General features: G+C 40.4%; 2 protein-coding genes across 2 annotated transcripts; both read left to right on the forward strand.

Moving 5' to 3' along the window:
• Positions 1-2,047: 2,047 nt before the first annotated feature.
• On the forward strand, positions 2,048-16,312 carry Kdm3 (Lysine demethylase 3). The gene is made up of 7 exons (XM_068354705.1): positions 2,048-2,245; positions 2,997-5,442; positions 6,626-7,200; positions 8,790-9,055; positions 9,220-9,917; positions 10,407-10,723; positions 14,755-16,312. Exons 1-7 carry the CDS (start codon positions 2,201-2,203, stop codon positions 15,019-15,021), a joined length of 4,614 nt encoding a protein of 1,537 aa, XP_068210806.1. The 5' UTR covers positions 2,048-2,200; the 3' UTR covers positions 15,022-16,312.
• Positions 16,313-38,940: 22,628 nt separating this feature from the next.
• LOC137624035 (uncharacterized) lies at positions 38,941-53,693 on the forward strand. Its single transcript, XM_068354707.1, has 3 exons — positions 38,941-39,100; positions 39,733-39,837; positions 50,941-53,693. The coding sequence occupies exon 3, from the start codon at positions 52,447-52,449 to the stop codon at positions 53,104-53,106; it is 660 nt and encodes a 219-aa protein (XP_068210808.1). The 5' UTR covers positions 38,941-39,100; positions 39,733-39,837; positions 50,941-52,446; the 3' UTR covers positions 53,107-53,693.
• The last annotated feature ends 18,396 nt before the right edge of the window (positions 53,694-72,089 follow it).

Consider the following 72,089-nt stretch of genomic DNA (forward strand, 5'->3'; position numbering starts at 1 on the left):
TAATTCTTAACTTTTTTTGTCTGTGACACCTATTGTTCTCAAACATCTAATTTAATTATAACACTAGAAATTTTGCAACCACCATTGGCTGTGTCTATCTGTATTTCAAACTATTGAATTGCTTCAGTCCCAAGCTATATTTAACTTTTATCCTTTTATTTCACCTCCCTTCTCATTTTTTTCTTCCATCATATCACCCATCCTCTTCATTTTGATAGTGGTGTAATTTAGCTTTGTCCTTTGTTGCAGTTGGGCACCGAATGGTCATACAGGCTCCAGTGCTTCCCTATGTATCCAAAACCCAAATGCAAGCCAAAATTGAATTTATATATATATATATATATATATATATATATATATATATATATATATATATATATATATATATATATATATATATATATATATATATATATATATATATATATTCCACTATCACTTCCATATTTTTTTCTCTTTAGTAATGTAGTCACCATTCCCTCTTGAATTCTCTTGCAATCACTTCTGGTGCACAGAGAAATGAAATCTTAATTCTTCTTTACTTTTTCCACTTATTCTTGATATACATAAAGGTGGTAGGCACAGTTGAAACATTGATTTTCCATGATTGGCTCCTACTGTTCTTTATTTTATATATCGTTGTGGTAAACACTGGCAGTATATGAATTTTCTTTTCTTAGAAAGTTTTGTGAATAATTCCCATGGGAGAGAAATATCCTGTTAAAGACTTGCTTTAAGAGGGCAGAATTGCCTTCTTACTGTTGAGGGTTTTTTTTTGTAGTTGCCATACGACCTGATGCTAGGCTATGCAACCTTGTGCCCCACATGGCTTTTCTTAAAATCCACAAATTATTAAATGTAAAGACCTTTGGATGGTTTTTGTGCAGTACCTTAGTTTAAAAGCTAAGCTTAATTCATACAAGCATCATCCATTTAGAACTACAATGGTAGGCAAAATGATTATATTAAGAGGCTACCGAACAATTTTTGCAATCTGACAACACTACCTGCCATCATTGGAACTATCTTATGGTAAAGATGAGGCGTTTTTCATAGAAAAATCTGGCTAACTTTGTGTCATTTTGCCTGTGTTTTCCACTTTTGGATATGCTCAAGACTTAAGAGTTACAGTACAGTATACGTATTTGCTTGGAAAAAAAATACCGAACCAACTATATTTTACTGTGAAACGTAAATCATACTGACCAATGATTTATAAGAATTTATTCAAAAGTGGTCCAAGCAATTTGTAGCAGATGATTTGTGGAACTATAGGAAATATCTAAGATGCATTTTTATATGTTTAATTTTGTGCTGAAACCGAAATGGCTTCTGTTGGGCGTTATCTGAGGACACTATTCTATGGTTACACTGTTGTGTACCATGTCATTATATGTTGAGGAAGTGTTCATCTTAGATGAATAAATTGGCTTTTGATACGGTACACTGTTCACAATATAGTGCCGGAAGTAATGTGACACAATTTAGGTTTTTTCCCTAGATACTTTTAGTTTGGTAATTTTTTTAAAAAATTATATTTGGAGGGTGTGATTGTTTTCTAGGAGAGACTATTCATGGAATGATACCTCAGCAAAAACTTTAAATATTTTCCAATGTAATTTATAAAATTATAATTTATCTTAAGGGTCACTTTTGCAACTTTGAGAAATTCCACTATATTATTCATATGGAAGTTAACCAAGTGGAGAATACATGATTTTTGTAGGATGTATTTTGTGTGTATTGTAAATTATGTTTCCAATCCATTTTTTGTGCATTACTTTTTTCTTCATATTTTCAGTAATTTTACAGTAACCGTAATATTTTATATTGAGATTAATTACAGCTGTATTTCATTTGCAGCTGCAGATTTTAACCTTAAAAAGTTCCTGTTGAGGACTATTTTCTTATTGTATTACTGGAAATCCAGAATTCTAGCATCAATTGAAATAATAAATTTTATGCAATAATCTTAAGTGCAGCTAATTCTTGATTTTATTTTTTGTGGCTGTGGATGAGATGACTTAGGTTTAATATTGGGTGGGGTCACTTTGTCTGATGAGGGGTGTATGGTTTGTTGTAGCATGGTGGAGAGAACGTGCGACATTTGCCGGCCGACCACCTCAACCAGGCTTATTACGTCCACGGCCTGACCAACCATCATCCCTCCAACCACCCATCTCACAACCACTCCCTTCTTATGACACAACATAGTAAAGCCTACCAGGCTCAAGCTCATGCTCAGGTACGACATTGAGCAGCGTGTTCGTTCGCTGTGACTACAACGGTAGTCTTTTTCTTGTGTGTACACTACTAAGATAGAACATGAAGTTAACATTTGTTCCTTACCAGACTTGGCAATTTTTGTCTTGTTATGACAACAGCCAGTCATTTTACCTTTTGTGAAAGACTGTGTTGCACAATATAAAAGGGGGGTGGGATGGGAGTGCAATACTTATGCTGTTTAGCGTAACAAACAACGCCGTATGTGTATTGTCTTGTTATTGTACTGTAGCCATTGAATGGGTAGCATGAGCAGTTGCATGTTAAAGGTCATCGTGTATTTAGGAATGATTCCATGAGGCATGAGAGAGTCATTGCTGATTTGTCTGCTGTTTGTAGCTGGTATTAAATATGGGGATCCATTAAAGAAATTAATCATTGGGTTACTGCTTTAATTGTTACACAACAATGTTAAGCTTCCATCATTATTACCATTAGTGGTAATTCATGTACAATACTTATGCTTTGAAGCAGGATTATATTCTATATTCATATTATATATAATTATATATTGTAGGTTTTATTATTAGGGTTGAAATTATATTTTACTTCATGGAGAAAATTAGTTTTATATTTTTCAGTCTATTGACTTCTCTGCTAGCTTCCTTTATCTTTGATATAATTTACTGCTATGAACTTAATGTAACATTATATTATTTTTAAGCTAAAGGTCATAAATATTGATACTCAATAGAATTTAATTTTAATTTCAGAAGGTAGCAGGATGGAATCCATTAGGAATGGGGAAACATGAGAGAGTCATTGATACTCTAGACGAACGTCGTATTCTAGATCAGAGGCATGAGGAACCACCTTTACGTCACGTTCGTGAACCAGAAAAAATGGTGCAAGAAAGTATTTACAAAGCTTTTCGTGACACTAATACAGACAGAAGCAGATATCCTCCTCCAGCACATACAAGCAGTAAACCACCTAGTGAAAAGGTTGCAGTGTCTGCAGTATTACCCAAGATTTCAGACCCAAGCTTTTATCCTTCAAATTATATGCCCACCAAAGATGCCAAGCTTCCCCATTCGACTGAGAGAGTCTCTTATAAACATTACACTGATCATCGTGATAAGGGAACTGTAATTATTCAACCAGATATCAAATATGAAAAAGCTCCACCACCTCATTCTGTTAGTCCCAAACCACGACCACCCGAAAGGTCTAGTCCATTCCCACCTGCCTCAGCGTACAAAACCCATGACCCATCTTCATCCATGCACAGAAGTAGTACCTCGCATCATTCTTCTACTCTTTCCCACACCATAGATCAGACAAAAACTAGACAACCTCAGTCTTCACCACATTCTGCTCCCTCGCCTGCTCATCCTGATTATTATCATCCTTCTGTAGCAAAATCTACAACTACGTATCCTGCCAATTTTATTAACGCAGGGCTGGTTCCCAATCCGATGCACGTGTCATCAGTTTCTGCCAAAACAAAAGTCACTTCACCCCCACCGCAAATGTATGGGAAACCTGGTATTACTACGGGTACTCCAGTGTGCCGTGTTGATTCAAGGCCTTCTCAACCTATTCCTTTAACTAGTAAACCTTCTGTTGGTATACCCCCTCCTGCTCATTCGGGGAGAGGATCTCATAGTGAAACTAGACCTCCTATGCCTTCTCATGAGCAGAGAACACCATCATCTATGGACAGAGTAGTACCATTCGATGCTCGTATTTATCCGCCCACAGTACCTTCTCCGCATCATAAAATTGTTGTCGCCCCTGGTCCTCCCCCTCCAGTAAGGATGCCACCAGTTTCCTCACCACATGTGGCAACCCCCCACATTCCTCCACATCCGTCACCTCATCCTTCTCCACAACCAACTCAAACGCAACCTCTAGATCTAGGAACTAGAGAAGATACAGCTTCTCCAAGTAAGAGACGTACGCAAACGCCCACTCCTCAAGATCCAAAGAAGGCTCGGTATGAAACGAGTAACGCACAGCCACTGTTAGCCCGGGTTTCTGAGCCAAGTCCTTTGTATCCAACAGCTGCTACAACTATAACAACCGTCGAAAACACAGTGGCATTGGCAGCAAACTTGTCAAGAGTATCAAGCCCAGCTTCTCGTCCGCCCAGCCATCCTCCAGCTGCCACTACGCCGACACTCCAACGAACAGAAAATAGTTCTTCACCCGGAGCAAATAAAATGACAGAGCCTGAGAAGTCATGTAGTCCAGGGCCTGTTGGTGGCTATGTGCACAAACTAAAAAAAGCTTGGCTTCAGAGGCATGAAAGTGGTGTAGAGATAATTCCTGCACCTACGTGTACATCTTCGCCAGGTCTTTCAACTAGAGTAGCCACACCACCTCCAGCTAGTAGTAGTGCACCTGCATCTTCAAAACCAACTGCCACCACAACTTCCGCTGCAACGGTCAAATCGGAGCCAAAAATCATCGCAAGGAAGCAAAGAGTCGCCAATAATATACCTAATGGGCATAGGGAAGATGTTAAAGATGAAGACTCCAGCTCAACGGATTCAGAAGGGAGTACCACTCAGAAGTCCAAGAGGGGTACTAAGGGAAAGAGAAAAGTGAACATTGCCAAGAAAGGTAGTGATAGTAACAGTGATAGTGATAAAGACAGTGATGCAAGTGAAACTGCAAAAAATCCAGGACGGTTATTGAATAAATTGGATCCTTCTGAACCCACAAAAAAAAAGAGGGGAAGGAAACCTAAAACAAATCAAGAGAAAGAAGAAGGTCCAAAGCCAAAAAAATCCAAAGAGGAGCCCCCACAAAATGATCCACTTCAGAAACCTCCTGTGTCTCAGCTCAAGAAAACAGGTGAGAGTTTCTTGCAGGATGGATCATGTTATGAGGTGGCTCCAAAACTGCCTAAATGCCGTGAGTGCCGTTGGACTGCTCATCAGAGAAACAAAAAGATGCCTAACATATTCTGCAGATTTTATGCTTTTCGTCGGCTTCGTTATACAAAAAATGGTCAGCTTGCCGTGGCAGGGTTTTCTGATCCTATAAAAGATGTTTCAGCTGAGGATTTAAAGCTATGGGTTCCAGATAGTGACATGCCCCCTGAAGATCTTGATGTGGACACAAGCAAGTTTTTGCTAACACATGTTGGAGACCAGTTCTGTGACCTTGTGGAGCAAGAAAAGGAAGCAATGGCTCTACATATGGGTGATGGTAAGATTTACTTTTGTTTTCCCATTTTTTTTTTTAATTTCTCCGTTAACGTTTATTTATACATTTTTTTTCACCCCTCAGAAATGTTAGGCAGGATATAAAATAACTAGCTTCATAAGTGAATAATCAAAGCGTCACAATCATACTCCATGGTTGATGATAGAAAGTGAAGTTTGCACTAGTATATTTCTGAAACTTTTTTTCATATAAATTTCTGTGGTGATGTAAATTGACAATTGAAGATAAAGTGCCACTGGAACTATCATGTTTGGTTTTAAAGTTGAAAATGGTATTAAAGAACACCCAAACTGGATTCAGTATTTTCAATGGGTTATTAAAGTTTTTCAGTAAGGGTATTGTTCACTCTGGTAAGTCATACTTTTCTCTAAAATAGTTAGTGGTGATTCTATAAATCCAGTTAATCCTTGTAATCTTAAACTCTTAAAAAAGAGCAGTTATTTATTCTCACCTAGTTAAACCTTATGAGGATAATAGTGATTGAACAAGGAGATGGACAAGATGCTGCACCTTGAACTTAGACTGCTAAACCTTAACTGTTTTTTTAGACAATCCTGATGAATGAATTATTGACAAGACTTAGACAGCCAGAATCACAATATGCTAAAGATTGTTTTAAAGCAAACTTCTATGATACTGCAAAAAAGTAGTTTATAGAATACTATCACTAACCCCAGTGAACTCGACACAGGTTACAATTAAAGCTTGACTTTCATGTAATTAATTGAAAATACATCCTGCTAGAGACCCACATTTGAAGCCTCTACCCAGAGCATTATTATACGCTGACATCAAAGCTTAGGTGTTAAGATTTAAAAAATTAATTTCTAAATACAATACAACCTTGTGATCTGGCCCATTACTATGGGCTTATTACAGTCTCTCTTTTAAACATGATTTGAATTTTCTCACTTTTGTTTCTTACCTATCCTCTATTTTTATATAATAATGCAATAATTGATTTCCTCATGATGAATTAGCTAACCTGTATTGTATAGATAAGAAAATCGTAATAAACTTGGTGTTAGCAACAGTTGGTGTTGTTTTTTAAAGTATCATGTTAATTTAAACCTTAACTGTGACCACTAGATAACAATTGTATTTTTTATAGATAGATTTATAGTGTAGAACAAATGTAAAATGGTCTCATTTTCTTCCCCCTCAGATAATGTTGTGGCGTGGAAACGCGTAGTCCAGGGTGTAAGAGAGATGTGTGATGTTTGTGAAACAACGTTATTCAATATCCATTGGGCTTGCAGTAAATGTGGTTTTGTGGTGTGCATAGACTGCTACAAAGGACGGAAGAATGGAACAGTGAAAGTGTGGGATGAGGGTGGTAGTAAAGATCGTGATGAATACTCGTGGCTCTTGTGCGCCACAAGACTTGCACATGAACAGGATAAACTAATGTTGACTCAGATTATATCTGGTAATGCTCTACTTGATCTTGGGAATAAAGTGCATGAGGTGCGACACCAGTGGAATATCCCCCAGTATTGTGAATGTCCAGAGGCTAAAAAGTACAAAGACCAGGCACCTCAAGATGACAAAAAGAAAGTCAATGGGGTTAATAAAGATCTGCTCAAGAATATTAAAAAAGAACCCAAGGATCAGTTGGTAAATGGAACTGTTAAGCAAGAAAAAAGTGACAAGTCTAACTGTAAGGATGAAGAGATGTCCAATTCCCCACTCAACTTCTTTGCAGATGTTGTATTGTCCAGCGATAAAAGGGAGAGCGAGGTAAGTGTTCACTAGTAGCTGTATTTCATTTGCTAGTTACAAATTTTATGAATTTTTAATTAAGGGTAGTGAGTTTAATAAATTTGGAACCAACAAATATTTATATTGCTCCATTATCATACTGACAATATTTGTGGTGAAGCTGATGTTCTAAAGTTAAAGTCAAAGTAAAGAAATTAGTATTGAAAAAATACTGTAAAACAAGTAATTGCTTATACTTTCGTGAACTTGCTGTGACAACAGTTGATGTAAAATAGCAAAAGAAACTGATGTTGCATTAAAGAAAATATTAAATCTGAAGGAAAAAAGTTAGTTTACATCTTATAAACTCAAACTGGTGGGCAAAATTGATATGTTGAAATTCATTTATTTAATACATGCCATGCTAAGATCTTAACATACAGATGTAATGTTCCTAATTTAGAGCTATTTCAGTATAATCTAGGATGTAGCAGTCTGAAGTATGAAATGCATGCACTATAAATCTATTTTAAAGCAATTTTTACCACTTGGGAAAAATAAAAAATCCACTCAAGAATTTGTGACTTGCAAGATTAAGAAGGCATGAGGATGAAATAACGAGTCTTTGAATGAATAGGTGAAGAATGGAATTTTTGTGTTAAACTGAATGTAGAGAAGTAGCTTGATCTATGCAACAATTTTTTTGGGGGGTGTTTATAAGATATAATTGTTGAAAAACCTTGTTACAGTATTTAAGATATATATCCTGAGTAGTGTTGAATATGATTAAAGAAAAGTGCACAAGCTGTTGGAATGTTTCCTGGAAAAGGCTTAGATGAAATTTCTAATCTTGGAAAATGCATTATTTTCCATGTATTCTGTACATAGGAAGGTTAATACTTTACCCCCCCCCCCTCCTCCACCATTGCTAACTTATTGTCTGTACTTTAAGAAGTTTATTAATTTTCCACACACATTCCTAATACCTCAAGCCTGGGTTACATGACTGTCGTTATTCAACATTCCCCAGCTTGTTATACTGTATTCCACATTCTGTAACTTGGGTTACTTATATTTCTCACTCTCCAGGAGTGTGCTGAAGAATATATGGGTTTTCTTATGGATTTATTTGGCCAGTGGGTTAGTATATTTGTAGACTAATGTTATCTTGGAACAAAAAGATATGTATATGATGAAAGTTTGTACATGTTGATGTATATATTAGGGGTGTGAGGAGGAAGAAGGTGAGAATCATTTTAAGAGTGAAGAGTTGCTAGAAAGGAAACCAACAAGTATAAGCAAATAGTTTTGAGTGATCTGTTCCCTATAACACATGCTTATTCCAGAATCAGTAGAAATGGGTTTCATCTGTTATAATGAATTGTTAGGCAGAACTTAGCCAAATTATTTATTTAGATTGTATCATCATCCTATTGATGATATATTGAGTAATTGTTTGGCAGGTTGAAGTGTATAATTATTTTTAATTTGACCAGCTGTAGAGATCTTTACTATATCAACTAATGTATAGTTTTATTTTGTAATTGAGGAGGGTATTCAGCACCATGAAGTGCAAAGTACTGTATTGATGTGTATTAGTTACATAACTACAATTTTTCAATTTCCAGAGTTCTGATTCGGATTCGGATTCCGACTCCGATGACAAAGAAGGTAATTTTTCAACTTTGCGTGAACTACTAATCCGGCCTAATGCTAAACCTAACGGTACCAAGGATGATACGGGAGGTAACACAAAGCCAAGTAAGGATAGTACCAAAAAGAAACCGAAGCTGGAGACAGTGGACGATGTGATATCTTGCGTTATTGAGCAGAATCCGGATAAGGATGATGCTAAAGATAATAACCAGGTGGTGCTCAAACATTTCATTAGAAAGTGAGTACTGTCAAGTAATTTTAGTTAAATGTAATATTGAGGTTATTAGCATATGGTAATATGGGCTAAAATCTTTGATGAAATTTAAGTATCCTTCATTTTGAACACATTCAATTTGAATGTTTCAAGAATAGTTTTGACAGTTTTTATTCAATAAATTTCAGGTACAACTATGGGCCTCGTGGCAGGGACCCACTACCAATACGAATCATGACTAAAACCGAGAGCAGTAGTTTATACCCAGGGGTAGCGCATTCATGGTTGTGTGATGGTAAACTTCTAAGGTTGCTTGATCCTCTAGCACCCAACAACACTTCCTTGTTCCAGGATCAGTGGAAACGTGGGCAACCCGTTATAATATCTGGTGTTGGGCAGAAGCTTAATATGGATCTTTGGAAGCCACATTCATTTTCCAAAGATTATGGAGATATTAAGAATGACCTGATTAACTGCCTTACAGGAAACATAGTTCCCAACCAACCAATGAAGAAATTCTGGGATGGTTTTGAACACTATGGAAAGAGGTTGAAAGATGAAAAGGGCCAGCCTATGGTACTTAAACTGAAAGATTGGCCCCCTGGTGATGATTTTGCTGAAATGCTACCCAGCAGGTATGATGACCTTATAAATGTTTTACCAATGGGCGAATATACTAGAAGAAATGGACGTTTAAATCTTGCCGGTCGTCTCCCCGAATGTTTTGTACGTCCTGATCTGGGACCAAAAATGTATATAGCATATGGGTCAGCAATACATCCAAGCAGAGCTTCCACCAATCTACATTTGGACATCTCTGATGCTGTAAATGTTATGTGTTATGTTGGAATACCCAAAGATGCTGACTACGAAGAACACATAAAGGGTTGGTATTAGCACATTTTCTATATTGTTAGATCAGGGTATAAACTATGATAGTTCACCAGATCCATTTATATTAGTTTCACTTGTAAAATGTGAATTAATTTTAATTCATCTAGTTGTTAGAATGTAATTGAAGATGTATGCCATCAGTTAATATGAAATAAATGATAATTATATACAATTATAGCATAACATTAACAAGTTGATGTTATCATGCTTTGGAAAAGGATACTTCTGCAAAGTACCCAAATTTTAATTTCATAGAGTTTTAAGGTTTAAGAAGGGATTAATAAATTTGATTGCGTACTTTAAACATGAAAATGCTAAATAGAAGTTACACAGAAAACAATTTCTGTTTTTACAGTATTCTCGGAAGCTGTAATGATGGGTTAGACGAGTTATTTGCAAAATTGATTACCATTTTTTCCTATGTGAACTGTTGTTAGGTTATTATTATTATTGTTATTATTATTTTTTTTTGGTCTTGCAGAAGCACTTAAGGCAATAGATGAGGCTGGCTGTGACATATTGACTAGGAGAAGAGTGCGCGAGAAGGATGAAGTACCGGGAGCTTTGTGGCACATTTATCATGCACGAGATGCTGACAAAATTCGTGACTTGCTCAATAAAGTAGCTATTGAACGTGGTGATAAGCTCGAGCCTCATCATGACCCAATTCATGACCAGTCTTGGTACCTGGATGGCCATTTGCGGGATAGGTTGTACAAGGAGTATGGTGTAGAAGGCTATGCTATTATTCAGTGTTTTGGTGATGCTGTATTCATTCCAGCAGGAGCTCCACATCAGGTAATATAGATTTTTTTATATATATATATATATATTTTGTTTGCACCTTTTTTTTTTATATATTTAAAAGCTGCCTCCGGTGCCTTAGATGACCGCGGAGGTAGCAGCAGTAGGGGACTCAGCAGTATGAAGCTTCATCTGTGGTGGAAATGTGGGAGGTTGGGCTGTGGCACCCTAGCAGTACCAGCTGAACTCGGCTGAGTCCCTGGTTAGGCTGGAGGAACGTAGAGAGTAGAGGTCCCCTTTTTGTTTTGTTTCTTGTTGTTGTCGGCTACCCCCCAAAATTGGGGGAAGTGCCTTTGGTATATGTATGTAAAAGCTGCCTGGTTCATTCTATGTACTGATATGGTAGTCTGATTCTAGTACACTTCATAACCAATATTCTATAAACTTTCTAATCTCTATTTACATAGAACATGATTTGGTATAATCATGTGAATTTTTTATTTTCAGAAATTTGGAATATATTAATTTTAAACATTAAAATACAATGTTGATAAAACATTCTATTTTGCCTGGATAGAGAGTGAAAGATGATTGATATTATACTATTTATGCTGCTAAAACCTCAATCGTTTACAGTATTAAAGTTAAAAGCTCAGATTCTCAAATTATGAAATGTAATTGTTCAGTTGTTGTTTGCGAATGATACTGTTCTGGTAGCAGACACAGAAGAGAAGCTTGACCAACTAGTGACAGAATTTGGAAGGGTGTGTGAGAGAGGGAAGTTGAGAGTTAATGTGGGTAAGAGTAAGGTTATGAGATGTACGAGAAGGGAAGGTGGTGCAAGGTTGAACGTCATGTTGAATGGAGAGTTACTTGAGGAGGTGGATCAGTTTAAGTACTTGGGGTCTATTGTTGCAGTAAATGGTGGAGTGGAAGCAGATGTACGTCAGAGAGTGAATGAAGGTTGCAAAGTGTTGGCGGCAGTTAAGGGAGTGATGGAGAGACAGAAATAGAATGTGTTTGAGATGAAGTGTCTAAGGAGTATGGCTGGTGTATCTCGAGTTGATAGGGTTAGGAACGAAGTGGTGAGGGAGAGAACGGGTGTAAGAAATGAGTTAGCGGCTAGAGTCGATATGAATGTGTTGAGGTGGTTTGGCCATGTTGAGAGAATGGAAAATGGTTGTCTGCTAAAGAAGTTGATGAATGCAAGAGTTGATGGGAGAAGTACAAGAGGAAGGCCAAGGTTTGGGTGGATGGATGGTGTGAAGAAAGCTCTGGGTGATAGGAGGATAGATGTGAGAGATGCAAGAGAGCGTGCTAGAAATAGGAATGAATGGCGAGTGATTGTGACGCAGTTCCAGTAGGCCCTGCTGCTTCCTCCGGTGCCTTAGATGACCGCGGAGGTAGCAGCAGTAGGGGATTCAGCATTATGAAGCTTCATCTGTGGTGGATAATGTGGGAGGTTGGGCTGTAGCACCCTAGCAGTACCAGCTGAACTCGGTTGAGTCCCTGGTTAGGCTGAAGGAACGTAGAGAGTAGAGGTCCCCTTTTGTTTTGTTTCATTGTTGGTGTCGGCTACCCCCCAAAATTGGGGGGATGGATGGATGGAATTGAAGTTCAAAATTGAATGCTCTAACGTGGATATGAGACAGGCTTTTAATATGCCTTCTAATTTATTGTTATTATTACTAGCCGAGTTACAACCCTAGTTGGAAAAGCAGAATGATACATCCCTGCGGGGTCCTCAAAAAAAGGAAAATAGCCCAATTAGTTGAGGAAATGAGTTAGTAAATAATAAACTATGTATTGTATTTGAAATAATGGATAAAAAAAAAAATTTTTTTTATAAAAAAAAAAAAATATCTATGAAGTGACATGTCAACGTCAACAAACCATTTGCCGCAAGCTTGAACCTTTTTTGTCACAGATATCACTTGGGGTATGAAAGCCTCTTTTTTTTTCTCTCTCTCTCCCCTCCATGCTACAGTAGTCTATTATTCGGTCAAACCTAAATCTGCAATTTTCTCCAAACATTCTCTTTGATATAGTATCCACTGACTTTGCAGGCTATGGTACATGATCATGATTACTAGATGTGCATTCGTCACCAAAAACCATGTCTCCTTCCTTTACACTTTCCACTAAACAACTGGCTACTGTAACGATAACAATCTAACTATTGTAATAGGCAAACTACAAATAAACCGATGTTTACTTTTTTCAAACACATTGACTTGCATTCATGGGGTCGCACTAATGTTGCTGCGCTTAAAAGTTGGTTAACAAACTATAGTACTGCAATGTAAATTGTTCAGTGGCACACTGACTTGCATTCATGGGGTCGCACTAATGTTGCTGCGCTTAAAAGTTGGTTAACAAACTATAGTACTGCAATGTAAATTGTTCAGTGGCTACTTTATACTTGGTATGGGTAGAAGTCTTTCTTTAGCTATGGTAAGCAGTTCCTCTAGGAGGGCAGTCCAAAATCAAACCATAGACTGTACCATGTCTAACAATGTCTTGGGTTAAAGTTCTCTTGCTTGATGGTACACTCTGGTACTTTTATATTTTGTTTCTTTTTCTATTAGGTTTTCCAGTTTGTATGTGAAATATTTAATTTAATATTGTTACTGTTCTTAAAATATTTTATTTTGATTGTTAATTGCATCTTTTGTAGTTTGTTGAAATTTATGTTCTTTCCTCGCTGGGATATTTTTCCCTGGTGGGGCCTGGGACATATAGCATCCGGCTTTTCCAACTAGGGTTGTAGCTTAGCTTGTGATCAATGAACAATCTGGTTGCAGCTGGATTAAAAATTCTAGAATACTATTGTCTGTTATTAATGATTAAATGCATACTCATGTGAAGATGTGAATGCAAAAGATGTTCAGAATTATAGAAAAATAATATAATTTGAAGAATTAACTAAAAAAAACTGTTAGATTATCATAAAGACCAGAAATAAGAAATTTAACACCTTCAAAGATGAGACAGTAGTCGAAGAGGTGACAGAACTATATTTGAAATGATAGTGGTATGAAAAAATTAAAAAATTTCTCCCGCACGATAAGGCATGCATGGCTCCTAATTAACAAGATCCATTTTAGACCTAGATTGTATGTAAACTTTTGTACAACTGTTAAGGTGTATGGGCTTCGACATTTCTCCTTGGTGCTGTATGGGCTTCGACATTTCTCCTTGGTGCTGTATGGGCTTCGACATTTCTCCTTGGTGCTGTATGGGCTTCGACATTTCTCCTTGGTGCTGTATGGGCTTCGACATTTCTCCTTGGTGCTGTATGGGCTTCGACATTTCTCCTTGGTGCTGTATGGGCTTCGACATTTCTCCTTGGTGCTGTATGGGCTTCGACATTTCTCCTTGGTGCTGTATTTGTATTTAGGATCGTGCCCTATTAGGAGTTTGATATTTGTGAGATATGGAAGCATGCTGGTGTGTTACTAGGAAAACTTGGATGAGTTCAGTTACCCTTATGATTAACAATTATTAGTTTCATTGAAATAACTTTCTCTTAAATGCAATTTGTCTCAAAATCCAGAGCATTAGTTTTTTTTTTTTTTTTTTTTTCAAAACAAATCTGCTACTGAAAATATAGGAAGTGAATGTTTCTTTTTAGGTTAATAAGATAACCCACATTTATTATTAATTAATTTGACTTTCTTACTCAACATGGCTACATTTCTGAAAGTTCACCATGTACTGCATTGATAGATGCTCATTTTGTTTCAATTAGGAATTAGGTAAACAGCTGGCTGTAGTAATTGGGAATGAAGGTGAATGGAGATGGCTTTTTACACTTTGGAATAAAATTATCTTTAAAATTATCAGACTGTTCATGTAGGAGTTATAATAAAAAAAGGGTGTGCAACTGGGAAGGTCTCTTAATAGAGAAAGTAAGGCGGTGTTAGTTTGTCATGAAGAGTACAGTACAGTACTCTTATCCATTCAAGCATTTGTTTTGCTGCCAGGAAATTACATTGCCAATAAATTTAATTTATCTTAGTATGAAAAGAAAGTAATTTTTAACATCTTCTAGTATAAGTAATTTCTGTCTTTTCTATTTTCAGGTACGTAATCTGCACAATTGTGTAAAAGTGGCGGAAGATTTTGTTTCTCCTGAAAACATAGCCTATTGCTTCCATTTGACGCAGGAATTCCGTCATTTAAGTGACACACACACTAATCATGAAGACAAACTTCAAATTAAGAATATTATATATCATGATATGAAAGATTCATTAGCTTGTTTAATGGCTGCAAGCAAAAAACTGCAGATAAAGACAGAAGTGAAAGAGGAAATTGAGAAAACAGTGAAAAAAGAACCAGAGTCATGAAAGTAGCTCAAATAACTAGTAATCTATGGAATCCATGATTCTGTCGAAATGTGCATATTATGTGATGGAAATTACAAATCTAAAAAGGTGTACTACTGGAACAGACTTTAGTGCTTCAGTGGTTACAAAACTTTATTTTATATATAAACTTTTCCTAATTTTGAGTGCAAATAAGTCTATTCCACTTACATTTTATAGCAGAAGGGTCAATTATCTGTATGGAACAGTCCATTTTCTTTTCAGTGTTCATTAACAAGGTCATAACTTAGTAGAGATGATGTAATTATTTATTAATCTTATGTACTAATCACAGTGGACCAGGGTTTATGAACCCCTGAATTTAACTTGTGTATCCACGGTGTACTTAAAGTGATGATGCGATATTTGTGCACAGTAGTGTATGCCTTCTGAAGGAATAACCAGTGAGCAGCCACCTTCTGCTGTACTCTGAATTGTGTGCTTTTGTGCAAGGAGAGAATAGTAGTCCAGTAGCTACTTGTGTGGAGGGGATGTTAATGAAAAGTATAAGGAGTTGTACAGTTACTCCTCCTTTCTTCCAGGCTCATTTTTTAAGCTCTAAAGAAGGTTTAAAAAATATTTTGTGTTGCACATGTAGATATGAGACACCGGTACGTACACAGAGCAATGGCCTCTGTTATTAAAATGAGGCTGAAGCCTCAATAACTCCATACAGATGGGACTTATACCCCAGCTATATAAACAGTGGTTTAGTGATGATGGGGCAGGGGGTTCCTAGAGGAATGGGGAGGGGGACCATGGCTGTGCCTCATGAACATTTACCAAATCCCACAACGACCCTCAGCCCCCTCCCCCATTGCTGCTGCCATTCCAACCCCTCCCCACCTCCCTGCCCTCTTTCCACCACTTGAATTTTCATTTTGTACATTGATCTCATTGTTGGTGTAAATGTGAGTAGTTTTGAGGGATGGATGTTTCTTGTAGTGTGTTTCTCACATGTCATGTTGTTATATTTGTTTAAATATTGAAATGTGTTTTCTTTAAGAAAAATACAAAACACAAGTGATAGGCATGTTGTTGCCATTGATCTTTCTTTTGAAATTTAAAACTAAAGGGAGAAAAAATAATTTATTTGCTTTTTTCAACTGTGGGCGAATGTAGAAAATGTACATTGATGTAGCCTGTAGTATGCGATGGGTGAAGAAAGCCCTTAAAGACTGCCCCCTCACCAGGAGGATGCAACTCTACTACTTTTTTGTACTGTCAAATATGTAAACAGATCACAATTTGAATAGGAAAACTGATGCCATGATTAGTGGTTTCATTTCACCCTTTGATTGTATTAATATTAATGTTAGAAGAAATAGAATATATTTTTCTGACCATTATAGTCTTTACATAATACGGTGTGATTAAACCACATAAAAAGTTCTTTACACGAATATAACCTTTTGTCCTTTGATGGAAGTATGCTCACAGAGTAAAGGTGGAGACCTTGCTTAAGTATCAAGGTTGTAGTACGCTTGAGGGAGGCGGGAGCCTTACCCACGCAGCAGGCTCCCGAGCTCAAATTTTCCTTTCAGCTGCCTGGCAATATTGGTGGTTTTCATCTATTGCTCTTCAAATAACGTGTTGTCAATCATTCGTGAGGGTTGTAAGGACAGTGAGACAAGCGTCACCAAGATCAACTGATACTTTATTCAAATGTGCATGGGAGTATATTACAAGGTGCGGGCGGAAAGGTAGGATGGCGCTGGCGCTAAATCAGATTGAATTGCCCACCAAAATATATGTGTTTTCTTACACTAACAAATATATGAATTATGAGTTAACAGAAAAATGTAATGAAATGATACATATGTCTAAATGTAGCTCTGATAGAGTGGAATACATATACATGAGAAACCACGGTGTGGCGAAAGGAAAATTCATATATATAGACAGTTTGTTGATTTTCTGGACGACGAAGGGAGCGGTGTCTTACAAGTACTCCCCCCCCCCCCCCCCCCAAGACATCGGGCGGCGTAGAGGGCTGATGATCAATCTTCGTATCTTTACAAGCGTCGGAGGGTTCCTCGTTTTAAGAACGGAGGGGCACGCCGGTGGTCGGCGTAAGGATCTCTTCCTCTTGTCGTCGTTTGATGATTTTTCTTTCGTTGGGCACCTTGTTTTGAGGTGGAACTCTGGATATGCCGGGTCCGGCGAAGGCAGTGTTGCTTCCTTCGAGAAACGCCGGTTTCACGCGGTCTATTGAGACCCAGTCCTCTTGGCCATGGACGTCGAGAAGGAAGGCTTTCGTTGTCGTCTTAATTACCCGGTAGGGGCCTCGATAAGGTCTAGTTATTGGTTGTCGATGAGCGTCGACACGGACGAAAACGTACCCGCAGTCATCCAGGTTTTTTGGCTTGAAGTGCTTGGTTCTGTCCTGCTAGGTTTTGAGACAAGGCCTGAACTTCCTGGCGATGTCCCTTAGGTGATCCAGCTGCGTGTCGTCGGTTGATGAGGGAAAGAATTCGCCAGGAACTGCAAGCGCTTCCCCGTAAACCTTTTCGGCAGGCGAATGCGCGAGGGGCGGTGTGAAGGCCGAGGAGTACCCAAGGAAGTCGTGATTTCCAGTCCCCGTCGGTGCAGCTCGCCATCAGGGATGCCTTGAGGGCGCGGTGAGTTCTTTCGACCATGCCGTTTGCCACGGGGTTGTATGCCGTGGTGCTGTGGAGCGTCGTCCCCATCAGGTTCGCCAAAGCGAGCCATATTTCTGAGAGGAAAGCGGGGCCTCTGTCTGTCGTGATTTCGTCAGGAACGCCAAACCTGCTCACCCAGCTTGACAGGAGGGCTTCGGCGCATGCTTGAGTCGTAGCTTCGGTCATCGGCGATGCCTCCAACCACCTTGTGGAGCGATCGATGATTGTAAGTAGGTAGCGAGCAGATCCAGAAGGGGGCAACGGTCCCACGACGTCGATGTGTATATGGCCGAAACGTCTTTTTGGCTGGGGAAAATCGCCCACCCCCGATTCGGTGTGACAGCTGACCTTGCTTGACTGGCAGTTGATGCATGACTTCGCCCATTCAAGGGCGTCCTTTTTTATCCCTGGCCAGACAAACTTTTCAGACAGAAGGCGAGCGGTGGTGCGTCCTGAGGGGTGTGAAAGTCCATGGATGATATCGAATATTTTCCTTCTGCAGGAGGCTGGTACCCAGGGACGTGGGCGGCCCGTGCTGGTGTCGCAAAGAATAGTTACTCCTGCTGGTCCGAGGGGAATCGCACTTATCTTGAGCGCGGATGGCCCCGTCAGGTGATCATGTGCTTCTCGGTCGGTGCGTTGTTCGGTTGCGAGATTGGCGTAGTCGATTCCCAGGTGTATCGCGTCAATTTCAATCCTTGAAAGGGCGTCCGCGACTGGGTTTTTCTTTCCTGGGACGTAACGTATGGTGCACCCGAATTCGGCGATTGATGCGAGATGACGTTGTTGTCGGGAGGACCATGCGTCCGTCGATTTCGTGAAGGCGTGTACGAGGGGTTAATGGTCCGTCGCGATTGTGAAGGGGGTACCCTCCAAGATGTGCCTGAAGTGGCGGACGGCGAGGTAGACGGCGAGGAGTTCCCTATTGAAGGTGCTGTATCTTGTTTCGGCGGGTTTCAATTTCTTGCTGAAGAATGCCAGCGGTCGAGGAGAACCATCGATGAGTTGCTCCAGCACAGCCCCACAGGCGACGTTGCTGGTGTCGGTCGTTAGTCGCAGGGGCGCGTTGTCGTCGAAATGAGCCAGGGTGGTGGCATTCGCAAGGGCATCCTTCGTCCGAGCGAATGCCTGATGAGGTTCAGGCGCCTGTAGTCGCTGCAAGGTCTCCAGGACCCGTCCGGCTTTTTAACCATGTGCAGGGGTGATGCCCAGGGTCTCGATGCTTTCTTACAGATACCCATGCGTTCCATGTCCTCGAAGGCGCGTTTGGCATCCTTCAGTTTCTGGGGCGGGAGGCGGCGGAATTTGGCGTGAGTAGGAGGTCCTGTCGTTGTGATGTGGTAGATACCATGCTTGGACGGGGAACCTGGCGAGTGTCGTAGCTCGGGCTTGAAAACCTCGGGAAATTCTTGTAGGAGGTCGGCATAGGGGTGCGTCGTTACTGTGGATACGGACATTGTTGCAGGGCCGTGTTCTAGGGCGCGGGACTGGCAGGTTCCCGTGTCGATAAGACGTTTGTTAGCGACATCGACAAGGAGTCCTTGGTGGGCGAGGAAATCCGCACCGAGGAGGGGGCGATTGATGTCGGCGATGGCGAAGGGCCAAGAATACGAACGGCCCATGATTGATATCTTGAGGGTCCTAATCCCATAGCACCGTATGGGAGATCCGTTGGCGGCGATGAGTGAGGGAGCGTTTTTGTCGGGACCACGGTCTAGGTCGGACTTGGAAGGTGGGAACGTTGACTGCATTGCGCCGGTGTCTACCATGAGTCTACGGTTGGAAATGGTATCGAGGATATAGAAACCATTTTTGTTTTGGTTACCTATGGCTGCGATGGTGGCAGGCGGATGCTTCTGGCGTCGTTTTCTAGGGAAACTGCATGGTGCTCTACATTTCTTGGCGTCACTGCTGAACTGTTGGTGGTAGAAGCACCATGCTGGGTTAGTCCTAGGGTTCGGTCGTGTTGGTTGCGGCGGTTTCTTTCTTGATAGAACGTTGATCTCGTCGTCCTCAAGGGCCGTTGCCGAGGAGTCTATGGAAGAGCAGCTGCTGAAGGAGGAGAACGAAGGCGGTGTTGACGATGATGCTCCGAGGCGAGATGCTTTGGAGGCCTCGTGGAGCTTCTGAGCCTTCGACAGGAGTTCGTTCATCGGGAGCGTGTCGGCGTCTGTCAATCGGGCCCTTACGTAATGTGGTAGGCGTCGAAGAAAGATCTTGCGAGATAAGCTAATCTCACGTCTTCGGCCGTTGCTGTCTGTTTCGGGGAGCAAAAGCAGGCCGGTTAACTCGTCCCACGCCTCGACAGGAGAGGTGTCACCCATGGGCTTGCCGGCGAGGTCCAGGACTTTCTGTGCCCTTGCTGAGACGGAGAGGGAGTAGATACCGATGAGTTTTGTTCTCAGGTCGTCGTATGAAACTTGGCTGGCCTGGGCGTCGAGCCATGGGGAAATCTTGTCAAATACTTTTTCAGGTATGGAGGTGAGAACGATGTCAGCCTTGGCGAAGGAGTCGCTGAGTCTAGTGACACGGAAGAATACGTCTGCCCTCAGGAACCAGGAAGCGGTGTTGTGTTGAGAAAAAGGCGGCAGTTTGACTTTGGGCGTGGAGGCGAGGCCGTTGGGTGCGATGGGCGTGTTGCTTCCTGCATCGTGGCCAGACGACGAGTCGGCGAAGAGGTGAGAAGTTGATATGTCGGTTAAGCTCATCCTACTGCCTTACATGCACCGAAGTGTGGGAGAACCAAAGGCAGGCTCATGCCTAAGGTAACGGAGTATAGAGAAGGTAGCACGGCCGTAATAAGTCCGTTAATGGCAAAGCCAAAACCGCTGATGTTACTTTCAACTCCGGGGTCACCAGTTGTAAGGACAGTGAGACAAGCGTCACCAAGATCAACTGATACTTTATTTGAATGTGCACGGGAGATATTACAAGGTGCGGACGGAAAGGTAGGATGACGCTGGCGCCAAATCAGATTGAAGTGCCCGCCAAAATATATGTGTTTTCTCACACTTACAGATATATGAATTATGAGTGAACAGAAACATGTTATGAAATGATACATATGTCAAAATGTAGCTCTGGTAGAGTGGAATATATATACATGGGAAACCACGGTGTGGCGATAGGAATATTCAAATAAATAAGTAGTTTGTCGATTTTCTGGACGACGAAGGGATTGGTGTCCTTACACTACCATTGACTATGACTTCAATATATACTGCATTAAGAACAGAATTATTGCTAGCTTTAATAATGTAATTAAATTAATGATCATAGGTACAATAAACCATGCAATATACAAACAATTATTTCTGGTATATAAAAAAACTTTTCGTAAGACACACTAGGCAAGGGCTGGTAGGAATACAAGTAGAGCTAGAAAATATTACAATCCTTTAAGAGCTATTGCCAATCGTACACCTCTTATGGCATGCAGTATGTATTTAAATGACACCCTTGGTTGTATCTTAACTCTGAATGGCCTCCCAGTGCTGTGTCATATGACCCAAATCCGGAAAAAAAAAAAGTTGGCTATATGAAATCGTTTAATGTCAGTGTCTATGTCGATATATTTCTTTTATCCTGATTTAATTCTAGTTAAAATCATATCTTAAAGCTTTATAAATATATCAAAATAATATTTCTAAAGAAATAGATTAAAAATACTGCTAAGATAATCGTAAAATTAAATTGTCTTGCGATAATCATTGTATTGTTAAGTATATATCTAAGTCTCCCATTTAAAATTTATCGTTTTCTTTTAAGATGCATAATAACGTTTTCTTCTTTTAGAGAGCATAAACTAATGTAAGCATAACTTTGTCAGTTGTGTTCATGAAGTGACGTTTGGCAACGTAAAAAACATTTGTTTCTATCCTTTACCTGTACTTTTGAGAATGCTTTTTTAAAATACCTTGAGTCCAACCAACCAATGGGAGATCTTTTCACAAAGCTGGTAGCTGAAAACGCCAATGAAAAGAGGTGATACAATTGTTACATGTGGTGGAGGTCTCTGGTTGGTTGAAGGACCCCTTTGAATTACCGGTTATTTGAAGTTTGGTGTTCTTACATTCTCGGGGATACAATTTTAATTCAAAAGTCAAGTTTGATAATCAATATCTTAAAAGCATTTGATTGTGTATTTTCGAAAACCATACGTATCGAGCTATATATTCCAAGATACTTTACGTTTACTTTAATGGCTGCTTTTCTGGTCCTATACAGCAGGGGAATCCCAAACTTTGAAGGTTTTCTGGGTGTGTCTTTATTCATTATAATTTACGAAGACGTTGTTCAGTGTGATTTGAATTTTGAATATTCTCTCAATACATTATAATGCCCGATATTACTATAGTCATTTATATCTCAAAATTTTATAGGTTTTTCAGTTGGTATATTGCCTTTAATCACCCGTTTTAACCTAAATATAAAAAAGGTAAATCCTATATTGATGAAAATGTTAGCTAGTTAGATTTTAATCCGAAGTTATACCATATTATATCGTTTACTTGACTTCTCTAAGGGCTGCTTCTCTGGTCCTATACAGTAGAGGAACCTTACTCTCTACCTAACCTTCATAGTCATTTTATCATATGCATACCAAGGCATTCAGCATTTCACACCGTATATCACTCGTTTATTGTCAAATCTAAACCATCGAAGCACTTAGAGAACAAGAAAGTCTTCAGTTTCCTCTTGAAAGCCTTAATATATTCCGTCTGTCAGATGACTAGTGGAAGCTTATTGTATAGTCCCGGGGCCGCATATTTGAGGGCTCAAGAGCCTACAGTAGACATATATCCAGGTTCCAATAATTTGAAGCCATTTGTGACTATTCTCGTGTCAACACGAATTGTTGGCTACACAATATGTAGTAATTCTCTTAGATATATTGGACGCGAGGTTCTGGTAATTTGATGGGTTATTGTACATATTCTAAACTCAATTCTTGCTTTAACAGTAAATGAACAATATGCGATATGAAACGTTAAAATACTCTGAACGAACAAAGTAAAACGACAGTGGAGGTCCAGTAGAGACTGGGGTTTCCCTGCTGTATGGGACCGGAAAAGCAGCCATCAAAGTAAAGTAAAGTAACCAACCAGTGTAATTCAATTAGTGCAGGAGTGATCCTTTCTCTATGTGGGACACGTTTTATTAGTCTTGTTCCTCTGTTTATTAGGTTTTGCAATTACTTAGTTGCACTTTTGGTAAATGGAAAATGGCTGTCTGCTAAAGAAGGTGATGAATGCAAGAGTTGATGGGAGAAGTACAAGAGGAAGGCCAAGGTTTGGGTGGATGGATGGTGTGAAGAAAGCTCTGGGTGATAGGAGGATAGATGTGAGAGAGGCAAGAGAGCGTGCTAGAAATAGGAATGAATGGCGAGCGATTGTGACGCAGTTCCAGTAGGCCCTGCTGCTTCCTCCGGTGCCTTAGATGACCGCGGAGGTAGCAGCAGTAGGGGAATCAGCAGTATGAAGCTTCATCTGTGGTGGAAATGTGGGAGGTTGGGCTGTAGCACCCTAGCAGTACCAGCTGAACTCGGCTGAGTCCCTGGTTAGGCTGGAGGAACGTAGAGAGTAGAGGTCCCCTTTTTGTTTTGTTTCTTGTTGTTGTCGGCTACCCCCCAAAATTGGGGGAAGTGCCTTTGGTATATGTATGTATGTACTTTTGGTAAATTGTGGTGTCTGTTCATCATGAAAGGTCTCCCATCAAAGATTCGATTACGTCAATGTTTTTATTTCGGTCCTCTTTGCAGCATATTACTTAACTTTAAAGGATGCTTTCCTTGTCCTATCACGCAGGGGAACCCTACTCACTACAGGACCTACAACATAAGTTTGTCATATACATTCTTATGTATTTTGCGTATCACGCTGCATTGTTTGTGTTTATTGTTAAATCGATATTATCGAAGTCTTGTTATCATATAATGTTTCGAAATAGTTTTTTTTTTATGTCTCAAGTGGTTTATAGAGGTAAAATATAAAAATAAAGAGCCTATGAACAAGCAGGAAGAACTTTGTTACCAGATGTCTATACTCTCCCTAGTTTCATTTTCCCGAATAGATACTATTGCATATTTTCCCACTTTTAATACACTTTTAGCATATAAAAGAGCAACTTGATATATATGAATATTTGGATGCATAAATGTAGGCAAATGATGGTTTAAAAGCAAAGAAACAATTGAATGTATTGTTTATATATGTGTCAGCTTCTCTGTCCCTTTTCTGTCATCTACGATTTAAGGCCTTTTCCGAATAGCTATCTGCTTATTATAATGATCAATAAACATTCTATTCATAAAATAAAGTTATTGTATAATCCAAAAGCCTTTATTTATTTCAATATCTTGTTTCGTGGTTTTAAAATATTCCATTTTAAATGGCACACCTTTTTGTATTACCAAATCTTGTTTACAAAAACCCCTTCAAGATTTCTTAATTTTATGTAATATATCAAGTTATATCTTATATTGTTTAAAAGAAAAAATTATTTAGTTTACATTTACTTTATATCTACCAATAATATTATTTGTTAATAGTAAATATAATCTTAAGACAATATATTCTTTATTGAAAAATATGTCGACGTATAGTTTTGCTAAAAGATATTTTAAATCGATTTTTATATGTCTATTTTAGGCGCTATTACTCTTAATATTTTGTGAAAATTGTTTCTAATTATTCATTTATCCAAATTACATATAAAAATTAAAATTAATTCCGTAGTTTCTTTGAAAATATGAATAAAACTTTATTATTCACTGGAAAATTCAACTTTGAAAACGCTGCCACAAGTTCCTAGTACTCTTGACCACTTTTTACTTAATTATCACGCTTTAAACCTAATGCAGAGAGAAATGTTTATGCTTGTTTTAATCTAAAATATATTGATAACAAAATTAAATGAAGTATTTATATTCAAAGTTGTGCATATTAAGATGATGAATAAAACAACAATGCTATTCTTGTACATCTGGCAGACATCATTCCTTCAGTAATATCGCTTCAGTCGCCATTCGTTTCTTGTCCATCCATTGGTGAACGTTCCTTGACATGTGATCGTAGTGTGGTTTCATCACTTCCTCCTGGCAGCAGCAGATTTGTATCCACCTACACCATAACAGTAAGGTATGTGGTAGTTTGCAGTTTACGTTAACGTTGTGTAACCTCATTAATAGTCGAATTATTGACGATCAAACTCACGCTACTCTTGTCTTCCCTGAATTTTCTAAGTCTGTTGTTATTGTTGTACAGGGCCCCATAGGCTAGGTTAGGTGGGTGTCTTCGGTTCGGTGGTGCCCTGAAAATTACTGTGGCCTTAAGGGGGGGGGGGTCGCAGGGGGGGCGGAGCCCCCCCCCCGGTAGGCCTAGGTAGGGGTACAGGGCCCCATAGGCTAGGTTAGGTGGGTGTCTTCGGTTCGGTGGTGCCCTGAAAATTACTGTGGCCTTAAGGGGGGGGGGTCGCAGGGGGGGCGGAGCCCCCCCCGGTAGGCCTAGGTAGGGGTACAGGGCCCCATAGGCTAGGTTAGGTAGGTGTCTTCGGTTCGGTGGTGCCCTGAAAATTACTGTGGCCTTAAGGGGGGGGTCGCAGGGGGGGCGGAGCCCCCCCCCCCGGCAGGCCTAGGTAGGGGTACAGGGCCCCATAGGCTAGGTTAGGTGGGTGTCTTTGGTTCGGTGGTGCCCTGAAAATTACTGTGGCCTTAAGGGGGGGGGGTCGCAGGGGGGCGGAGCCCCCCCCCCCCCCGGTAGGCCTAGGTAGGGGTACAGGGCCCCATAGGCTAGGTTAGGTGGGTGTCTTCGGTTCGGTGGTGCCCTGAAAATTACTGTGGCCTTAAGGGGGGGGGGGTCGCAGGGGTGGGCGGAACCCCCCCCCCCCCCCCCCCCCCCCCCCGGTAGGCCTAGGTAGGGGTACAGGGCCCCATAGGCTAGGTTAGGTGGGTGTCTTCGGTTCGGTGGTGCCCTGAAAATTACTGTGGCCTTAAGGGGAGCCCCCCCCCCCCCCCGGTAGGCCTAGGTAGGGGTACATGGCCCCCAGGGTAGGGTAGGTAGTTGTATTAGGTTCGGTAATGCCCCGAAAAATCACTTTTCTCCTCCTCCCCCAACCCAAAAACCTCGCTTCCCACTGGGGTCCCCCATAATTGTAGTAGTAGGTTTATGCTTACATTTTCTGTGTAAGAGTTAGGTGGTTGTAGGAGGATTATCTCACAGTTTCAAGGTAACTGTAGCTCTAATTTACTGTTTTCTTTCGTTTTCTACTTTTAAAAACTTTTAAATCGAGCGCGGAGGTCTCCTACACAATTACCGACTTTTTTTTTTTTTTTTTTTTGTTGTGTGTGTGTGGGGGGGGGGGGATTCTTGAAATCGTAACTTGCGGATCAACATTGCTTTGACTGGGCTAAGCAAGTATTTTTGTCCAACTCGTGCTCTTCTTAACGATTTATTACTACTGCTCAATTGTGGGAAAAGTTATTGACTTTTAAATAAATACAGGTATGAATATGTATTTGCTGACTGGTCTCTGTTAGTGGCAAGGGAAAGCCGAGTTTCAACACTTTTATACTTTTGTAGCCTATATGGTTTTTTGGCGACTGGTTGTTCGTAGCCGTTGGACATGACTTGTAAGGAAATTAAAGGGATATGACCTACTCTAAGGTACTTCAACCTAACCTGACTCAGATTGCAGCATCCATACTTGCCACTCTCCATATTAGTGATGCCCACCACTTTATTTTTCCATGCGTCCTATCTTACGTCTGCGGTTTGGCTGCGCTATTATTTTGGTAACATTTCAGTGGACTACACCCAGTCTTTTTTGCATGAAAAATCCCATTTTCTGTTAGTGTTATTGCGTTATTATTATATTCTGGGAAACTATCGTGTTCTGAGGACCACCTTCAATCAGGTTCCCCAGGTGGGAATCCGGGTTTTGGTGGATTCAAATAAAAACCAAAGGTTTGAAGATGATAATAGCGAAACTCAAGAAAACAACAACAAAAATAACAGAAAATAAAAATTTAATGCCAAAATTAGTGAAACGCCTACAAACTAATGACGGCAGAAGTACAGTACCTCTCTCGTACACCGTTTTCTCTCGAGCAGCGTTGTGTGAAGCATCTTTTTTCCCTGAGCACTCATTTCCAAAATGGTTTATGCTCCTCCATTGCTCAGAATAGGTGAATTTACATTATATTTGAAAATTGATTGAACTCCACTATGGTATGTCTTCTGAGCATAGTTAATATTTTTTTAGTGAGGCAGATTTGCACCGACTAGCATGGGTGCCCATTTAACCCGGAAGAGTGTCCTAATAGCTGATTGGTCGGAACTATTTTTGTCCGAATGCTTCCGAGCAATCGGCTATCAGAAAACTTTTCCGAGCTAAAAGGGCACCCCTGCGAGTCGGTGCAAATATACCTCATTAAAATAAATTGACTATAGTCTTACCAGGATCTGAAGCAGGAGGGGGATAAAAGGGTCATGTAAAATTACCTCTGGGAACTTAAGCATAGATATTTCGTAGCTCTTAAGTGGTTCAAAAAGCCAGAACATTTTTATTCATAAAAAAAACAAAGCTATTGAAAGCAAATGCAAGGACACTCTAAAATCAAATCATTGTTCTCTTGTCTTGGGTAGTGCCATAGCCTCTGTACCATGGTCTCCCACTGTCTTGGGTTAGAGTTCTCCTGCTGAGGGTTACACTTGGGCTCACAATTCTATCTAGTTTCTCTTCCTCTTGTTTTGTTAATTTTTTTTATAGTTTTTAAAGGAAATATATTTGTTAATGTTGTTACTATACTTAAAATATTTTTTTTCTTTATTTCCATTCCTCACTGGGCTATTTTCCCTGTTGGGGACCGTGGCCTTACAGCATCATGCATTTCCAACTAGGGTTGTAGCTTAGCATTTAATGATGATAGTAATAGCGCGTGCATAGTAACCCACAATCGGTCTTCCAAACGGAAGCAATTGACTTTGACTCCAAAATAGCGTTCACATTTCAATTAATCGACAAGTTATGTCGCAGCTCTCGTTAATCATGATGTACTAAGAAAAATACCAAACTAGGTAGCACATGTCCATATCTTATAGCTAATTCCAGTTTTGCTAGAAGCTAATATACTGTATTGAATATTAACCCAAAAATATTAGCGACCCACAAAGTTGGTGTGCGCAGCATATCCATATCATCTTGCCAGATTGGTACATTCCCGTTAAAATGTATATTTGCAAGTGAAGCGAGCCACGTGGCAGTAAAGCCCTTTTGACTGACTTGTAGATTATTGATAATTATGGTATATTAATTTCACACCAATCACATGAACCGTATGTATTTTTGTGTTTTTCCTATTCGTTAGTTTTTGTATATGCATTTCAGAACATTGATGCAAATGCATGGTTGTTTTGGCTTCTTCCTTATCAAAAATTTCAGTAAAATGGGTTTATTCAGTAATTAATTGATAATTGTGGAATTTTTCTGTTAAATTTTGCGTAAAGAGGATACATACAGTATATAGTTTTAATAGTGTGACCGTGAAAATTTTTCATGTTACGAGAAAGGTTGTAAAAGAAATTATGTGGAAATGGTTGATTCATTGTTCCAGACTCAATAAGTTCAACTAAGGTTCCACCACCAGCGTAGAGTTATTTTTCGATTAGGTGAGAAATTAGAGTTTTAGTGAATGTTTAAAAAAATATATACTGTATATCCATTTGAGGACATACTGTATATGTTTGTAGTTAGTCAGTTGAAATTTATTTTTACCAGAAATTTTGGGCATTTATATACATATTAACATAAGATTAGGATTAATCAAGCAAGGAAAGGTTCCATTTCATTGTTTGTTTACTTAACCCCCTCATTTATTTCTTTACTTGTTAGTCTTTGCCGTAGTTCATTCCTACACAAATACAAAATATAGTCCTTCAATAATTCCACTGTAACGTAAGCGAACCAGGAACGGCCACTTGAACTTTTGATGAGGTAAGCATAGTTGCTGTTCGGATAAAGAAACACTTGCTTTGTCTTCAGCCGCCAAAGAGTACAGAAGTATTTCTCGGCATCCACGTCCGGCTGTTTTAATCCTTTTCTTTGAGTACAGTACTGGGTACGTTCTACTCGGGGAGAGGATCCCAGTACGTTCTCGACTCATTCACGGGGCGAGATGGTACGTACAAGGAACATTCATATCTTCAAGTGTACACTTCTGTTTGTGGTACAGCCGCTCTTGTTCTTTAAGAGAATGAGCGTATGCACTGCAGGCAGAAATGAAGTGCTCTGCCCGTTCAAGGTCTCGTGCAAGAGTATGACCAATTACATGTACTGTATGTCAGGAAGTAGGCAGCTACCTTCGTCCTTACATGCCTTGGGCTGTTTCCAAGACGCTTTGGTGACATAATTACCATGCTCACAATGAATAAAATCTGCTAGAGACAAACAAAAGTCCACAGATATTCTCTTGCTCTACCGAGTGACAGGATCCTCCCCAATCCAATTTCACCCTGCTTAGTTAAGTCTTGTAGGTAAGCCCTCTATGTCTTCTGAAGGAGTGGGTAGCTAAGGCTACTTCACCCCAGTGAGCACAGTGTTGACACTAGTAATTTTAGATTTGTGACTTTGACCCTGATACCAATGACCCCAGAGGTAATCCCCCTGTGCAGTGCTTCCTAAGTGTGACCGGTTTCATGGTTCCTTCCTGCTGTAAACCCAGCATCTTTGTTGTAATCCCCAGTGAGTGTCTTAACTTCCCCTGTAACATTGTTCCCTAGTCTTGTAGTTCATGTTGGAGTAACCAGAGCGGTCTCTAGGTCCCTCACGAGACAGGAAGCATGTTTTCTGTGGTATTGCATAGACGTGAATCAGATCTAAAGTAGAATGACCGTCTGGTCTTAATCTCTCCTTCCCCTACCTTGGTCATGAAACGGTCAAACCGTTACTCGCTAGGTCTGGCAATACTGGTGTGCTATGCTTCCTTCCGAGCTCCATTCTTTAGAATCTAATGAAGTATCTTCCCCGTCCCTCCTTGACGAGGAGGAGGGTGACTGATTGTATACCAACCCATTGAACATCATACGCCAGGTATATCATCCCAGACTGCTATCCCCTTCAGGGGAAGGGATTCTTTGTGATGGACTGATAGGGAGTTTCAGTCCTCTCCTTTTCTCCCATACTGTAACAGACAAACATTAACACTCCAAGGGAAGAAAAAGAACCAGCCAGTTCAGTTCTAGGAGGAACTTCCTGTCACCAATTACCAAAATGTCTTGTTTAAAAGACAAATGGTTTGTATATGCTTAGGAACAAAGATATTTTAGAAGCAAGCAGTATTTTTTCTAGCTATAAAAAGTTGTCTTTAAGTTTTAACTTTCTACCTCAACCAACCCTCACAGTCCTGAGTTTAAGGTCAGAAGTCGAGTCTGCCTGGTAGGTGGGCAGAGCTATTCATCTGCACTCGCCACTTTGTTAACGAGGTCCACATGTCGTTAATTACCTTTTTAATGAATTCAACAGTTGTTAGAGTACCCTAAAGGCATCCCTTATTTTAAAGGACTCGTGTTTGCTTAGGAAAAGAACAAATTACTTTATTGAAATTTTTATTTATTGTAATTTATCTAGACTACTATGAGATTCAGGGCCTCTGTAACACGGTTTTTTCACAATAACTTTTTATCTATGAATTTCATAAATGTAACGCTTCTTCAGAATGCACATTATATCTACACATAAATTTTGACTATATTTTGCATTACGAAGGTTGAATAAATTTGGTACTTATAATGTAAAAGTGACGTTTTTTTAAGACAGGCCAACTTACTCAGAGAAAAGGTTTCAAAAGCACTCGTTACGTAACTTATGACGGCATTGCTTCCCTCTTTCTCGATCGATGATTGGCTATACGTAACGAAGGCTATACCTTTGCCAACAATGACACAAAAGTTTAAATAAAAGCAAAGCAGTACACCTTTATGAACTCTGAAACCTCTCCACTGATAATTGTCATAATGAACAAACCAACAAAATATGTTAATAAATACAAAAACACTTCGATTATTAGTCTAACTCCCAAAATAAGTTTCCTAAGAAATTACAGTCTACTTTATAGGTCACAATCAGATTGACAAGGTGTAGGGAATAGTTGGTAATTTTCAAAAACGTAGTAGACAAACTTGATTTGATAATTGCTATATCCAATGCCAAGCAATTTTTATTTATTGTCTATCTACCTACCTATTTACTGTAAAAAGAAAAAAAAAAAAGAATAGCCGGTACCGTATTTTGGCTTTAAACCTTCACCAATAATTATCGTCAAAATGATGATTTCATTAGGCTCCACCCACTTTGGCCTCGTTATAATTCAGGATAACATTGAAGGCTATCATGGGCATTGTTGGATCAGAAAATTTAAATTCTAGCTATAAAAACTCATTTCTCGAGTAGTTGTAAGAAGTGCTAAATGATCCTCAAGGATTCCAGCAGTTGGCCTAAACGTTTAATTCATGTATACTACTGTTGCGGCACTACTGCTACATTAGTATTACTACGCTAGCACAGATACCCCACCCATATTTATGTATCGTTCCGCCATTCATAAAGTCTTTGTCATGTTTTTTTCACTGTGCAATAAGCCATGGCCTCCTCAGAAATTAAGTTTAACATTAGATAATAGGTTATTTCATTAAGCTGACAAATTATGGCAACTGAGTATGTTATTGCCGATGTTGAAGCTAAAGATAAAGTATGGTATCATTCCTTTATTGCATTATCATCTTTACTACTATTTGTTTTGCTACATGTAGTAATTATTTTAAAGGATAAATGAAATATGGTCACTTTACCTCTATAAATTCCCATTAGATGTACAAATAAAACTCCTAAAACTATTCCTGATTTATTTACAAAATACTGTCATGCCCAAAACATAGCCAACACGGTCGTACGGCCTAAAAAAAAGAAGAAAATTATATCGGATGATCCGTTGGTCTGATGGAGAGTTTAGCACAAAATTCTTATTTTAACAAAAAAAGTTATATAAAGACTGTTTACATACAATGTCTCTCTCTCTCTCTCTCTCTCTCTCTCGGTGACATAGTGAATAGTTAATGGAAATGTTCAAAAGCCTGAATGACATTATAAGTATTATAATCATGTTACGTTAAATACAAATCAGACCATAAACATTGGATTTAAACTAGAAACTGAATAATTATCTATTCAGGCTATAGTATATATGGCCACGGGCTTTCCTTTGACTGTATAAAGTTGCAAGTCGTAAGATAAATGCAGTTTTGCAACCACGGGGGCAATTCCAAATCCTGTTAGCTATTCTTGACTGTTATGGGTTTCAGAGCCGATGGAACAAGGTGAATGGGTGTCTGTTGGATGGGAGGGGCAAAATTTTGTCAAAAGGTGTTTACATTGCTTACGTAATGAATGTTTTCGACTCTTGGCTCGTTATCACTGGCCATGGCGTCGGCCAGATCATTTTTACTCTATAAAAATTAAAACTATTGGATTTAAGTTATTGATAATGCTGACAAAATTTGTGTGTGGTTGTAAAATATACATATGTCAACTTTCAGCTACATCCGATGCTTTGATAAAAGGCAAAGTCCAAAAAACCGTGTTACAGAGGGCCTGAATCTCATAGTAGCTTTTGATATCTAAATTACTCTGTGGTAGGCCATGTGATCTAAATTCTTTGAGGGGAGGCACTAGGGGGATAGCGGGTATAGAAAATCTGTCTAAACATAAATCGGTTGAAGATAAACATGTTTCAGGATAGTACGATTGATTGGGTTCAAATCTTTTATGTAGATAATTTTAATGTTGCTGTATAAGAGAGACTTTTGGATCAAAGAAAATGGGTTGGTTTCCATTCTATATTTGTTCTGTAACTGAAATACAAACCACACTATTTACATCGGGTAATTACTTCGGCGTAGCTGAATGACGAGCCATTAGAATTTTAACGAGGGTTTACTACCCCACCGCTAAACTAGCGGCGGGTAGGGAGTGGTAGCTTGCTACCCCTCCCTCACACACACTAGTGAATGCTTCACTTTGCTTTTGGCTCGGGTGGCGATCAGACGTGTCTGCTCTCACCCTCTCTTGACTGCCATTAATCTGTTTTGCTTTCTCTTTCCTACATTGTGTATGAAGTTGGCCTCTATTATTTAATAATGCGTACGTGTCCTGGATTACGTGGCCGCCCTTGTGGGACTTTTATGTCGGCGGTCGACACTGATCCCCACACCTTGTGTCCTCATTGTAGGGGCAAACGGTGTGATAGCGGTAATGTATGTATTGAATGTAGGGAGTGGTCTAACTCCCAGTGGGAGAGGTTTGCCCGCCGCTGGAAGAAAAAGTCTAAAAGAGATATTTCTCCTTCAGAGGCTTCTTTGAAGAGAGAAAATTCTAGGACTTCTTCCGTAGCCCTTTCCTCCTCTGAAGCTCCCACTCGATCGGTCTCTTCCGAGAGGCCGGCGAGTGGTAGTGTAGACCGTATTGCTGTTGACCGATCCCGGGGTGCGGGAGAGGTAGTTGCCTCCCATAGCGAGGCAGCTGCCCCTCCTCCACCGGAGGAGGATATGAATATTGATTTTTCTGTTAATAACAATGATTTGATCCAGCTTTGGGCTTCCTTGGGGCTTCAGGGTTCCCCCTCCAGGGAAGCCTTGTTTGACATGATCAAATTAGGTGCAGCTGTTAAGCAATCGCTGACGACAGCAGGGATAGATCCTCTGTCTGTCGTTGACGTTGTTGTAACGGAGGCATTGGGTGTGTCTGCTCAAACTCCTGTGCCTGTTGTTGCTGAGGTAGCTGAAGGCTTAGGTTCCCCCTCCGAACATCCTTCGAGGGAGGAACTGTCCTACGGTCTCTTCTGCCGGTGATTCAGTTCACTTACAGAGACTCGTCTGTGGAGGTCTTGCGATGGTCAGCTTGCTGATCCCACGGCCCCTCGTGGGCGTATAAGGCGGAAGGCTCGTCCTCCCCTTCGCCGTAGAGGTCTTCCTTCTCCTCACAAGGGAGTTAGGAGGCGCCTCTTCGACTCGTCATACCCGCAGTCCTCTGCGGAGGAGACGACTCACCGTTCACCGTTCCTGCCAGCTACCACCTTAGACCTCTCCGAAGATCGTTCGCGATCCCCTTCGGAGGAAGGTCGTCCTTCGGGACCCTGTGACCAGTCTCTCTCCAGACCTGCTGACCTGCCGTCACCTTTCAAAGATGCTGACGCGCTTTACGCGCCGACTAAACCTGTCATTGCGCAGGCATCGGTCCCTTCGGGGCATAAGGGACTTGAACGCAAAACTGTGCCTCAAACCCTTAAGCGCCAGGTTAAACCTGCGCGCCATCATGCTGCTGCTGCTGCTGTTCCTGACTTGGCGCCACAGCGCTCACCTGCGCACTTGTTCCTGTTACACACCAGGGTTCCCCTGCGCGTCCACAACCTACTGCGCGCCAGCGCCCACCAGCAGTTCCTGATTTAGCGCGCCAGCGCTCACCTGCGAGCAAGCGCCCACCGGTTCCTGTTACGTTGCGCGCAGTCCAAGAGGCACCTAGGTTAGCGCACAGGTGCTCACAGGTGCCTCTAGACCCTCAGCGCACTTCTGGAGTTAGGCTCGCCCATCGTGCACAGTTCCAGCACGCTTCTACAATTCAGCACGCAGTCCAGGAGGTGCCTAAGTTAGCGCACGGGCACTCACAGGTACCCCTGGTCTCTCCATCCAGACTGCGCAATCCTGTTCGCGCGCCCAACTCAACAGCGCTCACCTGTGCGCCCGAATCCTATTGCGCGGCCATCGCAGCAGCGCACACCTGTACGCCCGCACCCTGATGCGCGCCCACGATCTCCTCAGGTTAATATGCCTGCACGGACTGCGCAGCGCTCACCTGCGCGCTATCACGAGGGTGCGCAATCGCGCCCTCGCCCAGTCTTCCCAGATACGCGCTACTGCGCACTCGCGCCCGACAGTACCTCTTCAGGTTGATGCGCGCCCAGGCGATCTATTGATTGCGCCCATCCAGCCTTTAACCCTGCCTCACGATCCAGCTCCTGCGCGCCACACGCCCTCGCCATCTCCTACGCGCCCACGCCATCAACCACGCACGCCCACGCGAGCGCAAAATTCATGCTGCGCACGATCCTTTCGCACGCGACCCAGAACAGGGCTCATAGCGCAACCACCAGCGCGATCTGTGCCCCGATCGCCAATGCGATCACGCACGAGGTTTCACGGGGCTTCAGGCAGACAGGTCATTGTCTCATTCCCCTCCCCGCAAGCGCAGAATAGCGCGCTCACCGGAGGAGGGGAGGTTTCCGGACAGGTCTAAGGATTCTCTTATTTCAGCTTCTCTTCAGGCGAACCCTCGTTTCTCGACTCCTCCAAGGGATCGAACGATCCCCTTCCCTCCAGAGGGAGTGTCTGACAGCATCCCTGGTTTGGGACCATAGTCAGAGCTCTTATGCAGGCTATGAAGCCTGTGCTCTCTGACCTAGGTCACAAATCAGTGGCAGCTTCCTCTCCCCTGAAGAGGAAGAGAGGAATTCCCTCCGTGGTGACTTCTCCGAGGGCTATCCTGTCTCCTTGCAAATCCTTGCGCAAGGCTCCTTCTCCCCCCCCCCCAGACTTTCTCTCCCTCCCCTGCGGATGAGGATTACCCATCCTCAGGAGAGTCGGATGTGCTGGTCCGTTCCCCCATCGCACCAATGGGGGAAACTGCGCCTCTTCCTGAGAAGTCTTCCCGCACAGGGGTGGAGAAGAGCTTGCATCCATCATTACTAGAGTCCTGTATCCCTCCCAGGAGGGAACCGAAGGACTCGAAGACTGTTCCTAAGTCTTCGGCAAGGATCAGACAGGAGCCAGCTAGACCTTCGGAGAATGTCCAAGAGTCCCCCCAGGAAGAGCCACTGGGGACGGGAGATTTTGCTGCCAGTCCTTCAGGAGGAGAGCACCAAGAGTCAGAACATGCATTCTGGCAAGTTCTGACCCTCATGAGGAACCTCAATGGGATTTCAGACCCAGAGATTCCTCCTCGTGAGGGTAAGGAAACGGTCTTGGACCGAGTCTACGGCATCCAGAAACCCTCAAGGGCCAGTGCAGCTTTGCCCTGGTCACAAGGGATGAAGAGTGCCAGAGACAAGGTCGAGGGCCAGCTCTCTGAGCTTGCCTCCTCCAATAGATCCAGCGCCGGTAACAAGCTCCTCCCTCCTCCTAGAGTCCATCAGAGGAGGTATTTTGAGATCCTAGAGGAGACTTGTTTGGGTCTTCCGGTTCATCACTCCGTGGAAGAACTCACTGGGGGAGTCCCTCTAGAGAGAGACTCCAACCGGTATGTGTCCTATTCTGCTACTGAGATCCTAAGCCAGGAGAAGGTGGCGAAGTGTGCCATGCAGGCAACTTCGTGGCTTGACATCTGGATGGGGTCTCTGGGCATCCTGATGTGCTCTGAGGATCTGTCCAAAGAAAGCACCAGGAAGGCACTGGAGACATTCTTGCTCTTAGGCACGCGGACCATTGAGTTTCTGGCCCACCAAGTCTTGAGCTTGTGGGCCAACACGATTCTCAAACGACGGGACGCAGTGGCTGAAAGATTTCACCAGAAGGTCCCCAGTTCCGACGTTAGCAGGCTCAGACACTCTTCCGTTCTCAGTAAGAGTTTGTTTTAGCCTAAGGGCGTGGAGCTAACCGCTGAGAGGTGGAAGAAGTCCAACCAGGACTCCCTCATCCATAGGGCCCTGACATCGAGGCCCTACAAACCTCCAGCAGCCCAACAGCCCCGTCCAGCTAAGGACACAAAGAAGACGACAGCAGCAAAGCCAAAGGTGTCTAAGCCCTTTCCTGCCAAGGGCAGGAGGGGCAAAAAGTCCACCAGGGGAGGTAAAAATCCTAGAGGAAACGGCCGAGGCCGTAAACGCTAGGATTGGCAGTCCCCCTGCATGTCCACCAGTGGGGGGATGCCTACAAAGTTGCGCGACAAGGTGGCAGCAACTCGGGGCAGATACCTGGACGATTTCCGTGATCGGTCAGGGTTATCGCGTCCCGTTCATAACATCTCTACCTCCCCTGACAACGAATCCAGTGTCATTGAGCTCCCTTACCATGGGATCGGTAAGGGGCAGGCCCTCCGGGCAGAAGTCCAGACCATGTTGAAGAAGGACGCTCTCCAAGAGGTAGTGGACGGGTCCCCAGGCTTCTACAGTCGACTCTTTCTTGTAAAGAAGGCGTCTGGAGGCTGGAGACCAGTCATCGACCTCTCAACCCTGAACGGATATGTCAAACAGACTTAGTTCAGCATGGAGACGGCAAACACGGTCAGACTTGCAGTGAGACCAAAAGGACACGTACTTCCAGAGCCCAGTCCATCCGTCTTCAAGGAAGCACTTAAGATTTTGCCTAAACGACAAAATCTACCAGTTCAAGGTGCTGTGTTTTGGTCTCTCCACAGCTCCTCAGGTGTTCACCAGAGTGTTCACCATGATATCATCATGGGCTCACAAGATCGGTATCCGTCTCCTCCGTTATCTGGACGACTGGCTGATCCTAGCAGACTCGGAGGCAACCCTTCTTCGTCACCGAGACAAGCTTCTCGAACTTTGCCAAGATCTGGGGATCATGGTAAATCTCGAAGTCCTCTCTGCAGCCCTCTCAGAAACTGGTATATCTAGGCATGGTCATAGACATCAATCTCCACAAAGCCTTCCTATCAGACGACAGGATAGCAAGGCTGAGGAAGGTCGCAAGACCTTTCCTCAAACGAGAAGAACTTCCAGCCCAAGTGTGGTTACGTCTCCTCGGCCATCTCTCCTCCCTGGCCCGTCTGGTTCCCAACGGTCGCCTCAGAATGAGATCTCTCCAGTGGCGACTCAAGTCCCGGGGGAATCAAGGACACGATTCCCCGGACACTCTGATCCCTATGGGTCATGCAGAACAGACGGACCTCCAGTGGTGGGAGGCAGACGAGAACCTACGAAAAGGAGTGGATCTTCTCGTCCTTCCCCCGGATTTGATGTTGTTTTCGGACGCATCAAAGAACAGCTGCAGTTCGTCCCCAGGTGCAAGTCTTGTTCGTGAGCACTGGGAAAACAAAGAGGAGGGTCACCAGGAATACCATCTCGGCCTGGATTCGCAAGGTAATACACCTGGCCTTGAATCCTGACCCTTCTCTGTCACGTCGCCCTAGAGCACATGATGTCAGGGGCATAGCTACGTCCCTGGCCTTCAAGAAAAATTATTCAGTGACGCAGGTCCTGCAAGCTGGGGTGTGGAAGCGTCAGACCACCTTCACAGCCCACTACCTGCAAGGGCGTGACACACAGGAGGCTCGATACGCTCTCTATCGGCCCTGTGGTGGCTGCACAACAGCTGGTTTAAACCTAAGGCTCCTTAATGGACAAGTAGCAGAAGGTTGAGGGCATTGTTACCCGGTCTTAGTCTGCATGAATGAAAAGGTTTGTCTGGCCCTTATTCTTTTCTTCATCCTCCCCTCTCTAGGGGAAAGCAGCATCCTGGGTTCTCTGCACAGCTGACCTCAAACCACTGCAGGTAAACCATGTTTCCTTGTGTTCCTAGTATTAAGATAATGCTGTCACGTCCCCATACCCTTACGAGGTGGTATTGGGAACGTCCTATCCTAAAATTCCATGTAAAGGACTTCAGGTCAACTTCCTAGAACGAGTCACACTTCATTCCTTCACACACAAGCTTACGTAGGCCGCGGTCCTTGCAGAGCAAGGCACTTGCGAGGTGCAGGGACTCCTTGTCTTGAGCACTGACACACTCAGATACTGAGTCCAAGGGCCAAAAGCCAGTAACGGCTGGGACTTGCCACCCTACCTAAGGGTTAAGTCACTCATATTAAATAGCGTGGTTTGTATTCCGGTTACGGAACAAAGGACAAATTTGGAGATAATTGTATTTTTCCTAACCATACAAACCTTAGCTATTTAATCAAACTTGCCCGCCAGCCCTGTCCCCCTGGAAGTCCTACCTCTAAGCAAAGTGAGCTAGTCACAGGCGTGTGAGCGGGGGAGGGGTAGCTACCCCTCCCTACCCCCTGGCTAACTAGCGAGGGGGTAGTACACCCTAGTTAAAATTCTAATGGCTCGTCATTTCAGCTACGCCGAAAGTAATACCCATATTAAATAGCTAAGGTTTGTATGGTTAGGAAAAATACAAATTATCTCCGTATTTGTCATATTTAGATAATGTAGGTATTGCATTACATGTACTTAATGGAGTATCTTTTTGCAGATAATGGCGTACGTTGTCAATTTGAAAGGAAAATTATCCTCAGAATTTGAGCACCATTCGACCTACCCAAGGATTTCTCCAATAAGAGAGAGACATTTTGAGTAGAAGACACATCTGATGAGAGAAACTACCCTCCTACATGCTTCCAACATGTTAAAGGCAAGTGTCACAGATAGAGACCATCAGTGTTAATCTTTCATGGTACGGCTGGTTTTCCTTTCGTGGGTATTTTTGCAGACCTATGTCAAGTCTATATATTTTTTTATAGCCCTTATGCTAAATGAGACCTTGTAGTGTATAGGTTATATAATCCATAGTAACAAACTCAATAATCAAGCGACTACTGTACTTTTAGTAGGGCACATAACCAACTTCATATCAATTTGGCATTACCTAATACTATTCAGTGCTCTCTTAATGAAAAATTCACATTCATTTTACCCAGCTAAGAAAATGTCTCTAATTTCTAACTGATCCGCTCTGCAGTTCTAAATGGGTAAAACATTCTAGCTCATAGTAAATAAATCATGAAAAATATGTGACACTAATGAAGGTTCATACTCGTATTAAATTCATCATCTGTACTTTATAACACCCGGCAGAATTGGCAGTCTTATTAAGACCCAATAAAGATCTATACATGTTGCGCAGTGTAGGCTAATCCTGGCATGGTATATTACACCAAGTAAATCTGTCTGTTTGTAGCATTTATTTACATACGTAGATTTTCAATCAGTGTTTCCATAACGTGATAAACTTAATCGATAATGTATTTGTTTCTTTTATTTTAGGTGACCTCTACAGCAACAACGCAATGGTATACGAGGCTTCCCTAAAGCAGAGAGTTCTCAAGTCGAAATTGACAGAATATAACTTTATCAACAATGTTGTAAAAGGTAAATATTATGGCAAATGTACCAGAGTTTTGCAAGGTAACAGGATTTTATAATAGGGATTTGAAACTCCATATGAAAGGACATCTAAATAATTGAATCTCTAGTAAAGGGGGTAGCATCATCAGTGCATTACTTAGGGCTGTACAGTATCTTTTTTAGCCACTAGCTGCGCTTTCTTTTTAATCTTCACCTATATATGGGTAATGAATGGACTCCCAGACCCCATTGCTTAAGCCTTATATCCAAAATTCTTGTTTGTTCCGTAACTGAAATACAAACCACGCTATTTACATGGGGTAATTACTTTCGGCGTAGCTGAAATGACGAGCCATTAGAATTTTACGGAGGGTTTACTACCCCACCGCTAGTTAGCTGGGGGGGTAGGAAGAGTAGCTTGCTAATCCCCCCCCCCTCACACACACCTGTGATTGAGCTCACTTTGCTCTTGGCTCTTGTGGCAGACGGACGTGTCCGCTTTCACCCTCACCTCTTTTGAACACCCATTACTAATCTTTCTTTTGCTTTTCCTTTGACAGAGTGTTTGTGAAGTTGGCCTCTGGCTTACCTGACCGCCCTTGTGGCACATTTATGTCGGCGGTCGACACGGATCCTCACACCTTGTGTCCTTATTGTAGGGGCCAACGGTGTGATAGAGATAAGGTTTGTGGTGAGTTTAGGGAGTGGTCTACCTCCCAGTGGGAGAGGTTTTCTCGGCGCCGGAAGAAGAAGTCCAAACGGGATATTTCTCCTTCAAAGGTTTCTTTGAAAAGAGAAAATTCCAAGGACTCCTCTTCCGTGGCCCAAACCTCCTCTGAAGCTCCCACTCGATCTGTTTCTCCCGAGAAGCCGTCGAGTGGTAGCGTAGACCGTAGTTCTGTTGACCGATCCAGGGGTGTGGGTGAGGGAGTTGCCTCCCATAGCGAGGCAGCTCCTCCTCCTCTCCCGGAGGAGGATATTATCATGCGTGTGACTAATAATGATTTATTACAGCTTGGGGCTTCAGGGTTTGCCCTCCAAGGAAGCCCTGTTTGACATGATCAAGTTGGGAGCAGCTGTCAAACAGTCGCTGACGGTAGCAGAGATCGATCCTCTGTCTATCGTGGACATTGTTGCGGCAGAGGCTTCCGATGAGTTGTTTCAAACCCCTGCTCCTAATGTTGCTGCTGTAGCTGAAGGCTTAGTTCCCCCCTCCGAACATCCTTTGAGGGAGGAGCTAAGTCCTACGGTATCTCCTACCAGTGATTCTCCCCCTCGGGGGAGTTCACTCACAGAGACTCCTCTTCGGAGGACTGCTGATGGTCAGCCCGCTGACCCCACGGCCCCCAGAGGGCGTATAAGGCGTAAAGCTCGCCTTCTCCTTCGCCGTAGAGGTCTTCCTGCACCTCACAAGGGTGTTAGGAGGCGCCTCTTCGGCTCGTCATCTTCGCAGTCCTCCGCAGAAGAACCTCGCCGTCGTTCACCGACCCTGCCAGCTACATCCCTGGACCTCTTTGCAGATCGTTCGCGATCTCCTTCGGTGGAAGGTCGTCCTGGCTGCCGATGCGCTGTGAGCGCCTTCTCATCCCGTTGTAAAACGGGCAACGGTCCCTTCGGGGCATAAAGGGCGTGAGCACAAATTGGTGTCTAAGTCCCTGAAGCGCCAGGTATCCCCTGCGCGCCAACAATCTCCTGCTGCAGATGTTCCTGTCTTAGCGCGCCAGTGCTCACCTGCGCTCGTGCGCGTACAAGCAGTTGTTCCTGTCACTGCGCGCCAACGCACAGCACTGGAATCTCCTGAGATAGCCCACAGGCGCTCACTGGGACTCCAGCGCTTCCAGAACGCCAGCGCACTTCTGCGTGCCCTCATCCTGATGGGCGCCATGCGTGCCCACGTTCTGCGCGCCAGGCACGCCCACGATCTTCGGATCTGGGCGCAGTGGGGAGAGTAACCTCTTCTCCTGCTCGTCAGCGCTCACCTGCGCACCATTGCGCACAGTCTCCAACACGCGACTTGCACGCCCATCACTTCAGCCAGATATGCGCACTGCGTGCCCGCACGCTAGGGATATATCTCCTGCGCGTGCGCCCAACATTATCGCCCTCACGGGCTCATCGGCAGGATACTGCGCGCGTGAGCGCTCATCCAGCCTTCTGCGCACCACCTGTCTTCGCCAGTCCATGCCTCTGCGCGCCATCGCTAGCCCACACACGCCATCGCCTGTGCCCTCACGCGAACATTCTCCCGTGCGCGACCCAGGGCAGAGACCATCGCGTGATTTGCAGCATGATCACAAGCGCGACCCCACACGCGAGGCTGCAGGACATCGCGCGTCCAGGTCATCGTCGTCACAACACCCCCCCCCCCAGTGCAGAACAGCGCGCTGGTCGGTGGAAGGGAGGTTTCCGGATAGGTCCAAGGACTCTTCTCCTTCAGTTTCTTTACAGGCGAACCCTCGTTTGGTAACTCCTCCTAGGGATCGAACGATCCCCTTCCCTCCAGAGGGAGTTTCTGACAGCGCGACTGTCAGTCAGCAGCCTTGGTTTGGGACCATCGTCAGAGCTCTCGTGCAGGCTTTTAAGCCTGTTTTCTCTGAGCTTGGTCACAAATCATTGGCGGCGGCTTCTCCCCTGAAGAGGAAGAGAGGAGTGTCTACCGTGGTAACTTCTCCAAGGGCGAAGCTGACTCCTCGGAAGTCCTTGAAGAAGGCCCCCTCTACCCCCCAGACTTTCTCTCACTCCCCTGCGGACGTGGATTTCCCGTCCTCTGGGGAGTCAGGTGAGGCGGGTCGTTCCCCCATCACACCAATGGGGGAAACCCCACCTCGCCCCGAGAAGTCTTCTCGGGTAGGGGTTGAGAAAAGCCTTCCACCATCACTGTTGGAGTCCTGCATCCCTCCCAGGAGGGAGTCGAAGGACTCTAAGACTCTGCCAAAGTCTTCAGCAAGGATTAAACCGGAGCCAGCCAAGCCCTCAGAGAACCTCCACGAGTCCCCCCAGGAAGAGCCTCTGGGGACAGGAGACTTTGCTGCCAGCCCTTCAGGAGGAGAGCTGCAGGAATCAGAACATGCGTTCTGGCAGGTTCTGACCCTTATGAGGAATCTAAATGGGTTGCTGATCTAGAGATTCCCCCTCATGAGGGCAAGGACACTCTTGGACCGAGTCTTCGGTACTCAAAAACCCTCGAGGGCCAGTGCGGCTTTGCCCTGGTCGCAGGGGGTTAAGAGTGCCAGAGACAAGGTCGAAGGCCAGCTCTCCGAGCTTGCCTTCTCTAGCCGATCCAGCACCGGTAACAAACTCCTCCCGCCTCCTCGTGTCCATCAGAGGAGGTACTAAGAGATCTTGGAGGAGACTTGTTTAGCTCTTCCATTACACTCTCTCTGGAAGAGCTTAAGGGGGGAGTCCCTCTAGAGAGACTTTCCAACCGGCATGTCTCGTATTCTGCAACGGAGATCCTGAGCCAGGAGAAGGGGGCGAAGTGTGCCATGCAGGCAACTTCGTGGCTGGACATCTGGCTAGGGTCTCTGGGCATCCTGTTACGATTTGAGGACTTGCCCAAAGAGAGTACCAGGAAGGCCTTGGAGACCTTCTTGCTCTCAGGCGCTCGTACTATTGAGTTTCTAGCCCACCAAGTCTCGAGCTTGTGGGCTAATACCACCTTGAAACGTCGAGATGTGGTGTCTGAGAGATTCCACCAAAAGGTCCCCAGTACCGACATTAACAGGCTCAGAAATTTTTCCGTCTTGGGTAAGAACTTGTTTGAGCCTAAGGACGTGGAGCCGGCAGCTGAGAATTGGAGGAAGTCCAATCAGGACCCCCTTTTACATGGGCCCTAACATCGAGGCCCTACAAACCTCCAGCGACCCAGCAATCACGTCCTACCAAGAGTACGAAAAGGCAGTTGCAGTGAGACCGCAAGACTTCATGTGCACACTGGCCTTGAAGGACGCGTACTTCCAGATCTCAATCCATCCGTCTTCGAGGAAGTACTTGAGATTCTGCCTAGACAAAAGGTTTACCAGTTCAAGGTGCTCTGTTTCTGTCTCCACAGCACCGCAGGTGTTCACCAGAGTGTTCACCCTAATATCATCGTGGGCTCACAGGGTCGGCATCCGTCTCCTCCATTACCTGGACGACTGGCTGATCCTAGCAGACACGGAGGCAGCCCATCTTCAACACTGAGACAAACTTCTGGGACTTTGCCAAGATCTAGGGATCATGGTAAATCCCGAGAAGTCTTCTCTTGCTGCCCACTCAAAGACTGGTATATCTAGGCATGATCATAGACACCAATCTCCACAAAGCCTTCCCATTAGACGACAGGATAGCAAGGCTGAGGAGGGTCGCGAGTCCTTTCCTCAGACGAGAAGAGCTTCCATCCCAATCGTGGTTACGTCTCCACGGTCACCTTTCATCCCTGGCCCGTCTAGTTCCCAATGGTCGCCTCAGAATGAGGTCTCTCCAGTGGCCATAAATCCTGGTGGAATCAAGGTCACGATTCCCCAGACGTCATGATCCCTATGGGTTCTGCGGAACAGACGAACCTTCAGTGGTGGGTGGCAGACGAGAACCTTCGAAAGGGAGTGGATCTTCTCGTCCTCCCCCCGGATTTGATGCTGTTTTCGGACGCCTCAAAGAAAGGGTGTGGGGCCCACGTTCTGAACCATAGGACCTCAGGCCTGTGGTCAGAATTAGAAAAGTGCCTCCATATAAACCTGCTAGAAATGAAGGCCGTATTCCTGGCGGGCCACTCTGTGATGGTGATGAGCGACAACACCACAGTAGTGGCTTTTATCAACAAGCAGGGAGGTACCTTTTCAGGACAGCTATCCTATCTTGCAGTAAAGATACTGAGATGGACCGAATTCCACTCGATCCCACTTTCGGCTCTCTTCATTCCAGGGAAGAGAAATGTGCTCGCTGACAGTCTGAGCAGAGCGACGCAGATAGTGAGTACCGAGTGGTCTTTGGATCATCAAGTAGCCAGCAAAGTCTTGACTTTGTTGGGTTCCCCGACTGGATCTGTTCGCTACAGTGCTGAACTTCAAGCTCCCGCTTTACTGTTCCCCAGTCCCGGATCCCAAGGCACTCTGGCAAGATGCCTTTCAACAAACCGTGGGGACAACATCGACGTGTACGCCTTTCCCTCGTTCTGTCTGATGAGGAGGGTGCTCAACAAGACCAGAATATCGGTCAATCTCTCGATGACCCTGATAGCTCCGCTATGTCATCACGCGGAATGGTTTCCAGACCTTCTGCAACTCCTAACGGAACATCCGAGTGAACTCCCTCCACGACACGAGCTACTCAAACAACCACACGCCAACTCCCTCCACGACACGAGCTACTCAGACAACCACACGCCAACATCTTTCACAAAGCCGTGGCTTCGCTTTGACTTCACGCCTGGAGATTATCCAGCATCTCCTCACTGAGAGAGGATTTTCGCAACAAGTTGCGAACAGGATGTCTGGACACCTGCGAAGGATATCCGCATCTGTCTACCAGGCAAAGTGGGGAGTCTTCTATGGTTGGTGTTGTGGAAGGGGTATCTCTCCACTCGATGCCACTATTCCAGCAAAAGTGGAGTTCTTTGTGTATTTGCAGGAAGAAATGCGCCTTTCAGTCTTGGCAGTGAAAGGCTATCGCTCAGCCTCAAGTCTAACCTTCAGGCTCAAAGGAGTGGACATTTCTTCCTCGCTGGAACTTTCCCTACTCATACGGAGTTATGAACTTACCTGCCCTCAGTCGGAAGTGAGACCTCCTCCATGGAACATGGTTCGAGTTCTCAGGTCTCTTAGAGACCTCCCTACGAACCATTACGCCAGGCTTCAGATCGCCACCTTACTTGGAAGACGGTATTCCTGCTAGCTTTGGCCTCGGCCAAGCGAGTCAGCGAACTTCATGGTCTCTTGTATAACATCGCCCATTCACGGGGATGGGGGGGAGGTAACGTTCAGATTCGTCGCTGAGTTTGTGGCTAAGACTCAAAATCCGGGAGTGCCGGACCCTCGGTTCGACACTCTCAGGATTTCGAGTCTTCGTTCTGTAACAGATGCCCCAGACCATCTCCTACTGTGCCCAGTATGGAGTCTGAGGCTATATCTCGAGAGAACTGCTGCAGTTCGTCCCCAGGTGCAGGCATTGTTTGTGAGCACTAGGAGAACAAAGAGGGGTATCACCAAGAATACCATCTCGGCATGGATTCGTAGGGTAATCCATCTGTCCCTGAATCCTGACCCTCCTCCGTCACGTCGCCCTAGAGCACATGATGTCGGGCGTAGCTACGTCCCTGGCCTTCAAGAAGAACTATTCAGTGACTCAGGTTCTACAGGCAGGGGTGTGGAAGTGTCAGACGACCTTCACAGCCCACCACCTGCAAGACGTGACACACAGGAGACTCGATATGTTCTCTATCGGCCCTGTGGTGGCTGCACAACAGCTGGTTTAAAACCTCTGGCTCCTTAATGGACAAGTAGCAGAAGGTTGAGGGCATTGTTACCCGGTCTTAGTCTGCATGAAGGAAAAGGTTTGTCTGGCCCTAATTCTTTTCTTCATCCTCCCCTCTCTTGGGGAAAGCAGCATCCTGGGTTCTCTGCACAGCTGACCTCGAACCACTGCAGGTAAACCTAATACTGTCCCGTCTCCATACCCTGACGAGGTGGTATTGGGAGAGTCCTAGCCTAAAGTTTCCATCTAAAGAACTTAAGGTCAACTTCCTAGGACAAGTCACACTTCATACCTTCACACACAGCTTTTGTAGGCCGCAGCACTTGCACAGCAAGATGCTAGCGAGGTGCAGGGACTCCTTACTATTGAGTACTGACACACTCAGCTACTGAGTCCCTGGGCAAAGCCAAAAGCCAGTACTGGCCGGGACTTACCACCCTTCCTAAGGGGTAAGTCACCCATATTAAATAGCATGGTTTGTATTTCAGTTACGGAACAAATGACAAATTCGTATGTAATTTGTATTTTTCGTAACTATACAAACCTTAGCTACTTAATCAAACTTACCCGCCAGCCCTATCCCCCGTGAAGTCCTACCTCTAAGCAAAGTGAGCTCAATCACAGGTGTGTGTGACGGGGGCGGGGGGTAGCAAGCTGAAAACACACACACACACACACACACACACACACACACACACACACACACACACACACCCCGCTAACTAGCAGGGAGGTAGTAAACCCTCGTTAAAATTCTAATGGCTCGTCATTTCAGGTACGCCGAAAGTAATTACCCATATTAAATATCTAAGGTTTGTATTGTTAGGAAAAATACAAATTACCTACGAATTTGTCATATTCAATTCAAGAATTGGTCCTTTTTAGGGCCACGACAGTCTCATGATATTTACCAGTCTCCTTGGCAAGACTTGAATTTAAACAGTATTCTTTTCAATCTTATTTTCATGAAGTTATCAAATTTAAACTTAGCATTATGTAAGCGAAGTTGAACTCCATTTCTTTATCAACTTAACTATCACAGCATTTGTGTCTTTTAAGACTTGAACAAACCTTTTTCTGTTTTAGCCTCAAAGTTTGGGTGTTAAAAGCACTAACCTTATGATTAATGTGATATTAGTGAGAACTTTTTAGCCTTAAAAACTTTTGTATGGGTAAAAAATATTGGATACAGCACTTTTAAATGCCTAAGATTGACTTTTAAATTGTTAAGCGTATCTCAATTACAGTAGGATTGCCATAATTTGATATTTGTTGGAACTTTTCTGTCTTACAAATCCCATACGTGGGAAAAAAATGTATTGGGCCATCACTTATGAATGTCTAGATATGTTTTAAAATAATTGACATCTGATTACGTTATCATTGCTGTCTCCAGACCCTCCCCCGTCACGTCGCCCTACAGCACGATGTTGGATACATCGCAACGTCCCTCGCCTTCGAGTAATACTACTCTGTGACGCAGGTGCTACAAGCTGGAGTCTGGAAGCGTTTAATGACCTTCGCAGCCCGCTTCCTGGAGGGCGTGACCCACAGGAGTCTCGATAAGTTTTCTATCGCTCTGTGGTGGCTACACAACAGCTGGTCTAACCTCAGGCTCCTTTTTGGACAGGTAGCAGAAGGTTGAGGGCATTATCATCAGGGTTTAGTCTGCATGAACGAAAGAATTATGTCTGGCCCTTATTTCTTTCTGCATCATCCCCTCTACGGGGAAGCAGCATCCTGGTCTCTGCATAGCTGACCTCGAACCTCTGCAGGTAAACCATGCTTCCTTGTGTTCCGAGAATTGAGTCAATACTGTCGCGTCCCCCATACCCTGACGAGGTGGTATTGGGAACGTCCTAACCCAGAGTTCCTTCTGGAACTCCAGGTCAACTGCCTAGGACGGGTCACACTTCTTCCTTCACACACAAGCTTATGTAGGCCACACGGTTCCTTGAGGAGCAAGGAACTTGTGAGGTGCAGGGACTCCTTTTCTCAAGTGCAACTCACTCGGATTCTGAGTCCCCGGGTAAAGCCAAAGCCAGTATGGCTGGGGACTTTCCACCCTACCTAAGGGGTAAGTCACCCAATGTAAATAGCGTGGTTTGTATTTCGGTTACGGAACAAATGACAAATTCGAAGATAATTTGTATTTTTCCTAACCATACAAACCTTAGCTATTTACACATATTTGCCCACCAGCCCTGACCCCCAAGACAAGTCCTACCTCTGAGTGAAAGTGAGCATTCATCTGTGTGTGAGGGGGGGAGGGGTAGCTAGCTACCACTCCCCTACCCCCCGCTAACTAGCGCGGGGGTAATACACCCTCGTTAAATTCTAATAGCTCGCCATTTCAGCTGCGCTAAAAGGCAAACCCGATGTAAATAGCTAAGGTTTGTATGGTTAGGAAAAATACAAATTATCTTCGAATTTGTCATTTTGGGGTCTTTGAAGGGGCAATTCAGCAGATATTTGGTGGTGTAATACCTGTCAATCTATAGGGTACTGGGAGGGGCATTGGTCTTAGGTCACCAGTAATTATGTGACATGCTTGATAGAGGTTGGTGTTAACTTTATGGGGATGACATGACCTTTCCCAGACTGGTGAGTAGTATTTGGCAGTGGAGTAGTTGAGTGCCACAGGGGTTTTTGTCTTAAGATTGAGGATTTATTTCCCATTTTGAATTGGCAAATTTACCAAAGAGGTTATTTCTGTTAGCTACCTTCTTTACTTTCCGTACATGCCCCCTAAAAGATAACGTAACAGGTGCTTCTGATATACCGGAGGCAAGTGACCAGTCCCTGCTGGGATCAAGCACCTGTACCTTCCTGTGGGGAACTCAGGACTATTAATCCTTATGACATTTGGCTGTTAACCTGTTACTTCTTCACAAGTCTAGGCCATATGAAATGATGGCTAACCTCCATTGGTGGCAGTTATATCAAGTTTTACCCACTTTTACCCTTGCTATGTTTAGGGTTACCCAGTCCTTCCTGGTGATGGTTGTTTCACTGGGCATCCCTTTGTTTAGGCTAGGCAGCTCCTCATTGGATGGCCATCAGTTGCTTTCCCGCCACTTTTCTAGCCTGTGAGTAGCTGCCCGGAAAGGTTGTAGTCCGTTCACTGTTGCGAAGCTTTTGCGGGTTTTCAGTCTTGACCTTGCTTCCTGATGATTGTGGAATGGATGCAAGGGGTCATTGATTTGTGTATTTTTTCAGTTCTTGTTAGCATTTCTCGTCTTATATTGGATGGTGGGATACCGTCTACTTTGTATGAAGATGGTAGAGGTGTTGGTTTTAGAATGCCAGTAATAATCCAACATGACTGACTTAGCACTGTCTACCTCATGTGCATGGCTTAGATTTATACAAAGGGGTACTAAAATCGAGGAGCTTGCAGTTGTGCGAGTCATGCCGACACTTTCTAAAGATTTGGTGGTGTAAACACATTATATTAGTCAAAACAATAATAGTTTGTTATTTGATGTTAAAATTAGTAATTCGATAAGACAATGATTGGTCGGTCAAGGGACAAAGGCAGGATAGGGCAGCCAATGGTGGATAAAGGCAGGATTATATTAAAGAATAAGGTTGGATAGATTTTTCATTGATTTAAGGTAACATTGGTTAATCATTGGCAAAAGTCATATTGCTGTTGTGTTAATAGTTAATAGTTTTGGATAGGTTAGTTAAAGTATACCCAGTAAGTAAAAAACAACATCGAATAAGCTTGTCAGTGAACTAGTCGAGATTAGGTTAGTGAGTCAAAGAGTGTGTGATAAAGTTATCCATATTTAAACTAGTTAAGATGGTGAAGATTGTTGGAATAAGCTGGTCCATTGATTGAAGGTTAACCAGAAAATTCACTTAGATGTATTAAGTGAGTCAAAGATTGTGTGATAAGGTTTACTATAGTTAAACTAGATAAGTAAGATGGTGAAGATTGTTGGAATAAGCTGGTTCATTGATTGAAGGTTAACCAGAAAATTCACTTAGATAAATTGATTGATTTGATAGGATAGCTGGAGTTATTTTGTGGAGGATCCATGCTATATATAATGAAAGTTTAGTATGCCATTTCAATTATGAGAGTGGTATATTTCCTTGATAAATTTAGGAAGTTGCAGGTCTTATTTTAGGTGAGGGGGAACATAATAATTATTCATTTGCACAGCACTATACTCTTGTATACTAAGCAATATTCTACTCCTGAAACTGTTACTGTGTCAATAAATCTTGTTTTTGCTCAGAATTTATACACATCGTTTTTATATAAATGTTTTTATGAGTAGTTTGTGTTTTTGACCAGGTATCCTCTGTGGTGTAAGGTAGAATGTTTTATTCAGGGAATTTATGGTTTATTGAATATCTCGAAGAAAACAGTGGAATACCAGAAGTCATTCATTCGATTTGTGAAGTATTTCCTTGTTAGGATTCAGGAATTAATCCTTTTTTGCTTTACATGATATACTTTGGGTTATAATAGTTGTTGTTATGAATGTAGTGGATATGTCTAATATGTCATTATTTCCAATATTTTAGAATATTTTTTTTAATTTTAGTTTATCATGCAGAATGTTTTACCAAAAGTGTAGTCATGATATTGAAGTTCACAGTAAAATATTTGAGTAAGAAATATATATCTGTAAAATTAACGTTTTTTATTCATTTTTTCAGACTAGAATTATCAAAAGGAAATGAAATAGTCTCCTGCTCAAGCTAGAAAATTAAACTGCTGTAAGACATTCTTAATGACGTCTAGATGAAGATCTGCAGCAAATATTCTAGGATTTACTACAGAAAAAATTCCAGAAAATTTCTGAGGAAGACAAAATTTTAAGTTCAAAAGGAGTAGCAAATAGTCTCGACTGAAGAGGCCATACTATCATCAAACCTTTTATTACTATTATCATTAGCCAAATTACAATCTAGTCCTTCAAATAATTTAAATGCTCTATTTACTAGTTATTGAGATTTTAGGGATCTGTGTGTTACAAAGGCCACTCCATTTATATCCCATAGGTTCAATACTAGTCACTAACTGAGAATTGGAGAACAGAAGTCGAGTTAAAAGTAAATAAGTCATTTACAATATCACCAGATTATTTAAGTGTCTTTACTTTTGGAATTTAATTATAAAAGCCATTAAATTTGACTCAGTTTTGTAGCAGGTATTCCATTGGCTCCTAATCTTTACAGGTCAGGGCATATAAAGCTATTTTAGTTAATTTTGAATTTTCTGTATCTTTCCCTTAATAAATACAAGTGATGCTATTTTTCTAGTAAATTCTAAACGCCTAAAATTTAACTTGAAAATCAGGTCCAGATCTACATTTTTGAGCATTGGCTTTTCTGATTAAAATTCAGATTGTAATTTCTTAATTTTTATTTGATATTAAACGATCACAATCGTTTGAATAGTTAACTGGTTCCAAGTACCTCTTAAAATAATTAGCCAAAATTATTATAGTTCATGTTAAATGGAGTGGCCTTATGTATTATTATAAATGTTTTTTTGAAAAGGTAAATTTAACAATAACAATCGGGTAAGATTAACTAATATAAATGAGAAAGGACATCTGCTTTAGAAATTTGCTGTTCATGTTTTCAATTCTTTTTAAGTATTGTTAAATCAAATGTCAATTTCCTCTGGACCTCTTAACATCAAGGTCGTATAATTTTCAGAATTGTGTAAAATACTGTAAACAAGTTATCTTAACGTGTGACTGAAAGGAAATTTATATTAATCATCATTTTAGCAATTGATTCAAATTCAAGTACATTAATTGCATGTGGATATAACCTCCAACTACTTATTTTAACTATGAATATTTTTTTCATCTCTGTCTATGTATACCATTTCATCTTTCTTTTGAGATTCTCATTCAATTAGTAGCAACTGATATTGAAATTTTCTCCTACACAACGTCGAATCTATGGCAGGCCTATGTTCTCTTAAAAAAGTATAAGCATATATGCTTAAGATCCTAGCTACTAGATAAAAAAAAGGTCTGGTTTTCTAATTAGCCACAGTTTGTCACAGTTCAGTAACTTTTTTTCATTGAGTGGGGAGGGGATAGCTTATCATAATCCAGGAATATACACGTGTATAAGTTTTGCTATTTTGAAAATTGTGAAAAAGAGAGTGGTGAGAGACTGGTAGATGTGTGTGTTGAACAAGAGATGGTAATAAGTGCTAGCTTTTTTAAAAAGAAAGATAAAAATAAGTATACATGGGTAAGAGTGGCAAATGGAAGAGTAGTAGAAAGGGCATTAATGGATTATGTGTTGATAACTAAAAGAATGTTTGGAAGATTGAAAGACGTGCACGTGTTTAGGGGTATGGCTAACGGTATGTCTGATCATTTTTTGGTGGAAGGAAAATTAGTTGTAGCAAAAGAGTGGGGGAATAGAGTAGGTGGATGTAAAAGGGAGCTAGTGAGGGTTGAAGAGCTAATAAAACCGGGGGTAAAATGTAAATATCAGGAAAGGTTGAAAATGGCATATGACGAGGTGAGAGTAAGAGAAACTGGTAATTTAGAGGAGGAGTGGAAGTTAGCAAAAGAAAATTTTGTTGGTATTGCAAGTGATGTATGTGGCAAGAAGGTTGTTGGAGGCAGCATGAGGAAGGGCAGTGAATGGTGGAATGAAGGAGTGAAGGTAAAAGTGGAAGAGAAAAAGAGGGCTTTTGAAGAATGGCTGCAGAGTAATAGTATAGAGAAGTATGAAAAATATAGAGAGAAAAAGGTGGAAGTAAAGCGCAAGGTACGTGAGGCAAAGAGGGCAGCTGACCTGAGGTGGGGTCAGGGACTGGGTCAGTCATATGAAGAGAATAAGAAGTAGTTTTTGAAAGAAGTGAAGAGAGTAAGGAAGGCCGGCGCAAGAATTGAAGAGACAGTGAAAGATGGAAATGGAAGGTTGTTAAAAGGAGAGGAGGCAAGGAAAAGGTGGGCGGAATATTTTGAAAGTTTGCTGAATGTTGAGGATGATAGGGAGGCAGATATAATTGCTGTTCCAGGTGTTGAGGTGCCAGTGATGGGAGATGAGAATGAGAGAGAGATTACAATAGAGGAAGTGAGGAGAGCACTAGATGAAACGAGAGTAGGAAAAGCATCTGGTATGGATGGTGTGAAAGCTGAGATGTTGAAGGAAGGGGGTGTGACTGTACTTGAATGGTTGGTGAGATTGTTTAATGTGTGTTTTGTGTTGTCAATGGTACCAGTAGATTGGGTCTGTGCATGTATTGTACCACTATATAAGGGTAAGGGAGATGTGCATGAGTGTTGTAATTCAAGAGGTATTAGTTTGTTGAGTGTAGTTGGAAAAGTGTATGGTAGAGTACTGATTAATAGGATTAAGGATAAAACAGAGAATGCAATCTTGGAAGTACAGGGTGGTTTTAGAAGAGGTAGGGGTTGTATGAATCAGATTTTTACAGTTAGGCAGATATGCGAGAAATATTTAGCAAAAGGTAAGGAGGTGTATGTTGCGTTTATGGATCTGGAGAAAGCATATGATAGAGTTGATAGGGAAGCAATGTGGAATGTGATGAGGTTATATGGAGTTGGTGGAAGGTTGTTGCAAGCAGTGAAAAGTTTCTACAAAGGTAGTAAAGCATGTGTTAGAATAGGAAATGAAGTGAGCGATTGGTTTCCGGTGAGAGTGGGGCTGAGACAGGGATGTGTGATGTGGCCGTGGTTGTTTAACTTGTATGTTGATGGAGTGGTGAGAGAGGTGAATGCTCAAGTGCTTGGACGAGGATTAAAACTGGTAGGCGAAAATGATCATGAATGGGAGGTAAATCAGTTGTTGTTTGCTGATGATACTGTACTGGTAGCAGACACAGAAGAGAAGCTTGACCGACTAGTGACAGAATTTGGAAGGGTGTGTGAGAGAAGGAAGTTGAGAGTTAATGTGGGTAAGAGTAAGGTTATGAGATGTACGAGAAGGGAAGGTGGTGCAAGGTTGAATGTCATGTTGAATGGAGAGTTACTTGAGGAGGTGGATCAGTTTAAGTACTTTGGGGTCTGTTGTTGCAACAAATGGTGGAGTGGAAGCAGATGTACGTCAGAGAGTGAATGAAGGTTGCAAAGTGTTGGGGGCAGTTAAGGGAGTAGTAAAAAATAGAGGGTTGGGCATGAATGTAAAGAGTTCTATATGAGAAAGTGATTGTACCAACTGTGATGTATGGATCGGAGTTGTGGGGAATGAAAGTGATGGAGAGACAGAAATTGAATGTGTTTGAGATGAAGTGTCTGAGGAGTATGGCTGGTGTATCTTGAGTAGATAGGGTTAGGAACGAAGTGGTGAGGGTGTAAGAAATGAGTTAGCGGCTAGAGTGGATATGAATGTGTTGAGGTGGTTTGGCCATGTTGAGAGAATGGAAAATGGCTGTCTGCTAAAGAAGGTGATGAATGCAAGAGTTGATGGGAGAAGTACAAGAGGAAGGCCAAGGTTTGGGTGGATGGATGGTGTGAAGAAAGCTCTGGGTGATAGGAGGATAGATGTGAGAGAGGGAAGAGAGCGTGCTAGAAATAGGAATGAATGGCGAGCGATTGTGACGCAGTTCCGGTAGGCCCTGCTGCTTCCTCCGGTGCCTTAGATGACCGCGGAGGTAGCAGCAGTAGGGGACTCGGCAGTATGAAGCTTCATCTGTGGTGGAAATGTGGGAGGTTGGGCTGTGGCACCCTAGCAGTACCAGCTGAACTCGGCTGAGTCCCTGGTTAGGCTGGAGGAACGTAGAGAGTAGAGGTCCCCTTTTTTGTTTTGTTTCTTGTTGATGTCGGCTACCCCCCAAAATTGGGGGAAGTGCCTTTGGTATATGTATGATGTATGTGTGTATTTTGAATATACTAGAGAAGTAAAATAAATGCTAATTGATGGTTTTTGCTAATATATTTCAAAATATACGAGAGAAGTAAAAAATTAATATCAATGATTTTTTGGCTTACATATTTCAAAATATACTAGATAAATAAAAAATGCTAATTGAAGAATTTGGCTTATATATTTCAGAATATGCTAAAGTAAAAAATGTTTATTGCTAATTTAGCTTATATATTTCAAAATAACTGTTCTATTTCCTTTCCTCTAGTGGTAATGACATATATTCTTCTTATTTGAAGACTATTTAAATCCCCAGTACTAGAATTATTTCCATATATTTCACTTGAAAAGAGAGAGAGAGAGAGAGAGAGAGAGAGAGAGAGAGAGAGAGAGAGAGAGAGAGAACCAAGCATGCTTTGTAAAGAATTGGTTTTTATTTATTGAATAAATTTATTGTGCGAGTAACTGATCCATTCATGATTAGAATAATTTTGAATATTTATGAAGAGAATCCCTGTATTTAAGGTCTTAAATAGTATTGCTAAGTATTAGAAGGCTAATATTCTCTCTCTCTCTCTCTCTCTCTCTCTCTCTCTCTCTCTCTCTCTCTCTCCATATGGTGGACCCATTCAAGAGCAATTCATAAAGTTTCTAATCTAGTGGTAATTACCACTTCATTCTCTCCGCCCATTCATGGAAATGAAAATGTATTTACTAGGGTGAAGTAAAGTATCCTTTGTAACTGCGCTCTCTCTCTCTCTCTCTCTCTCTCTCTCTCTCTCTCTCTCTCTCTCTCTCTCTCTCTCTCTCTCTCTCTCTCTCTCTCTTTTTTTTTTAATGTGCTGCCAGCTCATCTAAGAAACATTAGGAGTGAGCGTAGATGTGTTCAAGAATAAGTTTGATAAACACCTAAGATGCATCCCAGACCATCCAAGACTGGAGGATGCAAAATACACCAGAAGATGCATAAGCAAATCTCTGGTGGATATACGAGGTGCCTCACACTGAGTGACCTGGGTGAACCCAAACATAGAATATGGTGCGCTCTCTCTCTCTCTCTCTCTCTCTCTCTCTCTCTCTCTCTCTCTCTCTCTCTCTCTCTCTCTCTCTCTCTCTCTCTCTCTCTCTCTTTTGGAATCAAGGTTATATCCACAACATAAGATACTGTACTTGTTTATAAATAAGTTTAGATTGATTTGAAACTTTTTTTCTGCCAGTGTTTGTAAGCTTAATCTCAAAACTTGATATCAAATGTTTTAATTTTCATTAAATTAATATTTTTCCAAAAATATCCCTATTTTAATTATTGTAAAAGGTTGTTTACAGTAGAAGATCCTATTTAATTTTCTTCAATCTAGTAAATGTTGATTTGTTTAATAATATTAGAATGACAAAATTGCTATCAAAAGGATAGAATATCTTATCCACTGATTTTAAGCTTTTCATAATCTTTATACAAAAGATGGCATTAGCTGCTTCGTGATCTAGTCTACAATATAGCCTATATAGCTAATAACAGTTATAGTTTGGAACATTTTACAGAGTAGATTTATATTAAAATGTTTTATGAAGGGAATAGTAATTTGAGTTATGGTAGTCTTAAAAACCATCAGTGAAGTTAGGTTTAAATTAATATTCAAGGAATATTTCTCGCTTAAAGTAGAGTTCTAATATTGGTTTTAATGTTAACTTTCAAGATTATTCCTAGAAGGCTTAATTAAGGATTAGTTAAGGAAAGGGTCAGGATAATTATTTTGTAAAGGAAATGCTCATATACATTTACTTTTTGATACGTAGGCTAAACTTGAAAGGGTTTAGGAATTGCATGTAGACACTGCTTCTGAGGAAAGAAAAATAATGTTATTCAGGATAAGATAAATTATTTAGAACAATGGGAGGAATAATTACTTTTAGGTAAGCTCAAATAATTGGTTTTAAAGTAAACTTTCAAGATTATTCCTAAAATGCTTAATTAAAGGAGTAGTTAAACTTAATGAAAGGGTCAATATATTTGTAAAGAGAAGGCCCAGGTACATCTGGGTTCTTGATACGTATGCTAAACTTGAAAGGGTTTAGGAATGGCACTTAGGCACTGCTTCTGAGAAAAGGAAAATAATCCAGTCGTGATCTGTTATTTAGGGCAATGGGAGGAATAATAACTTTTAGGGAAGCTCAAAGAAAAACAAAGGGTTCATGAAACAATTTTGTGAATATCTGCGAGATTCCTTCCAATGTAACATTTCGAAGTAATATAAAAATTTCTTTTATTACATTTACACATTTAGAGTGTAGTGGATTTTGAAAATTTCAATTGGGCTAGAAATGTAGATTGGTATCCCTTAAAATGTTAAAGGGGTTTTATTAGGTAGAATACCTTTGCAAATCTAAAATGTAACTTCACATATAAATAAGACACGAATCTAAAGAGGTAATTAGGCAGATATCATTTTGAAATTGTATCTTAAAGGTTGATACTTTTGAAATAATAATCACAGATTCAGAGGGTGTTGTTGTAGTTGACATTTTCAATTGGATTAGAACTGTAAGTGGGTTTATAGGTAAAATTACTTTGCAAAAAAAAAAAAAAAAAAAAAAAAAAATTGTTTGAAATTTTCAATTTGATTAGAAGGTTAGATTTTAAACTACTTTAAGTGAGTTTATAGGTAGAATTAGTTTGCAGAAAAGAAAGTGGTTGAAATTATCAATTTGATTATAAGTGTAGATTTTAAACCTAAAAGTGGTTATTATATATATATATATATATATATATATATATATATATATATATATATATATATATATATATATATATATATATATATATATATATATATATATATATATATATATATATATATAAAATGTAGAATTACTTTGAAAAAAAAAATTGCTGAAATTATCAATTTGATTAGAAGTGTAGATTTTAAACTATTAAAATAGGGTTTATTGGTAGAATTGCTTTTCAAAAAAATTGTGGTTGAAATTTTCAGATTAATTAGAATTAGAAGTATTGAATTTAGAATTAGTGGTTTTATAGGTAGAATTGCTTCGCAAATAAAAAATATCATATAAATGGGATGTGAAAAAAAAATAATGTAATTTGGCAGATATGAAAAGCTTAAAACCAGTTTATGTTAAAAATACTGTTGTTTGGCCATGTACTATTTTATTAATCCTTAAAACTTGAGATGGGAGATGCTTGTACAATTCATAACTGTATATTGGTTAAACTTATTATTTCAAATATTTCTTGTAAATAATTGTTGCTACTTATTAATGTCAATTGCATAAGAGAAATTGGTATGGACGAAAATACTTTAAGGTACAAGAACTTGAGCCTTGAGTGATAATTTATGGCAAAAGAGTGACATACCTCTGCTAATAGTATAACTGCATATATTGAATAATATGGGTCATTATTGACTACTTTAGTTATATCCTAGGTTCATTATAGTCAGAGCTTGAAAGGGTTCATTCATAAGATTTGAGTACAATATAGTTGAATAGCTAATTGAATCAATTTCTTCATTCATAACATAAATTATACGTATAAGTTTAGCAATTCTGGGGTTTAGCAAAGGAGTTAATTCTTAATATCCTCATAGTCACCACTAATAGCGATGTTAAGAATTGACCCCAATGGCCTAAACCCCGAGATTGTCCAACTTCAGGTATCTCATATCTGTTATGAATGAAGAAATTTACCTTAATTATCTATTCAAATATCTTGTACCCAATCTCATGAATGAACCTTTTCCAGCTCTGCCTAAAATGAACCTGGGATATCACTAATGTCCATATCACTGACATGAAAATGCTGGGCCATCTACCTTTACTTATTCAGTATATGTAAGTTATACTATTAGCAGAGGTATGTCACTATTTTTTGCCATAAATTATCATTCAAGATTCAAGCTCTTGTATTTTAAAGTATTTTTGTCTATACCAAATTTTCTTATGCAACTGACATTATTAGGTATGCCATAAAAAAAGACATTTTCAGAGAGCTGTCAAGATATGTTTACCATATTCAAACATTGTAACTAATAAGGAATTCAAACATAAAATGCATAAGATAATTATGATTTTTTATTAAGTTTCCCATGGTACATAAAAAGAAAATGGGATGAAAATGAAAAGAAAAAAAAGTAAAGAAAAAGGAAATAAAAAATAATTTTTTTTTAACAATCCAGAGTGTTCTCCTTAAATGCCCCCCTCCCCCTTTTAGCACCAGTAAATGCCTTATTCCCCACGAAAAATGGGCCAAAAAGCTCATGAAATAGTCCTTTCTCCTAACTAGTCACTTGTCCTTTTGGACTGTTATTGATCCCCCATGTACAGAATTTGTTCACCCCCAACTGGGGTATGAGAGCAGCAGTACCAATGTTTTATGATTGAATATATTCAAAGTCAAGATGGCCAAACTGTCTGGTAATCCATTTTGGACCAAAGTCCACTTTTTAATCCAGCTGGTTGTCAAATAGGGTTTTACCTGACTAAAGTCATGATTAATACTGGCCTCGTTATGTCCATTAGATAATATTGCTCAAAAGCCTCTTTAACATGGCAATAAATTAAAGTATTAGGTACAAAAGTATACCTAAATATGGGAACCTTAACACAATATGGATGAAGTAAAACTTAGAAATTTGTTATAAAGATTTTTATTGTAGAAGATTGAATGCCAAACAGGACACAGGTTTCAGTGTAATTAGTTTAGTTACATGATGAAAATACAAACACTATAAAGTCAATGACATAAATACATCAAATTCATGAAACCCCATTTTTTGAAAGCTTTAAATGCTTTGGATTCAAAGAAAACTTAATGTCTGTCTCTCATTGAGCTCATGATTCAACAAAGAAAATCTCAGAAGTGAGTCTTCCTTCATCCAATATGGCGCCCGGAATGACAAACAATCCCGTTTTCTTTGTTTTCCCAGTCAGTGTCCGTTTTCTTTTACAAAACAACTGTTGGTGCATTTGAAGCTCAGCATTTGAGGTTACATATTTCATGATTGTGTAAGTAAGCAGTGCATAATCTAATATAATAAAATTATTAATAAAAAAAAAAAGGAAAAGGAAAGCCCACCAAGGCCATCCCCTGTCCCACCTAGTAACTAGTAACTTAATGCAAAGTTTTCTTCTGAGTAAGCAATGTTACTAGGCCCTTGAATGCTTTCCTTTTCCTTCTTTTTGTTTTTGTTTTTGTCTTTTTATTAATAATTTTACAAACAATGACATCAGGATTGTAATTCAATTGCTTCAGGAATACTTTAGAGCTCACATGAAGTTGAATGGTAAAACATTTGTCATAATCTACATTACTATAAGGCAGATTCCAGCTATTATAGCTACGTTAATTCTTTAATGAACACATGAAATAATACACTTGAACAAGACATTTCTAAAATGGAAAACAAATTAAACATCTAATAGGTAAAAGGGTAATTTTCAGGCCTTCTGTGCAATTTCAGAACGATCCATTACTACAGACACCTGAAGCTGTCTCAAAAGCAGACAAGATTCACAAATGCCAAGATGCCTCCTGGTCTCGCCCCATTCCATACACATGATTGAGTCAGGTAAAAGAGAAGAAGCCGTGCAAGACTACTGCCCTGACCATCCTTGCTACTCCTCCCAGCAGACAGTCAGATCGGACCGAAGTACACATTCATCTTACACGTGGACACCCAAATCACTTTAGCTGTGTAATAGTTTTCAAATACAAACCCTACCAAATGTATCGCTTGAAAGCGCGTTTAACCTGGAACTCTCTATAAAGCTAATATATTTAAAAACGAAATCGTAAACTTATTAAAATTATCTGAAACATATGACTAATTGAATATTTAACTACAGTTTGAGTTAGATTAAGTTTTGATTCAAAGTTTATACAACTCTTAATAAACTTAGGCTTACAACCAATACCCCAAAAATATACAATAATCCTGCAATTATTAGCATGTCTTATACACCCATAGAATTAAAATAATGTTATCCCCACTAAATACTATCATCAGCTCATACTATCTTCATTTCTGCAGTGTACTATCCTCAGCGCCTAAGCCCTTAACATACTATTGTCTTATAATTACTTATAATCTCTTATTGTACTATCCTCTGCTCACAATTCCTTTCTATACAATCACGTGCACATATTCCCTGACTAAAATATCCTCAGCCAATTATCAAAGGAGATGATTTATTAATATTTATGACGCATTTTACACCAGTCCTGTGTAACTCAATATATCACTACGAGTTATGGTCAAAATAGTAATGATCGAGCTATTTTCAGTGATTAGAATAATTCGGTACTTTCTGGATTTTCGTCTTAAAAAGAGTTTTGATTAACCAAACCTAAAATGAAGTTTGAAATGCTTTTTTTTAAAGTTACTAGAATGAGCTCAGTCACAAAAAGACAGACAGACAAACGGATATCATGATTGTTGAGTATGATATTTTCTACTGAAAACTCGCACAAGAACAGATATTAAATTAGATATTAAATTAGATGTTGAATTAGATATTAAATAAATATCAAAGATTTTAAATTAGATATTAAATAAATATTAAATTGAATATCAAATTAGATATTAAGTAGATATTAAATAGATATTGAATTAAATATTAAATTAGATATTAAATAGATATTAAATAAATATTAGATAAATATTAAATAGATATTAAATAGTTTTTTTCGGAACACGGGGGTCTCTGAGATCCCAAATACCTTTCAATGTAAGGTAGTTGAAAAATTATAAACGAGAGGAAATATATCTTTAGATTATTAAATAATCACCTACATAATGACATTTAATAACGATGAATTGATTGAGTGTTTTAATTCAAATTTTACAAAAAAAAAAAAACCATGAATAGTTTTCATAATAGAGAAACACGAGGCCATGAATTATAACTTCTATACAAGTACCAATGAAGTGAGATATATCTTTAAATTATCAAATACTTATCTATAATACTCAGTAGTTCAATAACAATGATATTTAATAATGATGAATTCATTACGCGTTTTAATTTGTAAAAAAAAAATAGCTTTCGTATAGAGAAACACAGGACCAGGAATTATAACTTCTATAAAAGTTAATTAATCAAGAAAGTATATAATAAAGAACAAAACATCAAACTCAAATCTCTCTGGACAAAATGACAAATTATAATCTAATATTTATTTCTAGATGACTTTATGAAGACTGAAATTTACTATTTAGATCATTCAAATCTCGTAATTAATATTTCAAAACTAAAATTTCAAGTTAAACTCACAGTTCTCTCAGAAAATTATAGTAATTAAGCTTTTACTAAAACTTCGTGATTTCTCAGTGACTTTACGAAAACTGAAATTTTCTATTAAAAATAATTCAAATCCGCAATTAATAATTCAAAATTCTATAATCGAAATAATTTGGTCTTTCAAGAATTTTTATAAAAATTTATAAAAAAACAACTTTTAAGTTAAATTTCATAGTCATCAGGAAAAATTATATTTAGGCATATACTCAAACTTTGTGATTTCTTTACTCCAATAGGCCTACATTTTTAAGATTGGTCTATTTCAAAATCTTAAAATGACAAATTTTTTTCTTATGTTCTGCTTACTGAAAGCTGTGGGTTCTAGTCTTGGAAAATACTTTTTTTTTAAGCAAATCTAGTTTGAAACTTGCCAATGGACTGACTGACTGGATGTTGAATTAGCTAAATGGATGAGGGGGATATTTTTCACCTTTTCAGAGTTGAATAAGATTTCTTTTTAAGCTACGTTACATAAATTACAATGCAAAATCTACCCTAATTCTGTGTGAAAAACCTAATTTTTACCCATCTACATAAAAAAAAAGAGTTTTAACTAAAATCCTTTCAATTTAACTTCTTTAGGAAACACTGGCAAAAGCCGACTTCCCATGTCCACCTTGGGACATGATCTATTCAAGTTAAATAGGCAAAGTAACGACCTAACTCTCCATAAGAACCTCACACCAATCATTCAATACTTGCACAACAATCCCTCATTCCTTGCAGTGGAATTCATAACCCTTTCATAGCACAAAGTCCCAATATTTAATATTTGCAAATTTTCATCAAGATTAAATTAGATACTTTTCAAATATCAAAATCTTCTGGGTTTTAATCATTTTATTTATACTGATGTGCAATGACTTAAGAGTACAAGTGGCTTAAAAAACAATTGATCTTGTTACCAATAAGAAATTTAATAAAATATTCAAAGGAAATCCTGTGATTAACGTTTTATAAGATTGAGTTTGGACTGAATGAATTTAGGAATATGGCCCAGCGCTTGAAGGCTATTAAGCTACTGCAGATACAGTAAGGTTAAGTCAGTTTTTGAGAGAGAGAGAGAGAGAGAGAGAGAGAGAGAGAGAGAGAGAGAGAGAGAGAGAGAGAGAGAGAGAGAGATCTACTGATGGCCCTACCTCTTCTGGTTATTGAGAGAGAGAGAGAGAGAGAGAGAGAGAGAGAGAGAGAGAGAGAGAGAGAGAGAGAGAGAGAGAGAGAAAGAGAGAGAATGTACTGATGGCCCTACCTCTTCTGGTTATTGAGAGAGAGAGAGAGAGAGAGAGAGAGAGAGAGAGAGAGAGAGAGAGAGAGAGAGAGAGAGAGAGTGTTACCCCCATTTTACTGTCGTGGAACAAAAAATGAACACTAAGGTAGCTAGATTATGCAATATCCAATTTCCCATATTTCATTTTCATTAATTTTGCTGCTTCATCAAATATTTTTAATCTATTCTTATAATTCTCAATTTAATACTCAAAACTACTTTAGGCAGAGTGAACTCTGTTGACCCCTTAAGGGCAAACAACTAAACCAGAGGTGTCCTTGAAGGGTGTAGGCACAGAAATAATTACTTACAAGGTCAGTAGTGGGTACTTTGTTTTTTTTTCTAGATTTAAACCTTAAGTGATATAGAAAGACATAACTTTTAATATTGTACTGTAACATTTTAATCTGTGCTGTCTTTCAATATGACAATTTATAAATTTCTCATTTTAAATAATGAGTAAAGTTTGTAATTACTTTGTTATTATACTTTATTTCAAACTGTACCCTCTTTCAATATGACAATTTGTAAATAATGAGCAAAGTTTGTTATTACTATAATATTTTTCTATATGACAATTCCTATATTTCTCATATTAAATAATGAGCAAAGTTTGTTATTACTTTGATAATCACCCATGTTCTAAGTGTGACCACTAATGTTCCAAGGGTGAATTATTCAAATCATTACAATTCTAATCAAAGTTCACGTCAGTTTCAAATGGAATAAATTAATACCATTTATCTAATGAATTAGAATAAAAATTGGCCAAGGGATCAGGCAATCTAACAAAAAAAAAAAAAAAAAAAAAAAAAAAAAAAAAAAAAAAAAAAAAACTAAATTGGCTACCAAAAAAAAAAAAAAAGAAAAAAAAATGCCAGGTATGAACCTGCCCATGATCCACTGTATTATTGAACAGTCTTACAATTTCTGCTCATTATCAAGATATCTCATCATAAACATAGTTAAAATATTAAGAAAGGAGCTAAGCGGATTATGAATGATCTATATTTAGAGAGTTAACGAAGTTTTGAGGACGATATTCCAATTACTGTGAATTGCGTAGGTGTAAGATACCTAATAACTCTCAGAATTTTATGAATTTTCTTCTGGGAAGGATACTGTTTGAAGACGGAATATTTCTGCACATCAGTATTGCATTAAAAAAAAAAAAAAAATACCCAGAAATCTATGCATATATGGAAACACAGGTTATGAGGATTCGTAAAGGAACTGGAACTTTGAACTAGGTAAAGAAATAAAGAAAACCTTGTCATAAATCCAGGAAACTTTTCACTTAAAACCCACAAACCTGATGAGATTTTTTTGCCCACGATTTATAAACCTATTTTTCATACCATATCAGTTCTCCCATCCTTTAAACAACACACACACACACATTAACTAACCTGAACAGCCTTTGCGTCAGCGGCAAGATATTCAAAAACTTATTACACAATTTATCTAAAAATGATTAAAGTGTTATTTATCCCTTCTTTATGTCATGGGTACAAATGACACGAGCCAAGAAACAAAATGGAGTTTCTGAACCGAGCTGTGCACCTTTTCAGAAAGCCCAGATGTCTCGCCATAATAAAAAGTTCTGAAATGCAAGACTTGAAAATGACCCTCTTACCTAAGTCCTTGAAACACTTACGTTAAGTACACTTATCATTAATCTTTAAGATTTAAATTATACCTGAAAATGAGGTTTTTATAAAAAAAAAATTAACAACAATTACCACTGATTACACATTAACTTCAAAAAGAGCATAAATATGTCTGGAGCACATTGAATCACAATCATTTTACATTAGATAGACATTTCACTACTTACATTACACAATTCATAACAAATTTGATGTTTTTTGTCATTGACACAAGTGCATACAATTTTACTAGAAATGAAAATGACAGTACCAAAACCTGTACATTTGACATTATAACCTCCTACAATATTCAAATAAGATCATTTATAAAAAATTCTAAAATCTGATAACCCATTACAAGCAAAGAATTTGAGACTTTTGAGCAAGTTAATAATAGAATAACACAGGACATAATTTTTCATGACTTTGGCTGTCAAGATAAAACCTGCACATACAAGACAGCTGGATCAATAAGCAGACTAAAGTCCAAAATATTTACCAGTACAGACTGTCGCCCTTGACAAGTACAATATATTCAAGCCAATACATTGAGGTACAGCTCTCAATACACCAGTAAAAGAATGAACAAATTCTGTACATGGGGAATAAAATAACAGTCCAAAAGAACAAGTGATTACTCTAGTTAAGATCAGGATCTACCTCATGGACTCTTCAGCCCATTTTGTGGCGAGGAATAAATTGGCAAATGCTGATGCTCAAAGAGGAGGGGGGCAGTGGGAGACTCATCAGCCATATGAGGCGAGTGTCTTTGGTTTTTTTTTATAACATTTCCAAATTTGGGATAAGGAAGGATCAAGGATGAGGAGTGGGAGATCTGAAATTGGAGGCGAGTATCAGTTTAATATATAAGAGAATTTCTCCATAATTAAACCTCATTGGAAAATGTGATCAAAATTTTCCCTTTACTTTTAACAATTAGCATGTTATTCTTCAAGCTATATTCATGCAGCTCCAAAAGTGAGAGAGAGAGAGAGAGAGAGAGAGAGAGAGAGAGAGAGAGAGAGAGAGAGAGAGAGAGAGAGAGAGACTTCCTTAGATTGGAGAGGCCATTAAAAAATGCATCTAGTTTATATCCCATCCATATTATACATATCACAAATCCACTTATATCTACACAACTTTATGATATCAAATTCTTCTCCCTCCCTTTACCTTAAACAAAACATTTCACACTAAGGTCTTATTGATCCCAGAAATTAACATTTTCATCCATCTATGCAATTTACTGAAAAAGGTTTTCGATAATCGGTTGCTGCTTGCTGAGGTTGCCTTCTAAAACACCTATTAACGAGAGATCCTTTCTAAATTCAGTGACAATAAGGTCGGAAGGAACGTGAAATTGCAGGTGGGGTCAAAAGGAAAGTGCAAATGCAGGTAGGGTCAGAAAGAACGTGTTAATGCAGGTAGGGTCAGAAGGATGGTGTTAATCCAGGTAGGGTCAGAAGGATGGTGTTAATCCAGGTAGGGTCAGAAAGAACATGTTAATGCAGGTAGGGTCAGAAGGATGGTGTTAATGCAGGTAGGGTCAGAAGGATGGTGTTAATCCAGGTAGGGTCAGAAGGATGGTGTTAATCCAGGTAGGGTCAGAAGGATGGTGTTAATCCAGGTAGGGTCAGAAGGATGGTGTTAATGCAGGTAGGGTCAGATGAAATGTATTGATGCAGGTAGGGTTAGAAGAAATGCCTTAATGCAGGTAGGGTCAGAAGGAACGTGCAAGAGCAAATAGGGTCGGAAGGAATGTGTTAATGCAGGTAGGGTCAGATGAAATGTATTGATGCAGGTAGGGTTAGAAGAAATGCCTTAATGCAGGTAGGGTCAGAAGGAACGTGCAAGAGCAAATAGGGTCAGAAGGAACGTGTTAATGCAGGTAGGGTCAGAAGGAACGTGCAAGAGCAAATAGGGTCAGAAGGAACATGTTAATGCAGGTAGGGTCAGAAGGATGGTGTTAAGGCAGGAAGGGTCAGAGGGATGGTGTTAATCCAGGTAGGGTCAGAAGGATGGTGTTAATGCAGGTAGGGTCAGATGAAATGTATTGATGCAGGTAGGGTTAGAAGGAACGTGTTAATGCAGGTAGGGTCAGAAGGAACGTGCAAGAGCAAATAGGGTCAGAAGGAACGTGCAAGAGCAAATAGGGTCAGAAGGAACATGGAAGTGTAAGTATGATCAAAAGGAGTGTGTAAGTGTAGGTAGGCCAGAAGGAAAGTGTAAAATGCATGTAGGGACAAACGGAACGTACAAGTATAGGTAGGGTCAGAAAGAACAAGGAATTACAGGTACGGTCAAAAAGTATGTGGAATTACAGGTAGGGTCAGAAAGAACATGGAATTACAGGTAGGGTAAAAAAGTGTATGGAATTACAGATACGGTTAAAAAGAACATGGAATTACAGTTAGGGTCAGAAAGAAATGGAATTACAGGTAGGGTCAGAAAGAACATGGAATTACAGGTCGGGTCAGAAAGAACATGGAATTACAGGTACGGTCAGAAAGAAATGGAATTACAGGTAGGGTCAGAAAGAACATGGAATTACAGGTACGGTCAGAAAGAAATGGAGTTACAGGTAGGGTCAGAAAGAAATGGAATTACAGGTCGGGTCAGAAAGAACATGGAATTACAGGTAGGGTTAGAAGTAACGTGCAAGAGCAGCTAGGATAAAGAAATGTTGCAAAGACCATTAAGCAATGCCTACAATGGTCCACTGGAGGCCCACTGTTGGCACTACACCCCTACAGCGATAATATATTTGATTTCATATCTAGCTTTTCAGTAACATAATCCTATAACCTTTAGTTTCCCCAACAGATGTTTCATAATGTTCTGGATAAATTGACCTATATTTCATTACTTTCTTTACCATATAGTCTTTCAGGTTTCATTGGCTAGCCTCTCCAGAGAGAGAGAGAGAGAGAGAGAGAGAGAGAGAGAGAGAGAGAGAGAGAGAGAGATGCCAACTGTTGTAAAGCATCACAAGATGTCAAAGGGAGGATGGGTAATGAGACAAAATTTGACTAATATTCAAGAAATGTTTACCTATGGTATTGGGATGAAATTTTAGTTATATCTAAGATTCATCTACTCATGGTATTGGGACGAAATTTTAGTTATATCTAAGATTCATCTACTCATGGTATTGCGACGAACTTTGACTAATATTTAAGAATTAATCACACAGGGCATTGGGACGAAATTTCACTAATATTTAAGAATTAATCACACATGGTAGTGAGACGAAAATGTACTAATATTTAAGAAATATTCACACATGGTATTGAGACGAAACTTTACTAATTTAAGAATTATTTACCCATGGTACTGGGACGAAATCTTACTAATATTTAAAAATTAATCACACATGGTATTGAGACAAAATTTTACTAATATCTAAGAAATATTCAAACGTGGTATTGAAACGAAAGTTTACTAATATTTAAGAAATATTCACCCATGGTATTGGGACGAAATTTTACTAATATTAAAAAATTAGTCACACATAGTATCGAGACAAAATTTTACTAATATTTAAGAAATATTCACTCATGGTATTGGGATGAAATTTGACTAAAATTAAAGTATTATTCACCCATGGTATTGGGACAAAATTTGACTAATATTCAAGCATTATTCAACCATGGTATTGGGACGAAAGTTTAGATATATCTGAAAATTATTCACTCATGGTATTGAGACGAAACTTTAGTTATATCTAAAAATTATTCACTCATGGTATTGGGACGCAATTTCATGATCGTTTAGTACATAGCATAGGAAGTAAAACTTGAGGTGCTGCATGTGAACATACCTTGAATTCCACTGATAGAGAATTCTTCATTTAGATATCCCCCAAAAAACATTAAGTAAATTATTAGAAATATGTATGAATCCTGAATCCACCCAATTTCAAAGATTTTGTCAATCAGATCTTAATTCACAGAGCAATGCAATGTAACTCTGAAGCCTAAAGATTGTCAAGCAAACTGGAACTCTTGAAAACAAGAGTGATAGAAAAAATGAAACAAGGAATTACTTGAATTGGAACAAGAAAACAACCAACGACATGAAATAACAAATCTAAAGAGCACACAAAACAACTCCTTAGATCAAGGTGTGCACCGGATAACTCCATACACAAGGGATTTCCCGTAATAATTGCTTAGGTAATATAGTGCTCTAAAAATAACTCCATGGATCACTTCATTATCCAATGGGTACCAAAGACAAGTGTTCTAAATAACACTAAAGACGAAAGTGTCCAGAATAACTTCCAAGAACAAGGGCCGTGAATAACTGAATGGACAAAGGAATAAGACCCAAAAATCTCCATAGACAAACTAGTGTCCCGAACCAGTGTGCGCTACAAAAAAAACCTCTGCAAACAAGGGAGTACTCAAAACCGGTAAATCGAATAAGTGTCCCAGATAGATTATTAAATCATAAAATTCCTCGAATATCTCCATAGATAAAAGATTCCAAGATTAATGTATAGACTAATCACTATTCCAAATAACCTAAAAGAAATCATGTAGATCCTGGATTTATCCACAATGACTGAGTTCCCCAAATAACTCCATAAAACAAGAAATGCTAAGAAGGAAGTTTCAAGCAAATAGGGACTAAGGAGTATAAATCTTAAAGCTTGGTAAATCAAGACTTAACAAGTTCCTCAAATAACTCCATAGAACAAGAAATGCATAAAAGGAAGTTTTAAGTAAATCGGAGCAAAGGGGTATAATCCTGAAAGCTTGGTAAATCAAGGCATTACCCACAGAAAATTCATAAAACTAAGGGAACTCTGGAAGACATTTTCAAATAAAGTTCCCCACCCCTCAAAAAAGACTGAGTTCCCCACCCCTCAAAAAAGACTGAATACTAAAGAAAGGTCGAAGTGTCCGAAAATATATCTTTAAAACAGAATTATCTGAAAAAATCTGTAAACAAGGATTACTCACAAACGACTCTACTGAGTAAAGAATGCCCAAAGTAACTCGACAAACCAAAAATCAGACACACAGGATATCAGAATTTACAGCCTCACAAAAAACAAGTCAAGGAAAAAATTGAAATATTTTGATCCCAAACTGGCCCCTTCAAAACTGTATGACGGAGGGGTCTAAAATGTCCCAAAGTCAATCATAATCCTAAAACTTAAGGAATATTTTCGATTTGATGTGGAAAGACACACAGGATATCAGAATTTAAAGCCTCACAAAAAACAAGTCAAGGAAAAAATTGAAATATTTTGATCCCAAACTGGCCCCTTCAAAACTGTATGACGGAGGGGTCTAAAATGTCCCAAAGTCAAGCATAATCCTAAAACTTAAAAAAAGCCATGAAAAAATTTACAAACCTTAGCATGTAAAGGAAAATTTTCGATTTGATGTGGAAAGACAATCGTTTACATAATTTTCTTTGGATCTTCAGTAGACTTCTGTTAAAGTATCCGACTACAGGTTTTCCGAGAGAATAACTCTCTGGATAGAACCTTCATTTATAATAAGTTACTAACAACATCAAATTGTTAGCTTAGAAAAATTTACCACCGTATACACAAACCAGTCAATTAACATAAGGTTTGAATTATGATCTAACTAAATAATGTATACCCTGTGCAATTCTACTGATTATTTAACATCATGAGTATCCTTCACCTCAGAGCAGAAAAGGTGGAACTAAATTCCCATTGTTGAAACTTAATTATTCAAAAAATTAAAAAGCAGCATCTAAACTGAGAAATGAAAAATGCATAACAATCCTCATAGGTTTCATGCCATCAAGATGAATATTGTTATTAATATTATTAAAAGCTAAGGGGCAACCTTGAAGGAAAAGCAGGAAGCTATAAACCCAAGGGCTGCAACAGGCAAAATAGTCCAGTGAGGAAAGGAATTAGGAAACACAGAATAGTGCCTGAGTGTACCTTCAAGCAAGAGAACTTTAACCCAAGACAATGGAAGACCATAGTATGGAGGCTGTGGCACTACCCAAGACTAGAGAAGGATGGTTAGATTTTGGAGTGTCCTTCTCCTAGAAGAGATGCTTATCATAGCTACAGTCTCTCTTCTACCCTTATCAAGAAGAGAGCAGCCACTGAACAATTACATTACAGTGCAGGGGTCATTTGCCTTAGTTAGATGGGCACTGCGCATCACAAGGAACTGGCTATTCTTTGATTTATCTGGCCAATGAATCCTCGAGGCCCTTTGCGTCAATAGGCGTAGGGGGAGATGATGATGATGATGAGAGGGAGCCAATAAAGTACTATCTGGCCAGTCAAAAAAAAAAAAAAAAAAAAAAAAAAAAAAAAAAAAAAAAAAAAAAAACAGTAACACACTAGCGGTAGTATCACAACAGGTGGCACACCTACAACTTACATTATGATGTGTTCTGATTAAAGGTAAAGCTTCATGACCAACAAATGTTTACAGAATAGGAAGGCCTAATGGAAAGTAAGGATAGAAACTAACCCTCACATTACCATAAGCTAAACAAATAACCCAGAATTACTAAGTAGCTTTCAATCTATCAGCCTTAGTCTAATATCCACAGGACCCCCCAAGAGAATAGTATCATAGTAAAGCAATGAACAATAGAAATCACTGTATAAAAATGTTATTTTCATAATAAAATAAATTTTTGAATATACTTACCCGCTGGTTATATAAGAATGGCTAACGTCCGACGCCTCGGTAGGAAATTCAAAATCTCGCGCGGCTATCGCAGATATGCCAGGTGTACACTAGTGCCCTCAC

This window comes from Palaemon carinicauda, chromosome 2 (assembly GCF_036898095.1).
Source record: "Palaemon carinicauda isolate YSFRI2023 chromosome 2, ASM3689809v2, whole genome shotgun sequence".
Lineage (NCBI taxonomy): Eukaryota > Metazoa > Arthropoda > Malacostraca > Decapoda > Palaemonidae > Palaemon > Palaemon carinicauda.

Excerpts from the sequence above, each read along its gene's own strand:
- LOC137624035 (XM_068354707.1), top strand. The coding sequence starts at position 52,447 with ATGGTAATAAGTGCTAGCTTTTTTAAAAAGAAAGATAAAAATAAGTAT.
- Kdm3 (XM_068354705.1), top strand. The coding sequence starts at position 2,201 with ATGACACAACATAGTAAAGCCTACCAGGCTCAAGCTCATGCTCAG. Across the intron at positions 7,201-8,789 it reads GCGATAAAAGGGAGAGCGAG|AGTTCTGATTCGGATTCGGA; the intron begins GTAAGTGTTCAC and ends TTCAATTTCCAG. Across the intron at positions 9,918-10,406 it reads CTACGAAGAACACATAAAGG|AAGCACTTAAGGCAATAGAT; the intron begins GTTGGTATTAGC and ends TTGGTCTTGCAG.